Genomic DNA, 72,089 nt, shown 5'->3' with positions numbered 1-72,089 from the left:
TCATTACGGTTGAGCCTAATCAAGCGTCGGGAGGACATTTATCAACACCCCATATGCAGACAAATACACATGCATATGCTTCAGCAGGGTTATCAGGGTATCCATACTTGAATTCTTCATTCTGGTTAACTACAAAGAGATTCAATTAAGCCAATTTTAGTTGGCTCCTACAATGTTGATCAGATACCCTTCCATACTGCCAAATGGAGGAAAGAACTTGCATCTATATAACACCATTCACACCCTTGAGAAGGTGGTGGTGAACCACCACCTTAAATACAGCTGAGTGGCTTGCTAGGCCATTCTAGAGGGCAGTTAAGAGTTAGCCACATTGCTGTGGGTCTGGAGCAGATAAAGGCAGCAAACTTCCTTCCCTAAAACACATTAATGAACCAGGGCTTTACAACACTCCAGTAGTTTCAGGGTCATCATTAATGATAGCAGAATTTGTCCTATTCCAGATTTATTTAATTAATTGAATTTAAATTCCCCAACTGATGTAGTGGCATTTAAACTCATTATTGTCTCCAGGTCATTAGTTGAGGCCTCTGAATTACTAGCTCAGTAACATAATCACTATACGACTGTACCCCAATCTTGGTATCAGGTGATTAGTTAGGCCTAGGGACAGGGTGAGGGCCCAGCTCAGTATTGGTCATGTCTGCTGGGATCATTGTCTTTCATCATCACTGGGTGTGTTGCCGTGCTGTGGAGGGTGTGGCGTAGTGAGTCGCAGTTTGTGCTAAGAAAGCCTCCACGTTGGGCTCAGACTCTTTCGTATTTCTCTAGTTTCACACGTAGGTTGAGGGTCACTTGTTCTGATTGGGATATTAAAGTTGTTAATGAGAAACTCCCACAACATTCCACAGTTGCAGTCAAATTGAAAAGTCAGCAGGTTAGGCCTCAAGTTAGTGAGTTGAATAAACAGGAACTTTCAAAATATCACAACAGCTGTACAGACCAGTAGGGGTTTCTGGAGGAGATGGCTAGAGGTTTGAATGAATCCCCTAAATTTGGTACAGAGTATCCAGCAGTCTTGACTCATTCCGTGTGCCCTAGAAACACTCTCTATACATTGTTATGTGATTGCGTTCAATAGCCAGTCCTCCACCCACACAGAAATAGAAAGTTTATTAAAATGTTGTAACTTCTATAGCAAAGAAAATTTCTGCGATTAAATGATACCTCTGGAGTTACAGCTCTCATAAGAACAATCATTAAAATAACGTGGGAACACATTTGCAGCAGATTTAAATTGAGTATTTCAACTTTATTTCAGTGCAATTTCTGGTAGATTCAATACTTGCATGGATGGTTTTTTAATTGCTTTTCTTATTATATTGTGTGTGTCTGGATCTTCATGGGTTGCCTTCCATTTTAACTCAAAAGAATACCTGAAAACAGATTCTGACGGGATGTTCCAATAAGGAAAATTGGTTCCCTCCTTGTCAATATGACGCTGACTTCAGAATCTCTCAGCAATCCAATATCTGGGCAGTTGTGCTCACAAACCATAATCCATTAGTGACCAAGGGACAGCACAAAGTGTTCTTGGCTCTCGACCACCACACCTCACAGAAGCCTTGCATATAAACATCTCTGTAGCCCAACTTGAAGTTCTCAGCTTTCAAATTACAATGCCATGCCAAGCAGAAGCCTATAAAAAAATTGGCAGCTGAATTTGACAGGCAGCCGTTCTTGCATTTCATTACTGCATGCTTTAGGATAGTTGTACAAATTCACACATGTAGCCAGTAACTTTGCACGCCAGTATGCATATCAGGAATTTGAGGTTGGAGACCATTGGTTCGCCATTGGATTTTGTGCACAGTGGATGGAAAATCTGCCAGGGCTATTGACGACTGTGCCTGAATTTCCGAATGATTCCTGTGCATGAAGCTCCCCGGCTGGATATTTATACTTTTAGTTATATTTATTGCCCTTCTATTTTCTTCCCTCCTCCCCATTTCAATAATACATGGTGAAATATGGTTGCACCAGTGCTGGCTGCCAAAAGCTACTGATGGTTGCTATTTACAGCACTGGAGATATCAACACTGTAAATGATAGATGCACTCTTCTGGCTTTGCAAATTGTACACTGTTCTGTTTATTGTGGAAAGGAACGTCTACAGTGATATTCTATCAGAGAGGCAAGCAACAATTCTTCTGCAGTTGAAGAGAAAAAATTAATCGCTTCCAGAATGTTCCCTTTAACACAAAGCAACAGATGCTCAGTGGCCTTTGCAGATGTTTATGGAGCTCCCATGTCGGTTTGAGGTCAGCATGTGTATCAGTACAAGCTACTGCCCAACAGTGGAACCGTAAACAGCTAAAGTCTACTCCTGACCATCTGTTGTTTTGCAATTTATAGAAAGACACTTTTTTGACATGTCAGCTGGCTTGTACAGAACAATCCAACTCAAAAGAATATCATTTTCAGGAAATATGAGAGGTTAAGAAGAGTTGTGTGTCTATATTACTATTCAATACTTAAGTAGGACTTCTACACTAATGATTTGTTAGTGTTTTCACGGATGTTTGTTGTTTGTCGGTTCAGTGTTGTAAAATTATTAGTTAGAGGTTGATGGGGAAGAAATATTTTGTATTGAGATCTCCTGAGGTGACATCATGGAGGTCCACCTCAGCAATGTCATAAATGGAGAATCCTGCCCACCATTCTTACCCTTGGTGTGACATAAACATGGAGCTCTAAACCAAGGGACCAAAGATCCGTAGCCCTGGCACAGTCCTGCTGGAATGCTGCAGAGGAGCTGAGCTGAAAATTAGACTGGAATAAGGTGTATCAGTCTCCAGGCATTTCACAGGCATTTCTGCTCCTCCATGAGATGGCAGAGCCTCCCACTGCTCCAAGCACAACCAGCGGAAATAATGGGGGGGGGGCGGGGTGTGACTGAGGGGTGGGGATTCCCAACACAGGAGATCCTGCATCCCTGCCAGATCAAAGGTCCAGCAGTCCCTTGACAGACAGCACACTGAGTGGAACTGGGTATACCAGCTGCTCTATTAGCAGAAGGAAAGCCCATGGGTTACAGCTGGGCCGAAAAGAAAGCAGGCATACTTTTATCTGGTGCCAACCCCACAATAAAGGGGGTCTGATGGGCACTGGAGGCTGCTTTCAGTGGGAGAGTGGATGGCTCCATTTAGAGCTCCAAACTGCCATTTAAATTAACAGACATTTCCCTGACCTTGTTAACTTTGGCAGGGTCAATACTGGAGGTCACAGGCTGGCCCATCCTAGCATTTATGTCACATGCAGCACCTGTAGATATTCAGCCCCCAAGACTAGGGCAAGATCTCTCTGCAGCTAAATTATAAACACATTCTTTTAAAACTCCATTTCATTTTGCTACAGTCTTAGTACAGAGGCAATCATCTCCCTCTATTCTGAATCTGTTGCAAACTAGCAGTGTCAAATAACATAATATGGCAACAAGGGATGCCTGAGAAACACTTGGAAGTCTACAAAATTCTCCCTTAGGTAGAACACAACTCCTTCCAAGCACGACTCTAATATAGCAGATGGTGTTTTCATCAATGTGCATCAGACTATACAACACATGTAATGCACTGGCAGGCAACAATATAGCAATCATCCCTATACATTTTAAAGTTTAATTTCAATCAGGTTTTTCTCTCATGACATGTCATGTTGTATAAACTGTTACATTTAGTTACTTACACAGTTTTATTTCTATTACTGTCGGGTCCAAATGTCACAAGAGCTTTTTATCTGAATCAAGGAAGTGACAACAAATTTCTGCCGTGTAAATTAGAATTCACAGAATCTCAGAACTGTTACAAAACAGAAGGAGCCATTCGGCCCGTCGTGTCTGCGCAGGCTCTCCAAAAGAACAGTTTACCGACAGGAGACTTTGTATTGGAACTGTTACACCATTAGCAGATTTCATAGACTCATAGAATGACGCAGCTCAGAACGAGGCCATTTGGCCCATTTGTATTCACTTCTTTCCTCCTCCAGTTTTCCATTTGATTTTCTCCTGTGATCTCTCCTCTCCTGAAAGCAGTGACTCATTCAGGGAAGAGAAAGTTTCCATAGATTATAGCAGCTGTCTCATAAATCACCTAACTGAGCGTGGGTGGGTGGTGGTGGGGTGAACGGGACTGGGGTAATCCAGAATCTCCTAGGTATTCTGTCCCCCCCCCCTCCTTCTGTCTCTCTGAGTTTGAATACTTCACTCTCGGGCGCTACTCCATATAGCATTCTGGTTGACAACTGACAGAATTCAAAGTGACAGGCAAGTTATGAGCAGCTCTAAGACTTACGAACTAACTTACTGGGAGCTTTCTAGTCTCAAGATAAACTTCATATTGTAGCTGCTTAATGGTGATTTATAGAGATCATTTAATTTTACTTCAAGTAAATATATATTTTTCAAGGTTTAAACTGTTTTAAAATTTGTCTTATATGCATGTAATGCTATGTATTAACTAAATGGAAATTACAGGGGTGTGCAAGTTTGCTTTATGTGCATTGGAGTAAAGCTGCTGAATCTTCCTTTGAATGGGAAAACAGAAACCAAGTAACAAATAAGTGTGCCACCCCAATGTACATGATAGATCCGACCATCAGTCGAAAAAATAAGTGGCATTGCTTCCTTATTCATGAAGACTGTTGTAGGACTGTAAGCACTTTAATTGGCATGAAGCTGCAGTTCATTAAATGTCTGGAGCATTAGAAAATCTGATGTTTAATAAAAAAGGAAAATGTTGGAAGTGCTGTTTTTCTAGATTTCCAGCATCCGCAGCAGTTTGCCTTTGTGCTGATGTTCAATAATGGAGCATTCCCATAACTAACAGAGAGGATAATGCTTTGAACGGCAGTCTTGCTTGTTACACTTTGATAATATGTATTTCAAGTTCAAAGTCACATTTCCACAGCAATGCTTTGGTTATGATAAATTGATAAATTCAAAGTTAACACCTGAAACTAAAACGGTAAAATACTTACACCCAATTTTTTTCCTTTTTTTCTCTTCCTCCTCCAAAGGTAGTCACTCTTCTCAGGGCTGCCATCTCCCATACCTCAACCAAGTGACCATTCTTCAAATGCGAGTCCAGACAGTGAGCATTGAGGAACCATTCAACCATGACGGGCTTCAGAATCAAGCCTATTCCTGGTACTGCCCGGCATCTGTATGTGTCTATTTTCTGGAAGCAATCACTGGACAATGATCAGAAGCAGGGGGCCCTGGCTTATTTTATTACCCCTTTCTCACTACAATGCTAATTGCATCACCCAATTGCTGCTCTATGTTAGAGATCAGCAATCCTGGCACAGACCTGGACCTTATGTTCTGAACGATTAGTACTAAAATAAAATCATTCGTCTAATTATTTTTATTTTTTCCTTGAAATAACATGCTATGTTATTGCAACTGATTTTTTTAGAATTCCTCATGGATATTTGTGGTTTAGTATTTTCCACAACTGTCCCCTTTCAGGGATTTGTGCCTGTGGCATGTTTTGAGTCACATATTTGTGGAATTTCCAAAAGCTTGCAGGTTATAAAAGGAGACAGAAGTCAGGAAGCAGTTCTCTACAGATCTTCCATGTTTAGCAGTACATGTTATTCCTGTGCATCTTTTAACAGACTGGCTTGAAAATGGCTTACAGCTATTTGAACTCTTCTGCGTCATATAACAAGGGCCAGCTGAAGGCTGGCAGCAGGTTATCTTGCTATCTTTCCTGGGACCAATATGAACTTAGGCCAGGCTCTACTGTTAGTAAGAATCTTAAAGGAAATTATTTGGGTAGCCTCAACACAGTTTTTCGTAGGTATAGGTAATTCAAAGAACAAAGCCACCCAAAATTAGGCACCAAGTGCCACTAAATTAGAAGTTTCATTCAGAGATCATATAAGAACATAAGAACTAGGAGCAGGAGTAGGCAATTCAGCCCCTCGAGCCTGCTCCGCCATTCAATACGATCATGCTGATCTCATCTCGGCCTCAACTCCACTTTCCTGCCCATTCTCCATAACCCTTCAACCCATTTATAATTAAAATTCTGTCTATCTCCTCCTTAAATTTACTCAATGACCCGGCATCCACCGCACTCTGGGGTAGTGAATTCCACAGACTCATGACCCTTTGAGAAAAGTAATTTCTCCTCATCTCTGTTTTAAATATGCTACCCCTTATCCTAAAACTATGACCTCTCATTCTAGATTGCCCCACCAGAGGAAACATCCTCTCGATGTCTACTTTGTCAATTCCCTTAATCATCTTATGTACCTCAATTAGATCTCCTCTCATTCTTCTAAACTCTAGAGAATAAAGGCCTAAACTGCTCAATCTGTCTTCGTAAGACAAACCCCTCATCTCTGAAATCAATCTAGTGAACCTCCTCTGAACTGCCTCCAATGCAACTACATCCCTCCTCAAGTAAGGGGACCAAAACTGTATGCAATACTCCAAGTGTGGTCTCACTAATGCCTTGTACAGTTGCAGCAACACTTCCCTACTTTTATACTCTATTCTTTTAGCAATAAATGCCAAAATTCCATTTGCCTTCCTTATTACCTGCTGTACCTGCATACTAGTTTTCTGTGATTCATGCACGAGGACACCCAGATCCCTCTGCACCGAAGCATTCTGAAGTTTCTCTCTATTTTGATAATAATTTGCCTTTTTATTCTTCTGACCAAAATGGATAACCTCACACTTATCCACGTTAAATGCCATCTGTCAAATTTTGGCCCATTCACCTAACCTATCCATATCCATTTGTAAATTTCTTATTTCTTTATTGCAACTTACTATCCCACCTATTTTAGTGTCATCTGCAAATTTGGCTATAGTACCTTCTATCCCTGGATCCAAGTCATTAATATAAATTGTAAATAGTTGGGGCCCGAGGACCAAACCCTGTGGCACCCCACTAGTTACATCTTGCCAACCAGAAAAGGACCCATTTATCCCGACTCTCTGTTTTCTGTTGGTTAGCCAATTCTCTACCCAAGCTAATAAATTGCCCCTAACCCCATGTGATCTTACCTTGTGTATTAACCTTTTGTGTGGCACCTTATCAAATGCCTTCTGGAAGTCCAGATATACTACATCTACAGGTTCCCCATTAACCATTTTACTTGTTACATCTTCACAGAACTCTAGCAAATTAGTCAAACATGATTTACCCTTCATAAAACCATGCTGACTCTGATGGATTGTGTTTTGACTTTCTAAATGTCCTGTTATTACTTCTGTTAAGGTCCTGTAGTTTTGTTTTCGGAACATAGGGTTTGCCTTTAAGGCTTGCAAGGTATCAGTATTGCTTTAAGAGCCGGCAAGCCTTAGGAGTTATAGGAAGGTGCATTTTTGTTGCCTTAGAAACAGCCATTTGGAGATTGCAATTCAAAGGGTGCATTCTCGATACCATGGAAATAGCTACTGGGAAAGAGGCTGATGCGATACATTTGTTACAATTCAGTTTGAACTGGCAGTTGAAGACAGTTTGTCCTAACTGAACCCAGACAGAAGACACAGACAGCTGTGATAAGCACACCTGAAAAAGAGCTCTCAACCATTTAAACTGGAGGAAATAGGATTTTTGTCTGTTTGATTATTATCTCTCGAAATTCTAAAAAGTCAAGCCAAGACAGAGATCTCTGGTAATTTAAATTGAAGAAAGGGAAGTTCAACTGTGACAATCTTTTATCCCTCAAAAAAAAAAGGCTAAAGTCAGATTGATTCTGTTGAAAGTGTTTGCAAGTCGTTAATTGTTGAAATTCGCTGGACTTCAAACAACATTCTGCGAGGACTTCGAACAACATTCTGCGGGGACTTCGAACAACATTTTGCGGGGACTTCGAACAACATTTTGCGGGGACTTCGAACAACATTTTGCGGGGACTTCGAACAACATTTTGTGGGGACTTCAAACATCATTCTGCAAGGACTTCGAACAACATTGGACTGTAAATTTGCAAAGACTCTAATTTTTCTATTTTTAAATGTTCATTGTGTTTAAGAATTTAGTTCTTTTAATTAAAGAGTTAATTTGTTGATTTGAATACACCTGGTTTGGTTAGCCTCATTCAGGGGTTAATAGACAGTACAATTTGGCTGGGTCTTTATTTAATTTGGAAAGTTTTAAATAATATGTTAGGTGATCTGTGGAGCGACGGGATTGAATTATCAGTGCGTCTCTCCACCACAATTAGAATCATACTTTTTGATTGGGGGCTTTGACAGGAGCGGTCGGTCATAACACTTCCTTAATAATGGATTCTAACAATTTCCCAATGACAGATGTTAAACTAACTGGTCTATAGTTTCCTACTTTCTGCCTCCCTCCCTTTTTGAATAAGGGCGTTATGTTAGCATTTTTCCAATCCACTGGAACCTTCCTTGCATACAGGGAATTTTGGAATATTATAACCACTATCTCCACTGCCACTTCCTTTAAGACCCAAGGATGTAAGCCATCAAGCCCTGGGGACTTGTCTGCCTGCAATCCCAATAGTTTGCCCAGTACTTTTTCCCTAGTGCTGATGATTGTTCTAAGTTCCTCCCTTTCTATAACCTCTGCATTACTTGTTACTATTGGGATGGTACTAGTGTCCTCCACCATGAAAACTGAGGCAAAATACTGATTTAGTGTCTCCGCCATTTCTATGTTCCCCACTATTAACTCCCCAGTCACATCCTCCAAGGGATCAACATTCACTTTAGCTACTCTCTTCCCTTTTATATACTTATAGAAACTTTTGCTATCTGTTTTTATATTTTGCACTAGTTTTCTTTCATAATTTACCTTTGCTCTTTTTATTACTTTTTTAGTGACTCTGTGTTGATCTTTAAAGGTTTCCAAATCTTCCAACCTTCCACTGGCCTTTGCAATATGGTATGCCTTAGTTTTTGTCTTTATGTTATCCTTAACTTCCTTGCTTAGCTATGGATGTTTTTCCCCCTCTTACAATCTTTCTTCCTCTCTGGAATATATTTTAGTTGGGAGGAATTGAATATCTCCTTAAACATCTGCCACTGCTCATCAACTGTCCTACCTTTTAGTCTTCCTGCCCAGTCCACTAGTACCAAATCTGTCCTCATGCCTATGTAATTACCTTTGTTTAACTTCAGAACGCTAGTGTGGGACTCCAGTTTCATTCCCTCAAACTGAATTTGAAATTCTAGCATGCTACGATCATTCTTCCCTAGAGGATCCTTAACTATGAGATCATTAATTAATCCCACCTCATTACATAATACCAAATCTAGAATAGCCTGCTCCCTGGTTGGTTCCACAACATATTGCTCCAAAAAACAATCTCTAATACATTCACTGACCACTGACCACTTCCAGGCGCTTACCCATTGTCTCTAGAGACAAGGAGGCCAAAGATACCAGAGGGAAGAAATACATTCAATGAACTTTCCCTCGAGGCTACCCTTGCCAATTTGATTAATCCAATCTATATGCATATTAAAATCACCCATGATTATTGCTGTACCTTTCTTACAAGCCCCCAGTATTTCCTGGTTTATACTCTGCCCCACTGCAGTACTACAGTTTGGGGACCTATAGATTACTCCCAATAGGGACTTCTTTCCCTTGCTATTTCTTATTTCTACCCAGACTGATTCTGCGTCTTGATCTCCAGTGCCTATATCATTTCTCACTACAGCACTGATCTCTTCCTTTACTAACAAAGCTACACCACCTCCTTTTCCTTCCTGCCTATCGTTCCAAAATACTGAGTACCCTCGGATATTCAATTCCCAAACCTGGTTTCCCTGCAACCACGTCTCAGTAATCGCCACTAAATCATACCCATTTGTCTCTATTTGCGCTGTTAACTCAATAATTTTATTCCGAATGCTTCGTGCATTCAGATACAAAGCCTTTAAGTTTGTTCTATTACCAAATTTCCCTACTCTTGTACGATTCCTTGGTGCAATATGACGTTCACACGTTCTGTCCCTACCTTTTATTTTCTGGTAACAATCGGCCTCATCACTAACCTGCACTCTTACCTTCTCCTTTAACTTTGACTTTCTAATTTTCCATGCAACTGGATATGGGTAGTTGTAGTTTGTACTAGAAAAATTACACTGGAGGGAACAATACTCTTTGAAATTAGGGCTAGAGAAACTTTATACTGCATCTCTTTATTGTTATCACTGGCACAGGAGTGCCACGAAAAAAAAATCTTAGCACTAATGTTCCTCATTTTGACGATCACTTCATTCTCCCAAAACAAAGGTGGGCAAACATAGGATTTTGCTGCTATCAAGCTGCTATTTGTTCGGTAGAGTGCCATTCATAATCAGATAAAGGCAATGATGTTGTAAATATTGTCTTGCATGGATGTCATCTTGATGAGGAGCTCCTCGGAGCTAATCTGTGGTGGTTCCAACATCCAGGAGTCTAATGTTACCAGTGTTGATCAAGATGACTGTGGCCCTCACCTCTGATGCCCCAGCAACTTGTAAACATTGATAATAGCTGGCAGCTCCTGTACATGCTACTCAACATTACCTAAAATGTGTCAGTTGAATGACTGCTGCGTTGCTGATGAATCTAAATGGCTAAATAACTTTCCTCATGGCCCTGTTGTAATAAGGACAGATCAAACAAAAGCTTTATTATGTAGCTGTTTCTCAGTTTACCAAAATGTTTTGGATTGGATTTGCAGTGAGCCTCATTCAATTTGTTTCAAAATGTGACCAATTTTGATGTATCTCACTGTTGGAGATAAACATAGCTCTGTATCAGTTGGTTTGTGATCATCTTCACTACTTTTGATCATAAATCTCATCCCTAACTGTTCTCTCTATTGACAGCTGCAGATTGAATATATCTTTGCCTCTGAAAATCTGTACACAACTAAGTTTTTCTTAGCAAATAGCAGTTGCTGATGGTTCTGGCCGGCAATTTCAATTTATGGTTTCTCTTCATTTTGATTTTTTTTATCCATGGGCCAACTGAGGTAATTTCTAATCTCTCTTAATATGCTTGGTAGAATTTATTCTAGCCCTATTTTTCATGCCTTCCCCTTCAGAGCTTCAAAATGAGTTGAAAATTCTTCTCTTCATTGTATGTGTCACAGGGCATCTGTATAAGTGGTACGTTTGTACAAGTCTTTGCAAATTTCCCATGGCTATTAAACAAGTCTGCAGAAATCTCCATTCACATAGATTTCCTGTCACACTTGTTCTTGCTCTTCCTCTGCTACATATGTTAGCTTATTCTCTTCTCCATCTGCACCCCACAACACTGATTCTGTGCAGCTGTTTCTTTCCTTCCAAGTTCCTTCTCAATTAGTTCTCTTTTTCCATTTATGCTCCTTCTTCAATGTCATCTCTTTCTTTCTCACTCAACTTCCACCATGTTTGCATTCGATCTTCCTCCTGCTCACTTCAAGTTCTCTCCCTTGCTCACTTCCTCCTTCCCAGTCGAGTGCTGCTACACACATACCTGGCTGAATGGGTTTGAATCCCTTTGTCATATACTCAAATTTCATTAAAAATTATGTCGGGAAACCATTGTCTTGATTGCTTTTTATGCCTTCATTAGGGTGTCACGCTCACAAAGGGAACAGTGATGAAATATGAAATGAACTGGAGGAATTATGAAATAAAAGTCAACTGTTGAACTGAACTACAAAAAAGGACACATTAATGCCACAGAAAAATGGAGTAGAGATCAGGTGACCCCTCCTGTACTATCAATAAACATGTTTGTCTGTTGTAGATGAAACCCATCATCCACGTCTGAATTAGCTTTGGGGAAAACACATTGAAATGGAAAACAACCCATTCCATGCTAACAATTCCTATCTGCAGGAATAGAGCTAACAAAGACTTTAACAGACAGACTCTGAAGCCAAAGCCAAAATAATAGGTGTGAAATAACATTTATTATCAAAATGGACCACAATCAAACACCATCATGTAACAATGGTTCGCATATCCTGGAACTTTGTATGAATCACCCCAGGGATGAGAGAGCCCTTAGTCACCTGTCGACACCCCACCCTGACAAGTTTCTACCTTAAAGGGTATCTCACTGAAGTGAGAGAGAGAGCGAGAGCGAGAGCGAGAGCGAGAGAGAGAAGCCAGAGAACAGCCAGAGAACAGCCAGAGAAGGTATTTTCCAGCCAAAATAGCTGTGAGACAGTTCCAGCTAAGGAGGAGCCCTGCTAACAACATTTTACAACTACTGTAGCAGAGAAATTGCCAGGTGACTTTGGAAATCCCATTCTGCATAAATGAACTAGGATTTCCACCATTGACTGCGGGTTGAGGCTTAACCACAAGGATACTGTGATACTTCATCCTTTTCAAGACAAAGAACATTCAGGCCTGCACCGCTGAAAGGTTTCCTCCTGAAAAGCTTCTAAAGATTTTTTTAAACAACAAACTCTTTTACAATAATTGGACTCAAATTTCATGTTACCCTCTATTCTCTATCTTTTCTTGTGTGTGTGGATTTGTGTGTGAATGCGTGAGTGGGTGAAGTCATAAAAATGTTTTGGATATTGTATAAAAATAAGTATGTAACTTTCTTTCTTAACCTATGAGAAAACCTGTTGCTTGTCTGTTTGTTTGACCCTTAAAACACTCGGGGACTAAAACACTATTTTTAAACACTATCTGTGGTCAGTTGAGAAGTGAAAAATGGAAATCACCCACATCACTTCCTACCTGTTCCTAACAAGGGTTTGAAGTCAGATAAAGGGAAATCACCAGGAAACTGACTATAATCAAAGTAGTTCCATAACAGAAGGAGCTCTTCTTGCATAAACTTTCATAGGATCTAAGGGACAATAAGGCATATAAGACTTACATGATGTTTGCCAAAGAAAGTTGAAAAATAATGGGCTGCATTTTAAGACTCGACCTCCAAAGTAGGCAGCAGACATTAAAAAATGCGGCCCGCACGCACAGGGACCACGTCATGGAGCCGCCACGATTTCAAACATGGCAGCTCATTTGCATGGTTGTGGTGCCCACACCCCCATGATAATGGGGAGGGGGCGGGCCAGCCGTCATCAGCAACAGTGTCCGGCGCCAATGTGATTTACCTCAAGGTACATTTAAAATTTAAAGGGACAGTTAAAGTAAAGATCTGCAGAAATGAATAACACAACCTTTCAATCCCAATCCTCAATGGCATTTCAAAATATTCCTGCCCTTTTCCTCTCCGGAATACATGCCTTGCAAATTTGACCTCCCCCCACCACCCCCCCGCACAAAGCTTGGCACCTTTGTCCTTTACCCCTTCCCATCAACCCCCCCGCCTAATCCGCATTGTTGTAATCGCGCTACCCACCACCTGCACAGAGAAAATCATACCGCCCCCCACTCCACAGGTTTCGCGCAACATTTCCCCGAACGGGGATTCGAAGGTGCAGTATTGTCGGCCACCCAAATAAAGATTGGAAAATAGTGGCTGAATTGCTGCAGCCTACATGTTAAATAGGCATTAACATATTTAATGCGGGTCCCGTTGCCGAGTGGTGGAGTGGCCACCACGAGGCCTCACCGCCGCTGCCAAGATCAGTATGGGGCCTGCTGCCATTGGGGTGGGGGGCGGGGCTCTGCCATACCAATCTTCATTGCCCTCCGGCCACCATTCCTGGCAGTGCAGGGGCTTCAAAATCCAGCCCATGAGTGGGGTTTGTTCTAATGTGTTTCAAATACAATATCCCGTGGTACAAGATGAAAGAAGGCACATCGAGGAGATCACTAGACATTATGTGGTCACTAATAAATGCAAACCTCAGCACAACTATCTGACAATTACAGTGAGGAGTTGGTTTCACCGGATCAAATTCACTGTGGGGTCAGCCAAGGACACTGCAGCCAATTATCACCATAGAGACCGCACTATCAATGGCAGCCAATAGCACCTCTTCCCTTAACTTGTCTGTCTCTGGCATCTTTCAGATTACTAAAGGGACCACCTGCAACATTAGCCTAGGTGCTGCCCACACATGTGTCAGATGGGTGACTGATTAGGGTCAGAATGGCTAGCACATTCATGTCCTTCTGTGTGGAATAGCGACAGCAGCATAACATGGCTACAAAATTTAATTGCACTGTTGCATTTACAAAGAGGGGAGGGGGGATGGTTATTGATGGAGCAATGTGGCCCTTCTGTCAGTCATGTGTCAGCTAGTGACTATACATCAAGCAGTTAAGTTGTGTTACAATGATCCAATATGTGAAGACTTTTGAAGAGAGTGTGTCAAGCATGTCAGTTGGAAGTTATAACATGAATGTGTATTGTGTTGGAGAATGAGCATGCATGAAAAATAATCAGAAAACTGTAAGGTTGTATGAAGGCTGTATATGGGCCAGCAATAAATGAGCAACAGGTTGACTGGCAACACTATGTGGCATGCATACTTGGAGTATCTGCCTAGCAAGTAACTGATGTATAGTCTTACCTTGTTGGCTTGCTTAAAGGACAAAACGTTTGCATTGATTTCGAGGTTGTGCAGCTGGAGTATGTGAGGGTCAATTTTGAGATTTACTGGACCATCACTGGTTTATTATAACAGTTTTTTGTGAAAAATTGAAAAGTTAAAGAAATAAAATAAACCTGGTCATTATAAACCAGATATTGTATAACTATGTACTCAAAATGGTAAATTTGCGCCATGAACTGAGAAGTCCATATTGTTTAGAACTATACTTCTGCAAGTATATTTTGTATCAACTTTTACTCAAAATCTTTTTAAAGATATTGCAGAAAAGGACCACTGTCACAATAAGCCCACATTTCCTGAATAGCCTGAGCATCCAGTGTTAAAAGTTGCTTGTTGACCTCATTGCCACTCTCAAAGCTGGTAGCTACATCTGAAATGTCCAATTTTATTCAGTCTTGCATTTAACTTTGATGTCACTTGCAATCTCCAAAAAATGAGTCCAATTATATTTTGTTTGACAGGTTGGATGGCAAATAACACAGACATTGCATAATTAATTTCATCAGTTACTGGTTTGGGATCTTAGAAATGAAACAACTTCAGTCGGGTGATCTTTTGAAAGCACTACTGCTTTTGGCTTGTATTGTTAATTTCAAAAGCACTTTTTTTGGCATGTCAGAAGGGAATCAAGTGTAACTCTTTATGTTGTGGCTTCAGTACTGCCTACAAGTAACTTCAATGCGGCAGTAAAGTAGAATCACATCGCGACTTTCCAGATAATCCAATAAGCCTTTGAGGTCTGACATAGATTTCTGCAAGAATCACTCTCTTTACATGCTGTTGTGGGAGGGAGGATATGTAATAGTTAGCACTCACAAGTAAGCACTGCTACATTGTCGATAATGCAAACCAGTCCACTGATGGCATTTCAGAGTTGGAACAAATAACTGATGTTTTCGATTAAAAATATTGCTTAATTACCTCAACCTTAGGTTGTTTTTCATTTTGGGCGATAAAACTAAAGATCAGCTATGCCTGGCAGTCATCTCCCCACTCCTGTATCTGACATTTAATTTAAAAGTCACCATGTAATGTGCTAAGCTCTTTACCTTTTGTAGTCAAGCATTTCTTCATGAATTTCAGATGATTGTGCGATATTCACAACTACTGAGATTTGAGTAAAGCTATTGTAGCTGAATGTAGATATTTTATGACTACTTAAACTTCTGTTTAAAATGGACTGGTTTAAAAGAAAATCTGTTAAAATGCAAAGTGTGATTTAATGGGTGCATGTCTGCAGCACCACTAGATGGCTCAATATGCAAGTTTTCTGTAGTATTTCAACTCTTAGGCACATTAACACATATTATCGAAGAAAGATGTCATGGCTTGGGATTTATCCTTAAAGAAAAATTTCCTGGTAATAGCATTTTTACTCTTCAAGGACCTAACAGAATCAGTTGCAAGCATGCAATGATTATCTTTTCAAAGTAAACCAGCCATTTTGGTGGAAGAAATAAAAAGCATTGGTCTATGAAAAGAATATTGCTGCTTTATGCTATGTTTTTCATCGATCGTGTTGAGAATAGTTTAAAGTATTCTCATCAATAAATGTTAAAAGCATTGGTCTGTAAAGACACCTAAAGCTACTGGGATTCTACCTTTCATTATTTGCCCAGCAGCTATTAACAGTCAACAGAAAGCCAAAACAGTGGATTATAATTCAGAGGAAGTCATGCTTAAACTGTACAGGGCACACGCTGAGTGCCAGTTATGGTCACTCAGACACAGATAGTCATACCCAGTGGAAGGGAGTCACAAAAGTAATTCCTGGTATCAGAGGACAGAGTTATGAGGAAATATTGAGAATACCTAGGCTATCTGATCTCAGAAGTCACTTAGAGGAAATTCCATAGCATTATCCAAGATTGCAAACAGCATAAAAAATGACAGTCCAGATTTTCGAATTGGAATCCATTTTAAATAAGAGGGTTACTGTTAGCATCACAAGCAGAAAATCTAGGTTGGTAAATCCAGTAAACTGCTTGAAATTACATTGTGACTGTAGGACAAGGGTCCACAAATGAAATAAATATAATACTGATATCAAGACGCTCTTCTTCATCCAAAAAATGACAATACTTGGAGTGAATTTTTGGGTAGGAGATAAAAGCCCTAGAACTTCTTCCGAAACAGCTGAACTCTCTGGTGGGGAACTATAGGTGCTTCTTCTGTGTTGGGGAGCTCTCGGCCCTTTCTGGATAATGAGATTGGATGATCCAAGTGATGCTCCTCATCCTTAATCTATCCATTTATGGCCAATGCACCAACTGCGCAAAAAAAGAACAGACAAATGATTGTAATATATAAATGTGCTGCCCATTTATCTGACAATTGCAAACTAGAATCACAGAATAATACAGTGCAGAAGAGGCCCTTCAGCCCATCAAGTCTGCACCGATGCATTAAAACACCTGACCTCTCTACCTAATCCCATTTGCCAGCACTTGGCCCATAGCCTTGAATGTTATGACGTGCCAAGTGCTCATCCAGGTACTTTTTAAAGGATGTGAGGCAACCTGCCTCTACCACCCTCCCAGGAAGGGCATTCCAGACCGTCACCACCCTCTGGGTAAAAAAGTTCTTCCTCAAATCCCGCTTAAACCTCCCACCCCTCACCTTAAACTTGTGACCCCTCGTAACTGACCCTTCAAGTAAGGGGAACAGCTTCTCCCAATCCACCCTGTCCATGCCCCTCAATCTTGTACACCTCGATCAGGTCACCCCTCAGTCTTCTCTGCTCCAGTGAAAACAACCCAAGCCTATCCAACCCAGGCAACATCCTGGTGAATCGCCTCTGCACCCCCTCCAATGCAACCACATCCTTCCCATAATGTGGCGACCAGAATTGCACACAGTACTCCAGCTGTGGCCTTACCAAAGTTCTGTACAACTCCAACATGGCCTCCCTGCTTTTGTAATCTATGCCTCGACTGATAAAGGCAAGTGTTCCATATACCTTTCTCACCACACTATTAACCTGCCCTTCTGCCTTCAGAGATCTATGGAAAAACACGCCAAGGTCCCTTTGTTCCTCGGAACTTCCCAGTGTCAGGCCATTCATTGAATACTTCCGTGTCACATTACTCCTTCCAAAGTGTATCACCTCACACTTTTCAGCGTTAAATTCCATCTGCCACTTTTCTGCCCATTTGACCATCCCGTCTATATCTCCCTGTAACCCAAGACATTCCACCTCACTGTTAACCACTCGGCCAATCTTGGTGTCATCCGCGAACTTACTGACCCTACCCCCCACATAGTCATCTATGTCGTTTATATAAATGACAAACAATAGGGGACCCAGCACAGATCCCTGTGGTACGCCACTGGACCCTGGCTTCCAGTCACTAAAACAGCCGTCTGTCATCACTCTGTCTCCTACAGCTAAGCCAATTTTGAATCCACCTTATCAAGTTACCTTGTATCCCATGTGCATTTGCTTTCTTGATAAATCTCCAATGTGGGACATTGTCAAAGGCTTTGCTGAAATCCATGTAAACGACATCAACTGCACTACCCTCATCTACACACCTGGTCACATGCTCAAAAAATTCAATCAAATTTGTTAGGCATGACCTCCCTCTGACAAAGCCATGTTGGCTATTCCTAATCAAATTTTGCCTTTCCAAGTGGAGATAGATTCTCTCCTTCAGAATTTTCTCCAATAGTTTCCCTACCACTGACATGAGACTCACTGGTTTGTAGTTCCCTGGCTTATCTCTACAACCTTTCTTAAATAATGGGACCACATTAGCTGTTCTCCAGTCCTCTGGCACCTCCCCCATGGCCAGAGAGGAATTAAAAATTAGGGTCAGAGCCCCTGCAATCTCCGCCCTTGCCTCCCACAGCATCCTGGGACACAAATCTTCCGGACCTGGAGATTTGTCCACTTTTAAGCCTTCCAAAACCTCCAATACCTTGTCACTCCCTGTGACAATTTGCTCAAGAACCTCACAGTCTCTCTCTCTATAAGTTCCATATCTACATCCTCTTTCATGAAGACAGATTTATTTATTTAGAGATACAGCACTGAAACAGGCCCTTCGGCCCACCGAGTCTGTGCCGATCAACAACCACCCATTTATACTAACCCTACAGTAATCCCATACTCCCTATCACCTACCTACACTAGGGACAATTTACAATGGCCAATTTACCTATCACCTGCAAGTCTTTGGCTGTAGGAGGAAACCGGAGCACCCGGCGAAAACCCATGCAGTCACAGGGAGAACTTGCAAACTCTGCACAGGCAGTACCCAGAATTGAACCCGGGTCCCTGGAGCTGTGAGGCTGCGGTGCGAACCACTGCGCCACTGTGCCACCCACAAAGTGGCAATGTGAAATATTCGTTCAACAGCCTACCAATGTCCTCTGGCTCCACCCACAAATTTCCTCCTTGGTCCCTAACAGGTCCTACTCTTTCCCTGGTTATCCTCTTCCCATTGATATACTTGCAGAATATCTTGGGATTTTCCCTACTTTTACCAGCCAGAGCTTTCCCATATCCCCTCTTTGCTCTCCTAATTGCTTTCTTAAGCTCCATCCTGCACTTTCTGTACTCCACTAATGCTTCCATTGATTTGCCATTGATTAACGAGATTAAATTGTACCATGTTGTGGTCGCTATTACCAAAATGCTCCCCCACCAACACATCATCCACCTGTCTGGCTTCATTCCCCAGAATCAGGTCCAGCACTGCACCCTCCCTTGTTGGATCCTCTACATATTGAGCCAAAAAGTTCTCCTGTATACATTTTAAGAACTCCACTCCATCTAAGCCCTTAACACGATGACTATCCCAATTAATGTTGGGAATGTTGAAATCACCTAATATAATTACCCTATTATTTTTACACAGCTCTGCATATTGCACACATATTTGCTCCTCAATTTCCCGCTGACTATCTGGGGATCTATAATAAACACCTAGCAATGTGGTTGTCCCTTTTTTATTCCTAAACTCTGCCCATAAAGCTTCATTTGATGCCCCTTCCAAGATATCATCTCTCCTTACTGCAGTAACTGACTCCTTAACTAATATTGCAATTTCCCCTCCTCTTTTACCCCCTCCTGTGACTTGCCTGAAGATTCTATATCCCGGGATATTGAGCTGCCAATCCTGCCCCTCCCTCAACCATGTCTCCATGATGGCTACTATATCACAATCCCACGTGTCAATCATTGCCCTTAACTCATCCGTTTTACCTGCAATACTCCTGCCATTAAAGTAGAGGCCTTCCATCCTGGTCTTACTCCCTTGAAACTTACTTCCGCTGTATTCCCTCTGACTTGTTCACTTTCCTGTGTTTAGCTGTGTTCCTATTCTGCTAGGAGTCTGCATCCCCTCTCCCTGCCAAATTAGTTTAAACTCCTCCCAACAGCACTAGCAAACCCGCCAGCAAGGATGTTAGTCCCCCTCTGGTTCAGATGTAGACCGTCCCGCTTGTACAGGTCCCACCTTCCCCAGAAACAGTCCCAGTGGTCCAGGAATCTAAAACCCTCCCTCTTGCACCAACTCTTAAGCCACGCATTCATCTGTGCTATTCTCCCATTTCTTTACTCGCTAGCACATGGCACTGGGAGTAATCCAGAGATTACAACCCGAGAGGTCCTACTTTTTAGTCTACTGCCTAACTCCCTGAATTCTTGATGCAAGACCTCATCCCTCTTTCTACCTAGGTCATTGGTACCAACATGTACCATGACCTCTGCCTTATCACCCTCCCCTTTCAGGATGCCCTGCAGCCGTTCAGTGACATCCCGGACCCTGGCACCAGGGAGGCAACACATCATCCTGGAGTCACATTGATGGCCACAGTACAGCCTATCTGTTTCCCTGACTATAGAATCCCCTATTACTATTGCTCTTCCTCTCTTTCCCCCTTCCTGTGCAGACAAGCTACTTGCGGTGCCAGAAGCTTGGTTCTGTCCGCACTCCCTGGAGGAACCAGCCTCATCAGCCTCCAAAATGGAATACCGATTTGCAAGCGGGACCCCAGGGGACTCCTGAACTACCTGCCTGATTCTCTTGGACTGCCTGGTGGTCACCCATTCCCTTCCTTCCTCAAGTCCCTTCAGCTGCGGTGTGACCACCTCTCTATATGTGCCATCCACAATGCTCTCAGACTCGTAGATGCTCCACAGTGTTTCCAGCCGCTGTTCCAGCTCTGAAACCCGAGCTTCCAGGAGCTGCAGCTGGACACACTTCCTGCACACATGCTGGTCCTGGGGACTGGAAATGTTCCCGGATTCCCACATGCAGCAAGAGGAGCAAAGCACGGCTTCAAGCTCTCCTGCCATGACTAAACCCTTTAAATTTAAAACTTTAGAAGATTATAATAAAAAAAAACAACTAAGTCTTGCTAAAACAATGACTTACAATTCAAGCCACTTTGAAAAATACCCACCAGGACTTAGCCACCAGTCAGCTGTGCTCTTTGGAGACTCTCAGCTCCCCTCACTCTGAGGACAGGTAGGAAATGAAAGGAGCTCCTCACTCCCTCCTCACCAAACTTCCACTTTAACACTCTAACGGAACCCAAGTCAGCACTCTAGTGCAAACAAGGTCAGCATTGTAAGATGGCCCACTTTTATACTGACTGACTCCAGCCCCTGAAAACTGGTTTAAGCCAATTCTCTAATTAACAAGGTGCAGCTGGAAGCAGAGCCTGAGTGAACTAAAACTCACCTTCTCCAACCCAAACAGCAACTGTTAAGTTAATCTGCTAAATAAAAGACAGACTAGACTTAAGATAAAATTAACCCTTAATTATCCTCAGTCACCAAACTTCCACTTCAACACTCTAATGCAACCCAAGTCAGCACTCCAGTGCAAATGAGCTAAAGCTCATTTCAGTAACTTCAAACTTTATCGATAATCCTTCATGTTTTGTGGGGATGTTGATGATATGGGATGGATCTACTGGGGCTGAAATTTATGGAGCCACCGCTGACCTAAACAATGGCAGTCTGCCCGCGCAGACAGCAATATTCAGCCCGGAGGCTCATTAAAATGGCTGGGGCGGATCATCCACCCCGATGACGTGGAGGGGGCGGGCAGTCCATCCCCAGCAATGGCGTCAGCAGCCTTTGCGCAGGCACTGACGCCATTTTTAAAGGGTTTCGAGCCCTAACATTCAGTTTAATTATTGAAAGATACAGTGTTGGGATAAAAAAAATTGATCCTGACCATCTCCCATCCCCCAATAACCACAGAATTAATTTCCTGCCCTCTCTCCCCCAACCCCCAAAACACTTACCTTCCCCCCGACAAATTTAATAAACTTTCAACTTTTTCCCTTCCCACCATCCCTTAGACCAATGAAATGAGTCTGATGCTACTCCCCCCGCTCCCGCACTGAGAAAATTACCTGTTCCCCCCTCCCCACTAGTATTCTGCCTTATATCCCTGGATGGTGATCCAAAAGCGCAGGAGTGCCAGCCACCGGAATGGATGGCGGAAGTGGAAAGGTAATCAATTCATTTATTTAAATAAATGTAAATATTTAAATGGGTCTCCTGTCACCGAGCGGCAGGGGGTGCCACCACAAGGTCTCGCCACTGCCAGCAATATCAGGCCATGCCTTCCCAGCATTGAGGCCCAAAGTGGGCCTCTGCCGATGGCATTTCCCAGCCCACCCACCATGACCCCTGATGTCGGGGGTGCTGTAAAATTCAGCCCTGGTGTCTGGAGGAGAGGAGTTTTAATACTTCATTTATAGACTTTTCATCAGAATGTCGTGGGGGTGTGGGGGCGGGGGCAGGGGCGGGGTTGGGTGGGGGGGGTTCCTGGGCAATTGTTTTTTTAAAAAAAGTCATTTGTTTATCCACAGTATTTGCCAGCAGGTATCAAAATTCCAAACTTCTTTGTGCAGAGATTTTTTTTTCTCTTTCTCCAATTTACCCTTGGGCTTTTCCTATGTCTTTTCATTCTCTTATCTATTTGCACATTTTTATTTCATTGTCTCACTGAATTGATTCTCTACATCATTTAAAAATTTTCTATCATGCTGGCCATTTGACCCATTAATTCCCTCTCTGTGATTGAAGAATTTTTTTTCTCTCTATGGTTTCCAACTTTTACTATTCAGTACAGGTGAAAGATATAGGGCTGAATTTTGCGCCACCCCAGCGGGTTGGATGGTGGAGTGGGGAAGGGGTGGGGTGGTGTAAAATTGAGCAGGAGGCTCCCAGAGGCCTACCTGCCTCGCTCCTACCTCCAGTGACCTTTACGGCGGTCGGGTGGGGGGGGGAGTTGGGGAAACGGACCGCCCGCCCGAGGCCAATCAAGGCCCTTAAGTGGCCACTTAAGAGCCCTCGCCCACCTCCACGGGCATTTTACCCATGGCAAGCGGGTGTGCTGGGGACGTGAAAGGCCGCCCAGCAATAGCTGCCGGCCTCTCCGTGCCCCGGGGGGGGCCATTGCAGTCGGGGACAGGGTGCCTGAATAAGGGCTGCCCCCGCCTCCCAACCCACCCCCAGGACCCAAGACGCCTCCGCCCCGCAAATGACCACTCCAGTCTCACCAGGGAAGGGCCGATCCTCCTGGTGAGGCAAGCCCAACTTACCTCATCTCCACGCTGCATGGCGTCGGCTAGACTGCAGTCCCAGCAGTGGCCACCACTCCCGGTGGCACTGCTGGGACTAAGAGCTACCAGCCCACTGATTGGCTGGCAGCTCACTAAGGCGGGACCTCCTACCTCAAGCAAGTGGAAGTCCCGCTTCGGGGCAATTAAAGCCCGGGGACCCGTAAAATACGGGACGGATTCCCGGGCTAGGCGGAAGAAGGTTCGCCACTGACTTTTATGCTGGTGGCAAATTCCCATCTGCCAAGGTAAAATCCAATCCATAGAGTCAATTTTTAACTTTTGGGGCAAAGTGGGCAAGTAGTGGGTGGAGTGTGCACCCTGGATTGTCCTGGAGATTCTGGGAATTAAAGATGAATCCCCTGGCCATTGCTGTGAAAATCCTTGGAGAAAAAACATAGGGGCATTATAAAGTGCTTTTTAAAATCTATTTGAACACTTTGATTTATTAGTGATAAAAATATTGGAGATAGGAGGAAGAAATGGTTGTTTGATTGGCAGTCAAGAATCATCCAGTTAGTTAATGAAGAGTCTGTTGACTTTCCAATTAGAAATGAGAACATAAGAAAGACGAGCAAGAGTAGGTCATACAACTCCCTTGAGCCTGCACCGCCATTTAAGATCTTCTACCTCAACTCTATGTCTGCCCTATCCCCATATCCCTGGATTCCCTTAGTGTTCAAAAATAGGTGTGGGAAAGTGGTGCATCATAAAGATGGCCATTTTGGGTGCCCAATGGTGAGATTGTGGGGGCGAAATGGTTGGAGGCAGGAGGTCATGCGATGAAACCTGGAATATGTTCAACTACAACTGGCAAAGCTATTCAAAGTCTGGGCTTTGTTTGCATCGATCTGACAGGCTGTGCACATCAAACTGACATTCTGATGTGACTTGCTAGATGGGAAAGGCAGGAAATTGGCTAACTCTTATATGGAGCTGAGCAATAGACAAGGGATGAGGGATTGTGGAGACCCCAAAGACTCCAATTACAATTTTGAAGTTTAACTGAACATAGCATGCAATATTCCACCCATTTGTACCAGGCATTGACTGGCAGAACCTACAGTAATTTAAAGGTACTGCTGTAGGCCATTCAAAAAACTTTCCAAAGCCTCCTCCACCTTAATATTTTTGTAGAGCTACAAGGCCCCACAAAGATACTCCGGGCCACTGTTGGTCTCAAAAGGTTTATTGGATTACTTGGGAAATAGCAGTTCTGTTACACTGCCCCATTGATGGGCTGAATTTAAAGCCAGTGGCAGTGGCCCTGACGGCAGGCTAGAAAGCTGTGGGAAATCCCGTCGTGGCTGTTTCCAACCCAATTCAGTGCCCATCAAGCAATTAACCTCCCGGTGTCGGGGCTCCCATCCCTTTATGGGCGGACATCCCACCTCCAATTGGAGGGCCGGCAGCTCTTGTCGCAGCAGTGCCACTGGGCATGGCGGGCACTGCTGGGACCGCACCCAACCAGGAGCAGTAAAATGGAGCAGACCCAGGAATCCTATTAAGTGGGGGTGGGCTCACTGGGACCAGTCAGGCAGGCCCCGGCTAGTCGGTGGGGTGTGGGGGGGGGGTGTGAATCATTGATACGGCTGGGGGTGTGGGGTTTCAACAGCAGCAGTTCTTGCTGCTGGGGGACCCCTCCATGGGCCACAGGCTGCCCAATCAAGAGGGCCCCCTGGGTCCACAGGGAGGCTGCCAACTTTTACTGGGCGGTCACCCCATGTGGCAGAGGTATCCCCCCGTTGCTGGCAGCAGTGGTAAGAGGCCCTCAAGTGGCTCTTATTTGGCCATTTAAGAGCCTCAATTGGCTTCTGGGGGTGAGGAGGGCACTCCATCCGGTGCCTTCCCTCCCGACTCTACAGTAACCGCACACCCCGCACCCCCCCGCCAACCAGCTTTGCTACCCTGTTCCATGGGCCAGATTAATTTCCACCTAGTGTTACTGGTAGGCAAAACAGAAGCAGCGGAGTGAGGAACTACACTTGATTCCCTTCCAGCATGCTAAAAAACTGTTCTGTTGAAATCAAAAGTACAAGCCACAATCAGCATTGCTTGCAAAAAAATCACCATCTAAAATTATTCAATTTTTGAGTTCCCAAATCAGAAAGTGTGATGGAATTAATTATGTTCTTCTTCTTCTTCTTTGGCCTCCTTATCTCGAGAGACAATGGGTAAGCGCCTGGAAGTGGTCAGTGGTTTGTGCAGCAGCGCCTGGAGTGGCGAAAAAGGCCAATTCTAGAGTGACAGACTCTTCCACAGGTGCTGCAGATAAAATTGGTTGTCGGGGCTGTTACACAGTTGGCTCTCCCCTTGCGCTTCTGTCTTTTTCCTGCCAACTGCTAAGTCTCTTCGACTCGCCACACTTTAGTCCCGCCTTTATGGCTGCCCGCCAGCTCTGGCGATCGCTGGCAACTGACTCCCACGACTTGTGATCAATGTCACAGGACTTCATGTCATGTTTGCAGACGTCTTTAAAGCGGAGCCATGGACGGCCGGTGGGTCTGGTACCAATGACGAGCTCGCTGTACAATGTGTCCTTGGGGATCCTGCCATCTTCCATGCGGCTCACATGGCCAAGCCATCTCAGGTGCCGCTGACTTAGTAGGGTGTATATGCTGGGGATGTTGGCCGGCTCGAGGACTTCTGTGTTGGAGATTCGGTCCTGCCACCTGATGCCAAGGATTTTCCAGAGGCAGCGAAGATGGAATGAATTGAGACGTCGCTCTTGGCTGATGTACGTTGTCCAGGCCTCGCTGCCATAGAGCAAGGTACTGAGGACACAGGCTTGATGCACTCGGACTTTTGTGTTCTGTGTCAGTGCGCCATTTCCCCACACTCTCTTGGCCTGTCTGGACATAGCAGAGGAAGCCTTTCCCATGCGCTTGTTGAATTCTGCATCGAGAGACAGGTTACTGGTGATAGTTGAGCCTAGGTAGGTGAACTCTTGAACCACTTCCAGAGTGCGGTCGCCGATATTGATGGATGGGGCATTTCTGACGTCCTGTCCCATGATGTTCATTTTCTTGAGGCTGATGGTTCGGCCAAATTCATTGCAGGCAGCTGCAAACCTGTCGATGAGTCTGCAGACACTCTTCAGTGTGAGATGTTAATGCAGCATCGTCAACAAAGAGGAGTTCCCTGATGAGGACTTTCCGTACTTTGGACTTCGCTCTTAGACGGGCAAGGTTGAACAACCTGCCCCCTGATCTTGTGTGGAGGAAAATTCCTTCTTCTGAGAACTTGAATGCATGTGAGAGCAGCAGGGAGAAGAAGATTCCAAACAGTGTAGGTGCGAGAACACAGCCCTGTTTCACGCCACTCAGGATTGGAAAGGGGTCTGATGAGGTGCCGCTATGCTGAATTGTGCCTTTCATATTGTCATGGAATGAAGTGTAGCTTTGGTGGGCATCCAATCTTTTCTAGTAGTCTGAAGAGACCACTTCTGCTGACGAGGTCAAAGGCTTTGGTGAGATCAATGAAAGCAACGTAGAGGGGCATCTGTTGTTCACGGCATTTCTCCTGTAGCTGGCTAAGGGAGAACAGCATGTCAATGGTGGATCTCTCTGTGCCTCAGGGTAAACACGCTCAGCCAGCTTCTGGAGCCTGTTTAAAGCGACACGAGCGAAGACTTTCCCCATTATGCTGAGCAGGGAGATTCCACGGTAGTTGTTGCAGTCACCGCGGTCACCCTTGTTCTTATAGAGGGTGATGATATTGGCATCGCGCATGTCCTGTGGTACTGCTCCCTCATCCCAGCACAGGCAAAGCAGTTCGTGCAGAGCTGAAAGTATAGCAGGCTTGGCACTCTTGATGATTTCAGGGGTAATGCCGTCCTTCCCAGGGGCTTTTCCGCTGGCTAGAGAATCAATGGCATCACTGAGTTCCGATTTTGTTGGCTGCACGTCCAGCTCATCCATGACTGGCAGAGACTGGGCTGCATTGAGGGCGGTCTCAGTGACAACATTTTCCCGGGAGTACAGTTCTAGGTAGTGTTCCACCCAGGGGTCCATTTGCTTGCGTTGGTCAGTGATTGTGTCCCCTGATTTAGATTTGAGGGGGGCAATCTTCTTGACGGTTGGCCCAAAGGCTCTCTTATATGCCATCATACATCCCTCTGATATTTCCTGTGTCAGAGGCCAGCTGAATATGACTGCATAGGTGTTGCCAGTAGTCATTTGCGCAGCGCCTGGCTGTTCTTTGTGCAGCGCTTCTGGCAGCTTTAAGTGCTATGGATGTTAACTCACTGGGGGCTTTCTTGTAGTTCAGCAGTGCAATGCGCTTAGCGGCTATGACAGGTTCCAGCTCTTCAATGTGAGATTGAAACCAGTCTGCATTCCGCTTCACACAATTGCCATAGGTGGTCATTGCTGAGTCATAGATGGCATCTCTGATGTGGGCCCACTTGGTCCCTGCATCTCCTGTGGGAGTGTTTTGGAGGGCTTTTTCAAGTGAATTTAGAAACTTGTGTAATAGCTGTGGATGAGAAATTCTGCTCGTGTTGATGCGCGGGCGGCCCTTCTGCTTGGAGTGATGCAGCTTCTTTGGTTTGAGGCTAACCTTGCTGCACACCAGGAGTGGTCGGTGTCGCAGTCCGCACTGTAGAAGCTGTGTGTGATTTGAACGCTGTTTAAAGAGGCTCGCCTTGTGACGATGAGGTCCAGCTGGTGCCAACGCCGTGATCTTGGGTGCCTCCAAGAAACCTGGTGACTGGGTTTAGTGTGAAAGAATGAGTTGGTGATGCAGAGGTTATGATCGGTACACAACTCAAGCAGTCTCTGTCCATTCTCATTCATCCTTCCAATGCCATAGCGCCCAAGGCAGGAAGACCATGAGTCATGGTCAGCCCCAACCCTGGCATTAAAGTCCCCCAGCAGGAATAGGTGTTCGGTGTTGGGGATGCTACTAATGATATTATGGAGTTCCTCATAGTCTTTAACTTCAGATGGGGAGCAGAGTGTTGGAGCATAGATGCTGAGTAGGTGTACTAGACCAGAGGCGGTGAACAGTCAGATGGACAGTATGCGTTCCGAGCCATTTGAGGGTGGCTCTATCATGCTGAGCAAAGAGTTTCTGATGGCGAAGCCCACTCCGTGCTGTCTTGGTTCTTCAGGATCCCTACCCTGCCAGAAGAAGGTGTAGTCTTGCTATCTTAGAGATCCGCTCGCAGGGAGGCGTGTCTCCTGAAGTGCTGCAATGATGGCGGTCTTCCGAGAATCGTTGATTTGTGTAAAGTCTTCCGACAGGCCAAGACACATAGTTCTGACGTTCCAGCTTGCAAAACGAAGGGCTGGTACCTTCTTTCCTTTTTTGGTCGTGCTGTTTGGTGCGGTGTTACAGTCCACTTGTTGGGCAATGACCCTGAGCTCCAAGCACTCATTGAAGCAGGTGGACTGTGGCGGGACAGAACCTTACTGACCGGGGGCTGCCCGGTTTGAGGCGGGCGGTAGCTGTCCAGTGAGATGTGATGATCTCTCCCACCGACAAAGGCAACCCGGGGCACCCAATCTCTACGCCAATTGAGCTGGACTTATAACTCGTAACTGCTGCCTTCCATGTTGATTTGGTCGCTGTGAGGCGACTATGGAGTGACCTCTCCATGGCGCATGCCTGGGCGGATGTATGGAGGTTGTGAGTTGCTGAAGCGTCAAAACCCCCCTCTCGGCCTTCCTGCTGGGGTCCAAAGGAGTGAAGAGCATGATGTTTGGCACCAATATGGCTGCAGGAACTGCCGGAAACATGCCAAATGTGACACATGACCGCCTTCGGGGTTCCGCTCCGGATTTTCTGTTAGGGTTTACTCCCTTAGCCTTGGTCTCTCCCGAGACGCTCACAAGGCAGTGGGGTTGTTGGGTAGGTGGATGCTGGTGGGAGGAGGTGGAGGGAAGGGGGTGCAGAGGGGGGGGGTTGCGAGGAGGAGGAGTGCGGTGGGAAGGGGTGGAGGGAAGGGGGTGCGGGGGGTGCTGGGAGGGGGGCTGCAGGGGGTTGGGGAGAGGGGTGCAGGGGAAGGGGGTGCGAGGGGTTGGGGGGGAAGGGGGTGCGAGGGGGGTGAGCTGGGAGCGGGGGGTGGTAGGGGGTGCAGGTAGTATGCATCAGCTCCCACCATTGTCCCTTTTACAATGGTGTACTCCTACTTATGTAATTATGTAATTTCTGTATTATTCACCCTCGAGCTTGTCAAGCAAAATAGTTTGCTTAGTGTTGGAGATTGCAAGCAACATCAAATTTCACTGCAAACCTGAGTAAAATTGGATAATTTTTTAGATGCTTCTATGATGAACTCTGTTGGTGACACTTAGCATCCAGTGTTGAAAACTGTTATTTGCACTGAAACTATTCTGAAAACCTGGTTAGTAAAGATTGTAGTCCTACAGCTTTAGAGAGTAAACAACATATGTTTCGCACTACTCCATGTCTCATTTACGTTTGTTTCCGTCTGTTTATTGTGGAAACAATTGGATTGCTTTAGCAGATGCTTAATTAAGCTTTTGAAGAAACCTAAAAATAATTAAGAGGAGGAAAAACAATGAAACAAATAAAATTCAGATAGACTAAACTCCAATTAATGCTGTCATTTCAGCAATTTATGAGCCTGCCAGAGATATATTGGGGGAAGAGTTTGGCAAAACCCCAAGAATTTTTAAAAATTATTTTATGATATTTCTATGTAAGAACTCACTTTGTAAAATAATTTAGTGTATTGTTTACAGCTTCACAAGCAAAACAAATAACTGCAGCAGAAGATTGTCACAGTAAAGGCAAAATGTTACATGCAATTTTAAGAGTAAAGTTGAGTGATTCTTGCTTATTTGGTTATAATCCTGAAGTTCAGCCAGAAATATGATCACAGATGCATTTCAGCTCTAGGAACCGAAAGTAATCAATTTCTATTTTTAAAGGCTATCAAGTACAATGTATAAAATTCATTTTGCAATTTAACATAAACGGCATGTGTGTGAAGTGAGGAGCACAGAAAGTTAAATTAGGTTAGACACCAGCATAACAAACTCAAAATAAACAGTTGTTTTAGCTCAGACAATTATATTCCCCATTGTGCAGTTGGGACGTGCCGTACCACCTATCCTTCGTGGAGCAGTTTCTGCGGAAAAACACCTTTGACTACCGGTCCATCAGGCAGTGGTCTGCACGGAATGTCCTCAAGGCCCTACGGGAAAAGGAAACGGTGGATCCTGTCAGATGGTTCCCCGAGCAGACCGTCAAAGTCATTTGGCGGAATGCCTCATCACCAGAACTTTCAAACAAGCACCAAGACGTAGCTTGGCTGGTGGTGAGAAGGGCCCTCCCCGTCAGATCCTTCATGCACACCCGAAGTCTCGCCCCCTCCGCACAGTGCCCCCGCGTTGGCTGTGGTGGGGAAGAGACGGTCGCCCACCTCCTCCTGGAATGTGCCTTTGCAAAGCAGGTGTGGAAAGAGATGCAGTGGTTTTTGTCAAGGTTCATCCCAAGCAGCTCTGTAACACAGGAGTCTGTGCTCTACGGACTGTTCCCAGGGACGCACACCGAGACAAACATCAACTGCTGCTGGAGGACTATCAATTCGGTGAAAGACGCCCTTTGGTCTGCCCGAAACTTGCTGGTCTTCCAGCGCAAAGAGTTGTCCACCACCGAATGTGTCAGACTGGCACATTCCAAGGTCCAGGACTACGTGCTGAGGGACGCACTAAAGCTTGGGGCAGCCGCAGCAAAGGCTCAATGGGGAAAGACCACAGTGTAAGGTTCCCCCACCAAGCTAGACTGAGGGGCTGGATCCATGGGAAACCCCTCGAACTGTATCGTTAATATTCTGAATTGCTGTAAATGTAAAACTGTAATTGACATGACAATTGAGAAACGGAAGGGTTGGGAAGAAACTCATGACAGTATTGAAGGAAACTGATCTCCCTTGCAATGTTTGTATTTTTTGGTGCTGTTTGGAAACTGTTTGGCAATGTAATTTTTACAGATTTTTATGAATAAAGTATATTTTGGAAATAAAAAAAAAAATTCCCCATTGTTTCTATCCCACACTAATCTCAATGTAGGTTTACTGCTCACTGTAGTCAAGATGTCATTACCTACTGGTCGGGCAGTCCTGTGATATAATTTTACCTCAGCATCAAAGTATGTTTATTTCTTGTCTGCCTTCTCTCTTTTATCACTTTTCTGCGAGCCTTCTTTCTTTCCATTTATTTTCTACTTCTTCTATGTGTCTATCATCCAATCCCTTAATCATTCGTTTTATTATCCCTGAAAGGTTTGATTGTTACCCAAGCTGCTGGTTTAGGTATTCAAGTTCTTTATTATGCTGTTCTCAAGCAGCACCCAGAAGGCTCTAAGGCCCGATGATCTTGTGGGAACAGCAAAAAAATACTTCCCACTTTTCTCCAAGCTTCTCTTCAGCTTGCTGCTCAGGACTCTCTGAACTGAGATGGTTCCACTGCCAGCTTCTTGTGGAACCCCTGTGTCTGGGAGCACCATCATTGTATGTTTAGGAAACTAAGGCATGAGACCAGGAACACTCCTCCTGCCTCTTTATCCTCAGAACACTGGGCCTATGTCTATTATTAGTGTTGGGCCTGCTACCTGCATGGAAAAGGCCTTGGCACAATAAAAGGGGCTGGAAACCTGACATCATGGATCTCTGCCCTCTTTTTTTTTTCTCACATTTTTATTAGTAAGTATGTGGGGGTAAAGGTAAGGAAAACTGATCCTACTGAGCATTTTGGATCTCCAGTGATCATGAAAGACACTATATAAATCTCAGTCTTTTTTTCTTTTTCCATCCTTTTATTTCTGTGGAATCATAGATCATTTTCTCCTGAAGGTAAGTAAAAAGATCACGTGCTACATTTTGTCAGAAAGATTAACCACTCTGAATCTTATACTTTCCATGGTGCATCTTTTCTCTGAAGGAGGGAGAAAAGATTGACACAACGTGGTAACAATTCCAGTTTATTTCCGCAATGGAATTTTCGTATTACATCTAATAACACTGGCTGTGAAACTTTATGAGAGAGTTACCAATCTCGGGCCATAACTGCAGCAGTATACTGGAGCAAAGAAACCTGGAAGATTAATGTCTGTTTCTCTGTGGCTTCTGCTCACCTCCCACTGTCACCAAGCTGACTTCAACAAAACCCACCTCCTACTACAGAAGAAAGGTCATAGACCTGAAATGTTAATGTTGTTTCTCTCTCCACAGATGCTACCTGAGCAAATGCTGAGCATTTCCAGCATTTTCTGTTTTTATCTCTTAAGTGATGCTAATTGGATAATTGAAAGATGAATGAATGCCTTTTATTTGTATGAATAAGTAATTGATTGTTCATTTTATGAAAATAAATATACCATTTAATGAGAATGCAGGAATATATGAATATTTTTTGGGTAAAATTCATCAACTTTTTTTATTCTTTCATAGGATGTGGCCATCCCTAATTGCCCTTGACAACTGAGTGGCGTGCTAGGCCATTTCAGAGGGCAGTTAAGAGTCAACCACATTGCTCTGGATCTGGAGTCCCATGTAGGCCAGACCAGGTAAGGACAGCAGATTTCTTTCCCAAAGGGACGTCAGTGAACCAGATGGGTTTTTACAACAATTGATGATCATTTCATGGCACCATTACTGAGACTAGCTTTCACTTCCAGATTTTATTAATTAATATTCATTGAATTTAAATTCCACCAGCTGCCATGGTGGGATTTGAATCCATGTCCCCAGGGCATTAGCCTGGGTCTCTGGACTACACATGCAGCAACATTACTGCTACATGATGGATGACTATCTACATGCAACCTGGATAAAACTACATACTGCACAATGACCATTCGATGAATGCGGACTGCTTCAAAAGACGGACAGCTCATAACAGTCCCCGAGCTGTCAGTCATCCACTGAGTGCACTGTATATTAATATTTCACAACATTTTTTAAAATATAGAAATAAGTATTGTTAAATTGGAGTTGCCTCAGAAATGTCAAAGTCATCAAACTAAATTGCCCCTAGTGTCAGTAGGTAGTAGGGAATATGGGATTACTGTAGGGTTAGCATAAATGGGTGGTTCCTGGTCGGCACAGACTCGGTGGGCCGAAGGGCCTGTTTCAGTGCTGTATCTCTAAATAAAAAATAAAATAAATAAAATAAAATTCCCACTGACTCACCCTCTTCACAATACTAATTGGATCAGTTTTAAAGGGATTTGTTGTTTCGACGTGGAGTGGTGTTCTCAACGCACTAGAAACCCTGACTGCACACATTTGGATATTTCAATTATTTTCCTTTTTTTGAAGAAAGTTGAGCTTTAATGAATGGAAAGTGATCATCATTGTAAGTGGTTAGAAAGAAGGTAGTTCTGAAAGGAAACAGATTGGTGTGAATGTGTGAGTTCCTTAAAATCTCACTGTGTGGGCTAAATCCTTGCTATTTCTTTATTCTGGGCCAAAAAGTGGGCGTATTTTAGTATCTGTTGTTTGAAATGAAGTAAATGCAAATGCAGCAATCTTTACATCGTAATGAAGAAAGATTGACAAAGTTCTACACAAAGGCTATCAGCTAAACTCTAAGCTATGGTAAAACTGAGGAACGGATAAGAAATTGGCTGACGGGTAGAATACAAAGAGTGCTTGTTTGAGGGATTGTGTCAGGGTGGAGGGAAGTACTGAGTAGGATACACAGAGTTTAGTACTGGAATCATTAATTTTTTCTGGCCTCAGAAACTCAACATAAAGCAGTCAGATTTGTAAATAATTCCTCTCTAGAGAAGGAAGTTTACCTACAGAACAAGTTGGACAAAATAGTTAAATGGGCAGAATAGCAGATGAAATTTGATGACATTTGATTTTTCTTGATGAAAAATACCACACTAAGGAAGTAAAGTTAGGCAGTCTATCAAAGGTGTTGTAAAGTTAAGGATAAAGCTAAAAGAGAACTAGGAATTTTGCTAGATTCAATGCTCAACATGTTTAACCAACACAAGTAATTTCTAGATTCCTTTTGGTGCCATGTACTAGTGAGTATAGAAACAGGACAATAGAGGAGATGAATGTGTGGCTGGAGAGATGGTGCAAAAGGGAGGGCTTTAGATTCCTGGGACATTGGGACCCATTCCGGGGGAGATGGGATCTATACAGGCCGGGTGGGTTGCACCTCAACAGAGTGTCACGGTCTTGTTTTTTATCTCCTCGGAAATATTATGTGTGCCTTTAAGACTGTAAAAAGCTCAGCGCACCTTTAAGACAGGAAGTACCGGAAACTCAGCCTGCCAATTGCATTCTGATTGCCAAGCAACAGCAGTAGGAGAGAAAGGCCACATGATTCAATGTTGCAGTTTGACTTTTAAACTAGCTGGCAGAGATTGGTTTTAAGCAGAGAGAGTTCTGAGATTCGAACTGAAGGAAGAAGCTATGTTTTCTCTCTCAAAATTCTACCAAGCAACAAGCTGAATTAATTCCATAAGAAAATAAGAAAAGCTTTTCTTTCCCAATAAGTTATTGGTATTTGCTTTGTTCATCATTGAAGGGACAGTTTAATGCTACAACAACCGAACTGCTGAATTCCCATCTTTGAAGGGCCTTTTTCTTTCCATCGGACCACTATGAAGACTTCAAGCGTCCTTTGACAGTTTCTACATGAGGAGATTCCATTCGTCAGGAATATAACTTGCAAAGACTTCTTTTTAAAATGTTATTCTCAATGGCCAGCTAATTAAAAACCAAACCACTGTTAATTTTGGTATATGTATGTGAATGTGGGAGTTAAATTTTTAAATAAGAAGTCATAAGGTCTTTAGACATAGCTTTATCTTAGTAGTGTTTAAGATTTTAGTTTTTTTAATGAATAGTTAATTTGTTGTTGTCTAAAGATACCTGGGTTGGTCCGCTTCATTTGGAGAATACTAGAGTGTTCAATTTGGCTGCTTTTCTGATTTGGAAAGCTTAAAGAAATATGCTGCAACCTGTGGAGCAATGGGACTGAATTAACAGTACATTGCTCCCAATACAGTCGTAACAAGAGCCAGGACGAATGTCCTCATGGGGCAGATTACTAGTGCTATTGGGGAGGGTTAGAGCTAATTTGGCATGGGAATGGGAGCCATTAGAGAGAGAAAAAAAGGTGCACAAAGAATTGGAAGAGACAGATAGAATTAGAGTAAGAAACAATAAAGTATTAGGTGGGGGTCAGAGTAAGAGGGAATGCAATAAGGCCTAAATTGGGTTTACTATGTATGTATGTGAACGCATAAATCATGGTAAATAAGGTTGGTGAGCTGCAGGCACAGATAGCCAAGTGGGAATATGATGTTGTGGCAATAATGGAGACCTAGTTCAAAAAAGGTCAGTACTGGATACTAAATATTCCTGGATACAAGGTGTTCAGGAGAAGGGGCGGCAGAATTGATTAAGGAGAATATTACAGTGCTGGAGAGAGAGGACGTCCAAAAGGAGTTGAGGACAGAATCTATTTGGTTAGAGCTAAGAAAAAATAGAGGTACCATTACACTACTGGGTGTATTCTATCAGCTACTGACTAGGTGGGAAAGATATAGAGGAGCAAATTTGCAAGGAAGTTACAGAAGGTGCAAAAACTATAGTGTAGATAAAATGCAGGACTTTCATTATAATAATATAGCATGGGATAGTAATAGTATAAAGGAAGAGAGGGGCAAGAGTTTCTGAAGAGTGTTCAGGAGAATTTTCTAGAGTAGTATGTTTCTGGTGCAACAAGGAAGGAGGTACTGCTGTATTTCATTCTAGGGAATGAGGTGGGTCAAGTGGATAAACTGTCAATAGGAGAACATTTATGGGACAGTGATCATAGTATCATACCATTTAGGTTAGCTATGGAAAAGGACAAGGAGCAATCCAGAGAAAAAAATAATTAATGGGGGAAGAGCCAATTTCAATGAGGTGAGATCGGATCTCTCCCAGGTAAGTTAGAATCAAAGATTGGCAGGCAAAACTGTAACAGAACAATGGGCTGCCATTAAAGAGGAGATGGTTCAGGAACAGTCGAGGTATATTCCTATGAAGCGGAAAAGTCGCACAAACAAATCCAGAGATCTCTGGATGATAAAAGAGATAGTGAGTAAGATGAAGCAGAAAAAGGGTGTGCATGACAAATGTTAGGTTGATAATACAAGTGAGATCCAGGCTGAATATAAAATGTTCAGAGGGCTAAGTCAAAGAAGAAATAAAAGACGGAAACAGAGATTATGAGACGAGACTGGCATCTAACGTAAAAACAAATCCAAAAGTCTTCTGTAGGCATACAAATAGTAAAAGAGGAGTAAAAGGAGGAGTGGGACTAATTAGGGAGCAAAAAGTGGATTTATGCATGGAGGCAGAAGGCATTGCTGAGGTACTATATGACTACTTTGCATTTGTCTTTACCAAGGACGAAGATGCTGCCAAAGTCATAGTCAAAAAGGAGTTTGTTGAGATACTGGATGGACTAAAAATTGATAAAGAGGAGGTATTAGAAAGGCTGGCTGTACTTAAAGTTGATAAGTCATCAGGACCAGATCAGATGCATTGTGGAGGAACTGGTAATAATCTTCCAATTCTCTTTAGATACAAGGGTGGTTGCCAGAGGAATGGAGCATTGCAAATGTTACATCCTTGTTCAAAAAAGGTATAAGCACAAGTCTAGCAACTACAGGCCAGTCAGTATTAACCTCAATGGTGGGAAAGCTTTAAGAAACAATAATCCAGGACAAAATTAACAGTCACTTGGACGAATATGGATTAATTAAGTAAAGCCAGCACCCAGTTGTTGAAGGCAAATTGTGTTTGACTAATTTGATTGAGTTTTTTGATGAGATAACAGAGAGGGTTGATGAAGGTAATGTGATTGTTGTGGTGTACATGGACTTCCAAAAGGCATTTGATGAAGTGCCACATAACAGGGTTGTCAGCAAAGATAAACCCAACGGAATAAAAGGGACAGAAGTAGCATGGATACAAAGTTAGCTGAGTGACAGGAAACAGATAGTTGTGGTGAAAACAGTTTTTTTTCAGTCTGGAGGAAGGTATATAGTGGGGCTCTCCAGAGGTTGGTGTTAGGACCACTGTTTTTCTTCATCTATATTAGTGACTTTGACTTGGGTATGCAGGGCATAATTTCAAAATTTGTGGATGACACCAAACTTGGAAGTATTGTGCACTGTGAAGAGGATAGTGATAGACTTCAAGAAGACATAGGCAGGCTGGAGGAATGGGCGGACACGTGCGGATGCAATTTATTGCAGCAAAGTTAAGTGATACATTTTGGTAGGAACAGCGAGGGGAGGCAATATAAAAGAAAGTGTACAATTGTAAAAGGGATGCAGAAGCAAAGGACCTATGGGTATATGTGCACAAATTGTTGAAGGTGGCAAGTCAGGTTGAGAAAGCGGTTAATAAGGCATTTGGGATCCTGGGCTTCATAAATAGAGGCATAGAGTACAAAAGCAAGGAAGTTATGGCGAACCTTTATAAAGCACTGGTTCAGCCTGAACTGGAGAATTGTATCCAATTCCGGGTACCACACTTCATGAAATGTGTGAAGGCATTAGAGAGGGTGCAGAAAAGATTTATGAGAATGGTTCCAGGGATGAGGGACTTCAGTTATGTGGATAGATTGGAGAAGCTGGAGCTGTTCTCCCTAGAAAAGAGAAGGTTGAGCGAAGATTTGATAAAGGTGTTCAAAATCAAGATGGGTATGGACAGAATAGATAGGTAGAAACTATTTCCATTGGCTAAAGGGTGGGTATCAGAGGACACCGATTTAAGGTGCGTGGCAAAAGAAACAAAGGTGACATGAGGAAAAGGCTTTTTACGCAGCGAGTTTTTAGGATCTGGAATGCACTGCCTGAGAGTGTGGGGGAGTCAGATTTAATCTTGGCGTTCAGAAGGGCGTTGGATAATTATCTGAATAGAAAAAATTTGCAAGGCTACAGGGAAAAGGTAGGGGAGTGGGACTCGCTGAATCACTCTTGCAGAGAGCCAGCATAGACATGACTGGCTGAATGGCCTCCTTCTGTGCTGAAACCATTCTATGATACTATGAAGTAGGAATGAGAACAGCCAATAAAATGTTTAACTACATAACCAAAACGTGTCCAGGGAAGCCTTAATCAAATCGTAGAGTGTTTTAATAAGAATGAAAGCATAGAAACATAGGAACAGGAGTAGATCATTCAGCCCATCAAGCATGTTCTGCAAATGAGCAGATGGCACGGAGGTCTAAGTTATATGAAAAGACTGGAGAAACTTACATTTTTTAGCCTTGAGAGGAGGCATTTGAAAGGTGAACTTAGTGTATAGTAAGATAGTTAATGAAATGGAAAAGAGAAATCTGGATTATTAATTTAAATTAGGACAAGGGGACATAGGTTCAAAATTAAAAGAAAAAGGTATTAAATTAGCTGCTTCTAATTTCCTGAATACTTTCCCTACACCTGTCAAACATTCAAAATAAGGAAGATCATCACTTCTGTGCATTCATACATACGAACATACAAATTAGGAGCAGAAATAGGCCATTCGGCCCCATGAGCCTGCTCTACCATCCAATAAGATCATGACTGATCTGTTTGTGTTTCGAATTCCACACTCCCATTTAACCCAATAACCTTTGATTACCTTGCTTAACAAGAATCTATCTACCTCCACCTTAAAAATATTCAATGACCCCGCCTCCACCACCTTCAGAGGTGGAGTGTTCAAAGTCGCACAACCCTCCAAGAGAAAAAATTTCTCCTCGTCTCAGTCCTAAGAGGGCGATTCCTAATTTTAAAATGGTGCCCCCTAGATCAGGACTCACCCACAGGAGGAAATATTCTCTCCACATCCACCTTGTCAAGACCATTCAGGATCTTATGAATTTCAGTCAAGTCTCCCCTCAATCTTCTAAAGTCCAGTGAAAACAAGCCCAGTCTGTCCAACCTTTCCTCATAAGACAACCTGCTCATTCCAGGTATCAATCTCATAAACCTCCTCTGAGCCGCCTCCAATGCATTTACATCCTTCCTAAAATAAGGAGATCAAAACTGTACACAGTATTCAAGATGTGGTCTCACCAATGCCTCGTGTAACTGAAGCATAACATCCTTACTTTTATTTTCAATTCCTCTCATAATAAAGGATATCATTCCATTAACCTTCTTTATTACTTTTTGTACCTGCATACTAACTTTTTGTGACGCATGCACTAGAACACCTAGATCCCTCTGCACCTTGGAATTTTGCAGTCATTCTTTATTTAAATAATACTCTGCTTTTTTATTCTTTTTTCTTCTTCCTTATGGATAAGTGTTTACATTAGGTCAGCCAATAAGTTGAAGGATTTCTGTTCAAGGTTGGCTGCTAGCAGGTCACCAATAGACATTCTCGTGCCATTATTAAGGAAATTTGCCAACTATGATAGATAATAAAACAACTTGGCACTGCTCTTGATTCTAAGACTTTTCAAATCTGTACTAAAAATACGGAAACATCAACTTGTGAGACTGAACTACTAAAAAATTGACCAGGTGTGCCCTGAGGTAATCTGTACAACTTGTGAATACTTGTTGATCCAATAATAGTGCATATAAATTTAGGCATAGTGACATCATGGCTGAGATCTCAATCAAGTGAAATCATCTAATTATTCTTATTAGACAGGTCCATATTACAATCCTAAAAACATGCTTTGACTTTGAGGATGTGAGGAGTTTAGAACTGATTAAGTTCTTTTATTTTATTTTAAGTTCTTTTCAACTTCTCTTGCATCTTTCATTGCTTTTCTCTGCATTGCTGATGAGGGGCATCAAATATCCAAAGATCATACAATGAAAGGAAATGGAATTGTCAAATCTTGCACTAAATTGGTCATTTATCATGATTCTGACAGCTTATAAATACTGATTAGAGACCACTACACATAAAATGATGTTAAATTGCACCCATGATGGTGTAAACAATAATCCTTAAAAATTTCATTCTGTTGTGTGGATTATTTTGTTGGAATAAGTTTTTTGAGACAGTGCTAACTTTTTAAAATTCATTCTCTGGATGTGGCTGCCACTGGCAGGGCCAGCATTTATTCAAGGGACTGAATAGCCATCCCTAGTTGTCTTTAGAAGGTGGTGGTTGTCCTTCTTCATGACATGCTGCATTATGGGTGTGATATAACTGAATGGCTTGTTTGGTCACTTCAGAGGCCAAGTAAGAATCAGTCAATCGAATTAGGGTGGGACTGGAGTCACTTATAGGCCATACTGGATAAAGACATAGGAACATAGGAAATAGGAACAGGAATAGGCCATTTGGCCCCTCGAGCCTGCTCTGCCATTCAACTAGATCATGGCTGATCTTCTACCTCAATGCCATTTTCCAGCACTATCCCCATATCCCTTGATATCTTTAATATCTAGAAATCTATCGATCTCTATCTTGAACATACTAAATGACTGAGCCTCCATAACCCTCTGGGGTAGAGAATTCCATAGATTCACTACCCTCTCAGTGAAGAAATTCCTTCTCATCTCAGTCCTAAATGGCCTACCTCTTATTCTGAGATTGTGCCTCCTAGTTCTAGAAACCCCACAGCCAGGGGAATCATCCTTCCTGTATCAACTTTGTTGAGCCCTGTAAGAATTGTGTAGGCTCCAATGAGATCACCTCTCATTCTTCTAAACTGTAGAGAATATAGGCCCAGTCTCTTCAATCTCTCCTCATAGGACAATCACGTCAGCCCAGGAATCAGTCAGGTGAACCTTCATTGCACTCCCTCAATGGCAAGTATATCCTTCCTTAGGTAAAGATACCAAAACTATACACAATACTCCTGGTTTCCTTCCAGTTGGGTTATTACAGCAATCTGACAGCTTCATGGTTAGTTTCACTGGTACAAACTCTTTATTTGCAGACATTTAAACTGAATTCAAATATTCAAGTTGCCATGGTAGGATATAAAATCACATCTTCTCGATTATTAGTCCATTACCATCAGCCCTTATTAAATTCTGGTCTTTGTGCAATCTGTTTCTGATTACTGCAAAGTGATATCTAGACATTAGACCATCTGGAGACTGACGGATGTAAGGCATTTCATGTAGGATCCCTAATTACAAACATTTTACATCCAACTGTTAACATATCTTAATTTACCATTAGCATTAACTTAACTATTGAATTTATCCACATTTTCTGCTCTAGTGGATGAAAGCAAAGTACTTGGCCTTAATGGTAACTGAATGCAATAGCAACACCGGTGGCAGCAAAGGTGAAGATACCTTTTGTGTCAGTGAAGTAATGCAAAAAATAAAAGGCTCTTTTCTTGATATAGAAAGACCAATCAACAGACACAAAAGGTAGCAGAATAATTAAGTAGCCATTGCTATTAAAGTTTCTAATATCAAAATAACACTAGATTTGCATAAATAAAATCAACAATTTAAATAGTCTTCAACTTGAGAATTAACAGAAAAAAGGGTGGATAACATCCAAAGAGAGACAGTAGTGAGGAAATACCTGAGAATAGATCAGATACTTTGGCCTGGATTTTAAAGCTGCTCGGTGACGGGACCTCCATTTAAATATGTAAACTAATTTACATACCTGATTTAGTGAGGGTCCTGTTGCCTCCTTAATCATCGCACCGATCTTCATTCAGGCAGCCAACAATCCCATGCCTTCAAATCCCCGTTCGGGGAAACGTGGCACGACACCTATGGAGAGGGGGCAGGAGGAATTTTTTCTCTGTGCGGGGGCGGTGAGCGGGGTAACAACAATGCGGATTGGTCGGGGGGGGGGGGGGGTGGGGATGTTGGGAAGGGGTAAAGGGCAAAGTCACTGAACTTTTTGTGGGGGGGGGGAAGGTCAAATTGTCAATATTCCAATTCCGGGGTGGAAAAGGGCACGAATGTCTGGAAATGCCATTGCTGGTGTGGGGAAATGCATTCAAATTTCATTAAAATCTGTTTTGTGGAAATTCTACTTACCTGTCTCTTTAATTTTTAAATGTCAGTTGAGAGCTGTAAGCCCTTTAAAAATGGCGCCAGTGTCTGCGCACTGGCTCCAGACACCGTTGCTTGCGGCGGCTCACCCGCCCCCTCCACGTCATCGCTGGGGGTGGGCACCGCAGCCATGCACATGGGCCTCTGTGTTTGAAATCGCTGCGGCTCTGTGACGCGGTGCCCGTGTGGGCGGCACGCATTTTTTTATGTCCACCACCTACTTCGGTGGCAGACTTGTAAAATACAGTCCTATTTCTGTTTTCTGTACTAGAGAATTAGTGACTTCAAAATCTGTCCAGTCTGGCAAGTGTTTTTAAATTCTTTTAAATTGTCTGTTAAATAATAATGTAAAAGCACTATGTTTCTTGAATGTGCTTGCCAAGATTATTCTATATGGTCCTGCTAGTCACATGCAGAATATACTTTGTCCCAGTTCCTTTCCTACTTTAGAAGTTAAAGAAAACATATTTCTGGAACAATGTTTCATTGTACCAGCAGTTCACAAGTAGTCTTCATTCAGCCTATCTAATTATAATTTTTTTATTTCTGTATTGCTGAATTAATCTGCAATCAATCTGAATTGTCAGTTCACACTTTCAACCCAGTGCCAATTGAATGTGGGCCCAAAGTGCAACATTGTCCCAAGCTCAACAGTAACTTTGCAGCTGCACCCTAGGACAGTGTGCCGAGTTAATGGGGAATCTTGTGGGAAATGTAAGTGTCACACTATTACAGTAAAGGATACGGTCCTGAAATTGCGGTTATTACATTGTGGAGGCAAAGCAAGGGGAGTTTATCAGTAGAATATTCTGAGACCCAGTGCTACTGGTAGAGATTTAGATGCAGAGTGGGGCTTATTTGAAAATCACTAGTGCACTGCCTATATTTTTTCACCCCAGAAATTCATAGGTGGTTCACCTGCAAATTTCCAATAAGCCACCCTCTGTGTGTTTGAGGCTTCTCAGTGCCACATGATCTTAGAAAATCTCATTTTCAGTCTGCGTGAGACCCACCTTATATAAAACCTGAAGTTCTCAATGCTGACAATGCAAAAAGTCATTAAATGTTTTAATTCTTAGAATGGATATCTACCATTCATCTTTGTTTCACAAGGAACTGAAAGATACAGGGTTGGCAGTAAGGCAGGAGGCAAATGAAAAGAGTCTATATGGCCTTTACAAAGGATTTGACCAGGAAAAGAGTTCCATGGACCTTTAACTGATCCAATGGATGAGGCAATACACCACGGTCCTATCTATCTATTGCAGTGATTCAGGTGGAAGTAAAAGATCCCAAGGCACTCTTCAAAGTTTAGAAAGGAGTTCTCCTTGTGTCCTGGTCAACATTCCTCTCTCAATAAACATCAGCACAGACAAAATAACTGGTTATCGATCTGATCGTTTTTTGTGAGGCCTTCTTATGTGCAAAATGGCTGTATTTTTACCAATAAAAACAGTGATACAATTTTAAAAAAAATTCATGCAATGCACTTTGAGACATATGATGAGGCACTTTATAAATGCACATTCATTTGAGGAGATTTTCCTCATTAGGATTTAAGCGTAAAACATCCACTGAGCAGAGAGCATTGCGGAAAATTGGGTTTGATTTTCCTGTACCATTAATTTAGGTGGACAGAAAATCAAACAAGCTCTTGCACAGGAGCAGGGGAGGTGATTTTCACTCCTGATTTTCCTCTATGTGCTATACCTAGGCTATGCTTTAGGCCAAGTACTAAAGAATAAAATTGTATCCTATTTACATCACTTCTTATGTTATTTCAGTCTGTCTACTCATACAATGGTGCATTTTTTTCGAATTAACAAAGTAATAATTAACTTGGCATATATAACAACAATGGTAGTCTTGCCATAGGGTCATTTACAGCACAGAAGGAGGCCATTCAGCCCATCAAGTCCATGCTAGCTCTCTGTAGAGCAATCCAATCACATTGATTCCTCCACTCTATCCTCATAGCCTTGTAACTTTATTTCTTTCAAGTGCCTATCCAATTTCCCTTTGAAATCATTGATCATCTTCACTTCCACCACCCTCGTAGGGAGCGAGTTCCAGGTCATCACCGCTCGCTGTGTAAAAAAGTTGTGTCCTACTTTTTTCTCATCGAATTGAATTCTGTACTGGCTAAAGTCTTGCATATATTGGGCTGGGTTTTGTGTTGGAGGTGGGGCTCCCGGCACAGGGTCAGAAAGGTGGGGGAAAGCCCGCCTCTGCCTTTTTGAGACGCCTGGAGTGATACTCTTGCCCCCGCAAACTGCACAAAGTTAAAGGTTCAACCCTTCTCACCATCCCCTACACCCATTAACTATATCTGACCCTGTCCTCACCCCCCTGCACTGACAAATGTACCTCCTCCCCCCTCCCCACCAGTGTGGTGCTGTGTTTCCCTAGACTAGGATCTGAAGGTGCGGGAGTGTCAGCCACCACACCGAAGATCGCGGCGGGCCCTTAAGATTGGAGGTAAGTGTATTTAAATTTATTCGTTTTATTGATTTGTGGTGAGCCTCATCCGGAGCCAACTTCAGGCCCCCCCCCCCCCCCCCCTCTGCCATGGATCACGATGTTGAGGGCTTGTTAAAATCCAGCCCAATGTGTTTGTTTGAAAATTTTCTCTCCTATTTTACCGAGTATATTAATCCACTTGTGTGCTCGCAGTCCACAGGACAATTTCAAGGCCATCGTTTTTTAGAGGGAAGAGATCATGGCACAGGAAGAGTGGGCAATCTATTCATTAAAGGGGGATATGAAGATGAAAAATTGAGATGGCAATTTTAAGGCTACCTGCCCAGAGGTAGTTAAAATGGCCCAAGTTACTTCCTTACCCTGGAGCTGCCTGGTTTTGATTTTCACCTGCTCCCCTGAGCAAGAAGCAAGGACACTCATCCAAAGCCAGCGAGGTCCTTTTCAGCACATGCAGGATGGGTCTCGATAACGCCATCTGGACCTGACTGCATTTCTTACCAGGCACTCTGAGCAGGGAGTGGCAGTGAGTTTCCAGTCAGGCCAAACCAGCAGCGAAGAGGATCAGGGCAAGAAGAGGCCCAAAAGGGTAGACTTTTATATTTTTTTTCTTTTTTAAACTTTCCTGAATGTTCCTCTGAGCCCCACAAGGAAAGTTTATTCCTTGGCAGCCGTGCAATCACCCTGCCTAATCACTATCAGTGGGTTGGCCCATCAGCCCATCATATCACTTACCTGAGGAGGACTGGTGGCCTCTGGGCCACATCACTTCTCACTGGCATCCTACTCTTTCTGACTGGGAAGGTGGTTGGCAGGTTAATGCAACCAGGTGTCTTCAAACACAGGAAAAACACTGGCAGTTAAAATTCAAGCCAAAATCTTTCCCAAATAACTGAGACATGGCACAAAATCTGGAGAGTTGACAGTCCAGGATAGAAGGTCACCATGTTAATGAGGGAGGGGATTATATTTATTATTCTAGCAACATAGATAACTTCAAAGGCCTTATAAAGGATGTTGATCTCCTATGTAAATAGTGCATTCTGTGAAAACAGATTGCAGCTCCCATATGAGCTGCAGATGATGCATGTGCCAATGATTTCTTTTAGTTGCTACAAATACCATACATCAAAATCACTGTAAAGTTTAATTAGAATTTCAAATACTTCAATTAAAACAATCTGTAATTTATTTAAATATTTTTTCCCAATTGCTCTCCAAGGCCTCATCCCTACAGTAGATTTTTGTGGCTTACAATCTCTAATGGAACTTGCAGCTTTCTGGGACTGTTTAAAGGTGTGGTTCTGTAAAAGTCAATCTAACAACATCTTTTTTAGATTATGTTCCCTTCGATTGCTCAGAAGGAGCACCTGTATTTACAATGATAGAGCCTTGCTGACTTGATGCTGATGCTGAAAGTGGTGTAATTTCATTTCATTGTCACTAGCAGTTGTAAAACTGCAGTCGGTGTGAAGCCTGCTTTTGAATTTGCCTTTTTAAATTTTTTACTGACTGGACTGACGTCAGTTCTGATCGAGGACCAAGGATGTTAAGGAGTGTTCTACACATGTGTTGGATGTCCGTTTGCATACCCATTTATTTCCCCCACCACAGAATGCAATGAACATGTAATACAGCCATGGCTACTCATTCATATCATTGTTGAAAAGCTGTCCCTATTTCACTGGTTGGTGCAGCATAAAGACATCATTAAACAGTAAAAAGTGAATTCCCCCTCCCAGAACAACATTAGGCACTTCAATAAGCTCATAATTTACTGATGGCACTGAGTGCGTGCTGTTTTATAAAGTAATTCATTTATACAATTGGAATATGGCTGATGCATAGAATGCTTGTTAAGAATGTGAAAAATACTTGGATTACTAAAACATTGATTCTGTGCTGTAATCATTTGATGGTGCTGAAGCACAATTATTGAAATGTTGAACAATTAAATCTCTTGTGATATGAACCATGCCATTGGTACCCTGAATGAGGTCATCTCTGTAGTATAGGGTCTGAAAGAATTAATCTTGAGAGTGTGAAGAATACCTCCTACCATGATGATGTAAGAGATCACATGAGAGAGAGAGACTCGAAGATAGATGTAGTGTAGCTTTTGGAGGAATCACACAGACTGGTGTGAAGTGTAAATAGTTATAATGTAATAAAGAATAATGTTCAACTATTCCAAACTAAGAATCTCTCTAGTTAGACGAACCAAGGTGGCAGCGAACCAAACAAACATATAATATGATGATCAACGGTAGGATCGGGAACAACTTAAGTTCTTACCATCCAACACCCAGAAGAAGAATTTGAAGCAACTCTTTGAAAAGGCCTGACCTGGAAAAGAGCACCAACAAACTGCAGATCTTGGGAAGTGGCTGAGAGAAGCTCTGCAGCTGTGGTGAAAGATAGGCTGCTCCACAGAACAGAAGCAAATAATTTCTACAGATTGGGTGAGTTACAGTGAAGTCTGTTAAAAGCCTTTGAAGAGCTTAAATTAATTTTCTAAGGCGTCATACTATAAAAAAATGGGGAATACCACAATCCTTCACTCGGGGAACGTGCAGGCGGAAAGCGGAAACCCCCAAAAAGCACGCAAACTGCTGAAAAGTGCAGGAGCCCACCCCCGAACACAGCAGGGACATTCCATTAAGACAACCAAGGCTGAAGGAAAACAAATAAACTGAAGTCTCAAAGGAAGGGGAAAACCCAAGAACAGCCTATTAAAAAGCAGGAAATGCTTAAATAGCTGTGTCAACTCCATGAAGGCAAGCTAGCCTGAAAAAAACAAAGTGAAGTTCTCAAGCAAAAGGAAACCCAAAAACAGCCCATTAAAAAAGCAGGGAACACTCAAGAGCATCTATGATACTCTATTAAAGCAAGCTAGCCTGAAAAACAGAGTTTCTTAAAGGGGAACACTCCAGAAAAGTCGATATAATAAAACAACATGGATCAAAAATTGGGAATGCCGGAAGGTCTCCAAAATCAAGAGGGACCCAATCAAATTCAAAACTGGGTATGAAGGAGGAAAAGATTTCTTAGACACAGAATTGCATCTAAGTTAGATAGCCAGTCTGAAGCAGAGCGAGTGAATACATTTTTATATTCTATTGGGGCGAAAGCAGATGATGTGGTTGCCAGAAAAGGTCTTAAAAAGGCATCTGCCAAATTCGACAACATTTTTAAAGCTTTTGATTCTTATTTCAACTTGTGGAGCAATAAGACTTCAGAAAGAGCAAGATTCAACAAAAGGGTCCAGAAACTGGGTGAAACAGTCGATGCTTTAATCAATGACCTTTACAGGTTAGCTGAAGGACGTGAGTATGGGGACTTTAAAGCAGAATTGATAAGAGATTGTATTGTTGTGGGTTCTTTCTTTGGCCTCCTTGTCTCGAGAGACAATGGGTAAGCGCCTGAAGGTGGTCAGTGGTGTGTGGAGCAGCGCCTGGAGTGGCTATAAAGGCCAATTCTAGAGTGACAGGCTCTTCCACAGGTGCTGCAGAAAAAATTGTTTGTCGGGGCTGTTACACAGTTGGCCTTGCGCCTCTGTCTTTTTTCCTGCCAACTGCTAAGTCTCTTCGACTCGCCACACTTTAGCCCCGCCTTTATGGCTGCCCGCCAGCTCTGGCGAACGCTGGCAACTGACTCCCACGACTTGTGATCAATGTCACAGGACTTCATGTCGTGTTTGCAGACGTCTTTAAAGCGGAGACATGGACGGCCAGTGAGTCTGATACCAGTGGCGAGCTCGCTGTACAATGTGTCTTTGGGGATCCTGCCATCTTCCATGCGGCTCACATGGCCAAGCCATCTCAAGCGGCGCTGACTCAGTAGTGTGTATAAGCTAGGGATGTTGGCCAGCTCGAGGACTTCTGTGTTGGAGATACGGTCCTGCCACCTGATGCCAAGTATTCTCCGGAGGCAGCGAAGATGGAATGAATTGAGACGTCGCTCTTGGCTGACATACGTTGTCCAGGCCTCGCTGCCATAGAGCAAGGTACTGAGGACACAGGCTTGATACACTCGGACTTTTGTGTTCTGTGTCAGTGCACCATTTTCCCACACTCTCTTGGCCAGTCTGGACATAGCAGTAGAAGCCTTTCCCATGCGCTTGTTGATTTCTGCAACTAGTGACAGGTTTATGGTGATAGTTGAGCCTAGGTAGGTGAACTCTTGAACCACTTCCAGAGCGTGGTCGCCAATATTGATGGATGGAGCATTTCTGACGTCCTGCCCCATGATGTTCGTTTTCTTGAGGCTGATGGTTAAGCCAAATTCATTGCAGGCAGCTGCAAACCTGTCGATGAGACTCTGCAGGCACTCTTCAGTGTGAGATGTTAAAGCAGCATCGTCAGCAAAGAGGAGTTCCCTGAAGAGGACTTTCCGTACTTTGGACTTCGCTCTTAGACGGGCAAGGTTGAACAACCTGCCCCCTGATCTTGTGTGGAGGAAAATTCCTTCTTCAGAGGACTCGAGCGCATGTGAAAGCAGCAGGGAGAAGAAAATCCCAAAAAGTGTGGGTGCGAGAACACAGCCCTGTTTCACGCCACTCAGGATAGGATAGGGGTCTGATGAGGAGCTACCATGTTGAATTGTGCCTTTCATATTGTCATGGAATGAGGATGTAGCTTCGGTGGACATCCAATCTTTTCTAGTAGTCTGAAGACGCCATTAAACCCTGCCAGGGATATGGTGCCAAAAGGCCCCACAGGCGCGAACAGTATCCTGCAAATAGAGCAGAATGCTTTTATTGTAGAAAAATAGGGCACTTCAGTAAAATATGCCAAAATTAAATCTCGACTATCCCAAATTATAAGAAAAAGTATTCAAGAATAGAGTGGTTAATGAAGTTAAACAACCTCCTGCAATAGAACAATCGAAACATTTTATTGGCAAGGTAAATGATCTGAATCAGGCATTTTGCTCCCCAGACATATATGTCAACGTACACATCACTAATTTTAAACTCAATATTGGATCTAGTGTAACAGTCTTATTAGAGAAAGAGCCGTGATTATTCACACACTTTCTGCAACCGGCGAGTCACAAGGCCCAGGAGGGGTTGAACTTGAAGAAAAGGGGATGTTACAGGCAAAACTTCAGGACAAGGGAAAGTACATATTAGAAGCACGATATGCCCTAAGAAATCAGGAGCTCTCACTCTTAAGTAGAAGATCTTGTATTGACCTTCATCTTATAGAGAAAGTAGAAGAAGTTAAACAACAATAATCCAAGAGTCAAGAGGAATTCCCAAAATTGTTCACTGGTCTAGAGAGACTAAGCCCGGACAGAGGGAGAGCCCCCTAAACCAACCCAAGCACCGCAGAGCGTCTGGACTCAGTCAGATAGCCCGCCCAATGGAGGGAGAACCCGCACAACACAGTACAGCCCGCCATGCCACTCAAAGACTACCAGAGCGAGAAAGAGGAATGCAGCAGGTTCCTGCAGGAGTTCTATATGCACAAAGAACTTGGGAAGAAGCAAGTTCAACAAACTTGTGAGACACAAAGGCAAGATGAAGAATGCATCTATGTCCCCTAAAATTGCAAGCAAGGTTGGCCACAACAGAGTCCCAAGGGTAAGAGGATGAAAATCTCCTTCGAATATAGAAGACACTTTACAATATTGGATGATGTTTTGGTATATGACGAGAGATTAATGATTCCAGAGACACTCCGAGTACATATCTTGGAGAAAATTCACCAAGGTCATCTGTGCACAACCAGATGTAGAGCAGACTCAGGCATCCATGTGGTGGCAAAGAATCTCGAAGGATATTGAAGAACTGATTTTGAATTGTGACATTTCTGCGGATCACAGACAGGATCAAAGAGAACCTCTAACTTCGACCCAATTTTTTTTATTATTCATTCATGGGATGTGGGCTTTGCTAGCCAGGCCAACATTTATTGCCCATCCCTACTTGCCCTTGAGAAGGTGGTGGTGAGCTGCCTTCTTGAAGCGCTGCAATCCATGAGAGGTAGGTACACCCACAGTGCTGTTAGGAAGGGAGTTCCAGGATTTTGACCCAGCGACAGTGAAGGAACGGGCGATATAGTTCTAAGTCAGGATGGTGTGTGACTTGGAGAGGAACTTGCAGGTTATGGTGCTCCCATGCATTTGCTGCCCTTGTCCTTCTAGCTGGTAGAGGTCACGGGTTTGGAAGGTGCTGTCTAAGGAGCCTTGGTGCATTGCTGCAGTGCATCTGGTAGATGGTACACACTGTTGCCACATTGCATCGGTGGTGGAGGGAGTGAATGTTTGTGGATGGGGGGGCCAATCAAGCGAGCTGCTTTGTTCTGGATGGTGTCGAGCTTCTTGAGTGTTGTTGGAGCTGCACCCATCCAGACAAGTGGAGAGTATTCCATCACACTCTTGACTTGTGCCTTGTGGATGGTGGACAAGCTTTGGGGAGTCAGGAGGTGAGTTACTCGCTGCAGGATTCCTAGAGTCTGGCATGCTCTTATAGCCACTTATATGGCTACTCCAGTTCAGTTTCTGGTCAATGGTAGCCCCTAGGATGTTGATAGTGGGGGATTCAGCGATGGTAATGCCATTGAATGTCAAGGGAAGATGGTTAGATTCTCTCTTGTTGGAGATGGTCATTGCCTGGCACTTGTGTGGTGCGAATGTTACTTGCTACTTGTCAGCCCAAGCATGGATATTGTCCGGGTCTTGCTGCATTTCTACACGGACTGCTTCAGTATCTGAGGAGTTGTGAATGGTGCTGAACATTGTGCACTCATCAGTGCACATCCCCACTTCTGATCTTATGATTGAAGGAAGGTCATTGATGAAGCAGCTGAAGATGGTTGGGCCTAGGACACTATCCTGAGGAACTCCTACAGTGATGCCCTGGAGCTGAGATGATTGACTTCCAACAACCACAACCATCTTCTTTTGTGCTAGGAGTGACTCCAAACAGTGGAGAGCTTTCCCCTTGATTTCAGTTTTGCTAGGGCTCCTTGATGCCATACTCGGTCAAATGCTGCCTTGATGTCAAGGGCAGTCACTCTCACCTCATCTCTTGAGTTCAGCTCTTTTGTCCATGTTTGAACCAAGGCTGTAATGAGGTCAGGAGCTGAGTGGCCCTGGCGGAACCCAAACTGAGCGTCACTGAGCAGGTTATTACTAAGCAAGTGTCGCCTGATGGCACTGTTGATGACACCTTCCATCACTTTACTGATGATTGAGAGTAGGCTGATGGGGCGTTAATTGGCCGGGTTGGACTTGTCCTGGTTTTTGTGTACCGGACATACCTGGGCAACTTTCCACATTGCCGGGTAGATGCCAGTGTTGTAGCTGTACTGGAACAGCTTGGTTAGGGGCGTGGCAAGTTCTGGAGCACAGGTCTTCAGTACTATTGCCGGAATATTGTCAGGGCCAATAGCCTTTGCAGTATCCAGTGCCTTCAGTCATTGCTTGATATCACGCGGAGTGAATCGAATTGGCTGAAGTCTGGCATCAGTAATGCTGGGGACTTCAGGAGGAGGCTGAGATGGATTATCAACTCGGCACTTCTGGCTGAAGATTGTTGCAAATGCTTCAGCCTTATCTTTCGCACTGAGGTGCTGGGCTCCCCCATCATTGAGGATGGGGATATTTGTGGAGCCACCTCCTCCAGTTAGTTGTTTAATTATCCACCACCATTCACGGCTGGATATGGCAGGACTGTAGAGCTTAGATCTGATCCGTTGGTTATGGGATCGCTTCGCTCTATCACATGCTGCTTATGCAGTTTGGTACGCAGACAGTCCTGTGTTGTAGCTTCACCATGTTGACACCTCATTTTGAGGTATGCCTGCTGCTGCTCCTGGCATGCCCTCCTGCACTCTTCTTTGAACCAGGCTTGGTCTCCTGGCTTGATGGTAATGGTAGAGTGGGGGGATATGCCGGGCCATGAAGTTACAGATTGTGGTTGAGTACAATTCTGCTGCTGCTGATGGCCCACAGCGCCTCATGGATGCCCAGTTTTGCATTGCTAGATTTGTTCGAAAACTATCCCATTTAGCACGGTGGTAGTGCCACACAACACGATGGAGGGTATCCTCAATGTTTAGGCAGGACTTCGTCTCCGCAAGGACTGTGCGGTGGTCACTCCTATCAATACTGTCATGGGCAGATGCATCTGCAACAGGCAGATTGGTGAGGACGTGGTCAAGTATGTTTTTCCCTCTTGGTTCCCACAGCAGACCCAGTCTCGTAGCTATGTCCTTTAAGACATAGTAGTGGTGCTACTGAGCCACTCTTGGTGATGGACATTGAAGTCCCCCACCCAGAGTACATTCTGTGCCCTTGCCACCCTCAGTACTTTCTCCAAGTGGTGTTCAACATGGAGGAGTACTGATTCATCAGCTTTGGGAGGGCGGTAGGTGGTAGTCAGCTGGATGTTTCCTTTCCCATGTTTCACCTGATGCCATGAGACTTCATGGGGTCCGGAGTCAATATTGAGGACTCCCAGGGCAACTCCCTACCCACTGTATACCACAGTGCCACCACCTCTGCTGGGTCTGTCGTGCCGGTGGGACAGGACATACCCGGGGATGGTGATGGCAGTGTCTGGGACATTGTCTGTCAGGTATGATTCCGTAAGTATGACTATGTCAGGCTGTTGCTTAACTAGTCTGTGGGACAGCTCCCCCATCTTTGGCACGAGCCCCCAGATGTTAGTAATGATGACTTTTATGGGTCGACAGGGCTGGGTTTGCCTTTGTCGTTTCCGGTGCCTGGGTTGATGCCGGGTGGTCTGTCCGGTTTCATTCTTTTTTATTGACTTCTTAGCGGTTAGATACACCCGAGTGGCTTGCTAGGCCATTTCAGGTAAGAGTCAACCACATTGCTGTGGGTCCAGAGTCACATGTAGGCCAGACCAGGTAAGGACAGCAGATTTCCTTCCCTAAAGGACATTAGTGAACCAGATGTGTTTTTACAACAATCGACAATGGTTTCATGGCCATCATTAGACTAGCTTTTAATTCCAGATTTATTAAGTACAAGTGTGAAGTATGCAAGTGTGGGCGGCACAGTGGCGCAGTGGTTAGCACCACAGCCTCACAGCTCCAGGGACCCGGGTTCGATTCTGGGTACTGCCTGTGCGGAGTTTGCAAGTTCTCCCTGTGTCTGCGTGGGTTTCTTCCGGGTGCTCTGGTTTCCTCCCACATGCCAAAGACTTGCAGGTTGATAGGTTAATTGGCCACTATAAATTGCCCCTAGTATAGGTAGGTGGTAGGGAAATATATAGGGACAGGTGGGGATGGGATAGGAATATGGGATTAGTGTAGGATTAGTATAAACGGGTGGTTGATGGTCGGCACAGACTCGGTGGGCTGAAGGGCCTGTTTCAGTGGTGTATCTCTTAAAAAAAAAATTGAATTGAAATTCCACCTTCTGCTGTGGTGGGATTTGAACCCATGTCCCCAGAGCAACACCTTGGGTCTGTGGGTTACTCGTCCAGTGACAATACCACTACGCCACTTCCTCCCCAACTAGACCGTGGGAATGGTTGGTGATGGGTGGCTCAGCTGTGCAGGGACAGAGGAGAAAAGACAGAACAGTTTCAGTAGTCGGGGATTCTATAGTTATCGGAACAAATAGGCGTTTCTGTGGTCGCAGATGTGATTCCAGGATGGTATGTTGCCTCCCTGGTACAAGGGTCAGAGATATCACCAAGCGGCTACAGAGCCTTCTGGAGGGTAAGGGTGCACAGCCAGAGATTGTGGTCCACATTGGTACTGACGATATAAGTAGAAAAAGTGATGAGGATCTGCAGGCTCAGTTTAGGGAGTTGGTAAAGAGATTAGCAAGCAGGACCTCAAAGGTAGTAATCTCTGCATTACTCCCAAGGCCATGTGCTAGTGAGTATAGAAATAGGAGAATACACCAGATGAATGCATGGCTGGAGAGATGGTGCAGGCGGGAGGACTTCAGATTTCTGGGGCACTGAGACCGGTTCTGGGGAATGTCAACCTATGCAAGCTGGATGGTCTTCACCTGAACAGGACAAGGACGAATATCCTTGTGGGAAGGTTTGCTAATGCTGTTGGGGATTATTTAAATTAGATTGACAGGGGGATGGGAATCTGAGGGCAGATTCAGATAGGACAAATTCAGATCAGGGAACAGGAGGCAGAAAGTTAGCGAATGACTTTGAAAGACAGAAGAAGCAAAGGTCAAAAAGTGTACAGCACAGGACTTTGGCAATGTTAAAAAGTATTTACTTAAATGCAAGGAGTATAACAAGTAAAACCGATGAGCTGAGGGCACAGACACATGGCAACATGATATCATTGCTGGAACGGAAACTTGGCTTAAAGTGGAGCAAAAATGGCAGCTCAACATCCCTGGATATCGAATTTTCAGGCAGGATAGCAAGGGGATAAAAAAGGAGGGGGGGTTAGCATTATTAGTAAAGGATTAATTTCAGCTGTGAAGGGGGATGATATGCTAAATGAATCCTCAAATGAGGCTAGAAATGAAAAAACGGCAGCCATACTACCCCCAAATAGTGAGACGGAGATAGAAGAACAAATATATAGGCAAATTTCTGAGTGCAAAAACAATAGGGCAATAATAGTTGAGGATTTCAATTACTCTAATATCAACTGCGATACAAACAGTGTGAAGGGCACAGAGGGCACAAAATTCTTGAACTGCATTCGAGAGAATGTTTTTAGCCAACACATAACAAGCCCAATGAGAGAGGTACAATTCTAGATTTAGTCTTAGAAAATGAAACTGGGCAAGTGGATGAAGTGGCAGTGGGTGACCATTTTGGAGATAGTGACCATAATACAGTTAGACGTAGCATTATTATTGAAAAGGACAAAGATAGAACAGGAGTAAAAGTTTTAAATTGGGAGAAGGCAAATTTTACGAAGCTTATAGATGATCTGGCAAAAGTGGACTGGATACAGCTATTTGAAAGAAAATCAGTGGGAGGCATTCAAAAGCGAGATTCTATGGGCACAGTGTAAGCATGTCCCCAGAAAGAAAAAGAGTGGTACTGCCAAATCTAGAGCCCCCTGGTTATCTAGGAGCATTCAGAGTAAGGTAAAGCAGAAAAAGATAGCTTATGACAGTCAGAAAAAACTTAATAGTTTAGAAAGCCTAGAGGTGTATAGCAGGGGTGAAGTAAAAAAGGAAATTAGGAAAGCAAAGAAAGGACATGAAGAAATATTGGCAGGTAAAATCAAGGAAATCTCAAAGTTGTTTTATCAGTTGTTACAACCATGGCGGGAGCAATGCACTGTCAATTCAGTCCCATCACTCCACAGGTCACAGCATAATTATTAAGCTTTCACACCCAATCAGAAAACAGCCAACTTAAACTCTCTAATAACCCAGAATGAAATAGACCAAACCAGGTATCTTTAGACAACAACAAATTAACTATTTATTTAAAAAAACTAAATCTTAAACACTATTAAGATAAACCTATGTCTAAAGACTTTATAACTTCTTATTTTAACCAAACTCCCACATTCACACACATACACTTGTAAACTAACAGTTAACTGGTTTAAAAAAAGGTGGAGTTTTTAAAAATTAGCTGTATGTTAGGAATTAATAAAATAAGAAAGTCTTTGCAGGTTACGTTCCTGATGGATGAGGTCTTCTAATGTGGGAGTAGTCAAAGGCCACTTGACGTCTTCACATGGATTTGATGAAAATAATCCTTCAGAAGATAGGCATTCGACTCTTCAGCTGCAGGAAGCATTAAACAGTTCTTTGAATGATGAGCACAGCAATACGAATAGTTTCTTAAAAAAGAAGACTTTTCTTCTTTACTTATGGAATTAACTTAGCTTCTAGCTCCTTGTAGAATTTTCTGCTGAGAGGAAATAGACAGCTTTCTTCTCTTCAGTATGCTTTGCTCTCAAAAACTAACTGGTTTCAACTGGTTTCTGCCAGTTCCACAGACAGCCAAGTGGAAACATTACCATGTGACCTCTCTCCTGCTGTTGCCCAGGGTAACAAAAATGCAGCTGTGGCATACTGTGTCTCCAGAACCTTCTCTTCCTTAAAGGTGCACTGTTTTAACAGGGTCTTAAAGGCACACACACTGTTTTTAATCCAAGGAGAAAAATAATTACAAGTCTGTGACACATTAAGAGTAAGAGGATAACTAAGGAAAGGATATGGCCTATCAGAGACGTACAAGGTAACTTATGCCTGGGTGCAGAAGATGTGGGCAGGGTTCTTAATGAGTACCTTGTCTCTGTCTTAACAAAGGAGAGGGATGATACAGACATTGTGAGAACATAAGAACATAAGTTAAAGAGGAGTGTGAAATATTAGATACAATAAGCATAATGAGAGAGGAAGTACTCGAGTGTCTGACATCCTTGAAAGCGGATAAATTGCCAGGACCAGATGGATTGTATCCCAGGCTGTTAAAGGAAGCCAGGAAGGAAATAGTGGAGGCTCTGAGGATCATCTTCAAATCTTCACTAGATACAGGTGAGGTACCAGAGGATTGGAGGTCTTCTTTGAGGGAGTTACATGTGCTCTGGAGTTTTTTGAGGGAGTTACACATGCTGTGGATGAAGGGGAGCTAGTGGATGTATTGTATTTAGATTTCCAGAAGGCCACATCAAAGGTTATTGCAAAATATAAAAACTCATGTTGTAGGGGGTAACACAATGGCATGGATAAAAGATTGGCTAGCTAACAGGAACAGAGAGTAGGCATAAATGGGTCATTTTCTGGTTGGCAAGATGTAATGAGTGGTGTGCCACAGGGATATGTGTGGGGCCTCAACTTTTTACAATTTATATAAATGACTTAGATGAAGGAACTGAAGGTATGGTTGCTAAATTTGCTGATGACACGAAGATAGGTCAGAAAGTAGGTTGTGAAGAGGACACAAGGAAGCTACAAAGGGATATGGATAGGTTAGGTGAGTGAGCAAAAATCTGGCAGATGGAGTATAATGTCGGAAAATACGAAGTTGTCCATATTGGCAGGAAGAATAAAAAAGGAGCATATTATCCAAATGATGAGAGATTGCAGAACTCTGAGATGCAGAGGGATCTGGGTGTCCGAGTGCATGAATCGCAAAGGTTAGTATGCAGGTACAGCACATCATTATGAAAGCTAATAGAATGTTATTGTTTATCGTGAGGGGAATTGAATACAAAAGCAGGGAGGTTATGCTTCAGCTATACAGGGCATTGGTGAGACTACATCTGGAGTATTGTGTACTGTACTGGTCTCCTTATTTAAGGAAGGATGTAAATGCGTTGGAAGCAGTTCAGAGAAGGCTTACTAGACTGATACCTGGAAAGGGCGGGCTATCTTATGAGGAAAGATTGGACAAGCTAGGCATGTATCCGCTGGAATTTAGAAGAGTAAGAAGCGACTTGATTGAAACATATAAGATCCTGAAGGGTCTTGACAGGGTGGATGTGGAAAGGATGTTTCCCCTTGTGGGAGAATCTAGAAACAGGGGTCACTGTTTAAAAATATTTAAGACAGAGATGAGGAGAAATGTTTTCTCTCACAGGGTCATGAGTCTTTGGAACTCTCTTCCTTAAAAGGCAGTGGAAGCAGAGTCTTTGAATATGTTTAAGGCAGAGGTAGATAGATTCTTGATAAGCAAGGGGGTGAAAGGTTATCGGGGGTAGGTGGAAATGTGGAGTAATCAGTTCAGCCATGAACTTATTGAATGGTGGAGCAGGCTCGAGGGGCCGAGGGGCCTACTCCTGCTCCTAATTTGTATGTTCATATATTCGAACGTCGTACCATTGTTTAAAAAGGGTGCGAGGGATAAGCCAAATAATTATAGCTGGTCAGTCTGACCACAGTGGTGGGCAAATTATTAGAATCAATTCTGAGCAATAGGATAAACAGTCACTTAGAATGGCACAGATTAATCAGGGATAGTCAACATGGATTTGTTAAGGGCAGGTTGTGTCTTATTAATTTAATTGAATTTTTTGAGGAAGTACCAAGGAGGATTGATGAGGGTAGTGTAGTAGATGTTGTCTACATGGATTTTAGTAAGGCATTTGACAAGGTCCCCCATGGCAGACTGGTCAGAAAAGTAAATGCCCATGGGTTACAGGGGAATGTGGCAAGTTGGATCCAAAATTGGCTCAGTGACAGGAAACAAAGCGTAATGGTCGACGGATGTTTTTGCGAATGGAAGGCAGTTTTCAGTGGTGTCCCACAGGGCTCACTGTTGTGTCCCTTGCTGTTTGTGATATATATTAATGATTTGGACTTAAATGTGGGAGGCACGATTGGGAAATTTGCAGATGAAACAAAAATTGGCCGTGTAGTTAATAGTGAAGAGGATAGCTGTAGACTCCAGAATGATATCAATGGTTTGGTTGAGTGGGCGGAAAAGTGGCAAATAGAATTCAATCTGGAGAAATGTGAGGTAATGCATTTGGGGAGGGCAAACAAAGCAAGGGAATACACAATAAACAGGAGGATATTGAGAGAGGTCGAAGTAGTAAGAGACCTTCGAGTACATGTTCACAGATACCTGAAGGTGGCAGGACAGGTAGATAAAATGGTGAAGAAGGCATATGATTTCCTTTAGTGGACGAGGTAGAGGTTGCAAGTTTGGAAAGTGCTGTCGAAGGAGCCTTGGCAAGTTGCTGCAGTGCATCTTGTAGATGGTACATATTGCAATCTCTATCATCTAGAAGAACCAACATAGTAGGTGCATGGGGCCACCACCACCTGCAAGTACCCCTCCAAGTCACACACCATTCTGACTCATTGTTCCTTCACTGTCACTGAGCCAAAATCCTGGAGCTCATTCCATAACAGCACTGATACACATGGACTGCAGTGGTTCAAGAAGCCGGCTCACCACCATCTTTTCAAGGGCAATTAGGGATGGGCAATAAATGCTGGCCTTGCCAGCAATGCCCACATCCCATGAACGAATATAAAAAAGTGTAGCAAGCAATTTGGAAGACAAATGGTATGTTGGCCTTAATTTGCCGGTGGTGGAGGGAGTGAATGTTTAAGATGGTTGATAGGGTGCTAATCAAGTGGCTGGTCCTCGATGGTGTCGAGCTTCTTGACATTGTTGGAATTGTACTTATCTGGGCAAGTGGGAATATTCCATTACACTCCTGACTTGTCCTTTTTAGATGGTGGACAGACTTTGGGGAGTCAGTTACATGCTGCAGAATTCCCAACCTCTGACCTGCTCTTGTAGCAACAGTATTTATATGATTGGTCTAGTTCAGTTTCTGGTCCATGGTCACCCCCAGGATGTGGATGTTGAATTCAGGGACAGTAATGCAGTTGAATAGCAAGGGAAGGTGGTTAAATTTTGTCTTGCTGGAGATGGCCATTGTCTGGCATTTGTGCGGTGTGAATGTTACTTGCCAGTTATCTGCCTAAACCTGAATGTTGTCCAGGTCTTGCTCCATGTGGGCATGGACTTCCTCATTATCTGATCTGAACACGATGCAATCATCAGTGAACATCCCCACTCTGACCTTATGAAGGAAGGAAATTCATTGATAAAGCACCTGAAGATGGTTGGGCCAAGGACATGTCAACTTTTTGTGTTTTGTGTACATGAACATCAAAATCTCTTGAGCAGCAACATTTTCATAGTTTCTCATAATTTTAAAAATATTCTGTTTTTCTATTCTTCCTACTAAAGTGAATAATCTCACATTATACTTCATCTACCACCTGCTTGCCCACTCAATTAATCTCTCAATATCCCTTTTCAGACCCTTTAGGGGGAGTTTTTATGGAGGAGCGCTTGGGATTTCAGATGGGCGGGTGGTTAAATAGCCAAAAAATGGAAGCATGTTGTAAACCTGACTCCAACATGCTGACTTCCAGCTTTTACTAAGGCAGGACCAAGGGCAGGCAGCCAATCTGCTCCCAGGAGGCGTTTTGTCATTTTAACAATGTTAATGAGGCTGGAAGCCTTGAATTTAATCTGCTTTGCAGATTTAACTGTGGCTGGTTGGATTTCCTGGGGCTGGGAAAATCCAGCAGCTACAGCAAAGTGAGGACAGGCTTGGGGAGAACTCCTTATGGGCCAGGAGGAGCAGGATTGCTTCCTCCCAGCACCCCCCACCATGTTACCCATCATCAGAAGCCCCCCCTTATATGACAACATCCCATACGACAGCACCCCCCCCCCCCCATACAACGACCCCACCACCCTCAACCCTGGGATCAGCCAAACCCCCATCCTGGCCCACCACTAGGATCAAGGATCGGAACCCTCCCCTCCCCTGGGGTCAGGAATATAACTCTCTTTGGAAACATAGCGTCACCCCCAGTATCAGTCAGAAAGGACCCCCCCCCCAACTCCCCCCACTCAACCACCAATGTCAGAGATCAGCCCCACACCTGGGGCCAGGTATTGGACCTAACCAATCCTGCAGCCTCTCCTGTCAATGAGGCTGGCTTCTGGGCAGGGAACCTGTCAGTAATGTCAGACACATAGGGCTGATTGAGTGAGTAACTTATCCTGTAGAAGGGCACATAAGTTGGTGATGGCCTCCTTGGAGAACTGTAATCTTCGCTGACAATGCTGCTTGTATATTTGGAGGCAGCAGATTCAAGTCGGTACACACTTTTGCACAGATGGGCTTTCTTGGGATGTCCAGCTGCTGCTGCTCTCATCGTGGAGCTTCTTGGACAGGAGCAGCTGCCCCTTGGTGGTCCCTCCGTCGAAGACGCCGCATCACACCATGAGGGTCCAAAAAGGCAAGGGGCTTGAGACCCATGTTATGTGACCAGTGGCCCGTCAGAGCACTGTCGATGCAGAGACAACCCTGCCTTGGCAACTGAGGTTTTGCTATTTCTCCCGGAAGACTCCCTGATGACTCTCAGTGCCTACCCTTGCTGATAGCTGACCCTCTCATCTAGCAGTGTGGCAACCAAACATCTCATCCAACAGTTTGCACCTGATATAACCACCCAAAACCAAGCCCCCAAACCCTTGCAGAGTAACCAAACCAAGCCTCCCCCACCCCCCTTGCATAGCACCTGAGATCCCCCTTGCAGAGCGCATAGCACTGCAGGCCGACAATAGCCTCCGCACCCAAGCTCTTCCCCTATGGAGTGCTGGATACAGCTGCCTACCCATCGCAGCACTGAAGCCTCGCCTCAGTGCTGCCAACTTTCAATGGTCAGGGATCTGAAGGCATGTGAGTGCTACCTGCCGTCCACTTAAACCCAAGCCCCCCCCCCCCCCCCCCCCCATTGAAGCACAATGAATTAGATGCAAATGTATTAAAGTAAGTCCTCCACAATGTAAAATACATTCCCGTTGTGTCAGGGGAGCGATTTTGCCTTCGTGCCTTCACACTGCTAACTAATTCTGGAACCGACATCACAACGCTGGATTTTCAGGTGGACACTTCTGACGCAATTCTCCATTCCCCATTATTTCTGGCATTTTAATGTCATTTACTGTGAAGAGAGGCACAAAATATTTATTTAACATCTCTGCTATTTTGTTATTCCCCATTATAATTTCTCCTGTCTCAACCTTTAAGGGATCCACATTTACTTATTATAGGAAGGATGTGGAAGCTTTGGAAAGGGTGCAGAGGAGATTTACTAGGATGTAGCCTGGTATGGAGGGAAGGTCTTACGAGGAAAGGCTGAGGGACTTGAGGTTGTTTTCGTTGGAGAGAAGGAGGAGGAGAGGTGACTTAATAGAGACATATAAGATAATCAGAGGGTTAGATAGGGTGGATAGTGAGAGTCTTTTTCCTTGGATGGTGATGGCAAACACGAGGGGACATAGCTTTAAGTTGAGGGGTGATAGATATAGGACAGATGTTAGAGGTAGTTTCTTTACTCAGACAGTAGTAGGGGCGTGGAACGCCCTGCCTGCAACAGTAGTAGACTCGCCAACTTTAAGGGCATTTAAGTGGTCATTGGATAGACATATGGATGAAAATGGAATAGTATAGGTCAGATGGTTTCACAGGTCGGCGCAACATCGAGGGCCGAAGGGCCTGTACTGCGCTGTAATGTTCTAATTCTAATACTTTCACTACTCTCTTCCCTTTTACATACTAGTAGAAGCTCTTACAATCTTCTATATTTCTGGCTAGTTTACTCTCATATTCCATGTTCTCCTTTGTCAATTTTATTTGTCATCCTTTGCTGGTTTTGAAAACTCTCCCAATCCTCAGGTTTTCTACTCCTCTTGGCAATGTTATAAACTACTTCTTTTAATGTAACACTCTTCAGTTAGCCATGGATGGACCACTTTTCCTGTGGAATTTTTTTCCTCAATGGAATGTATATTCATTGCAAATTGTGAAATAGTTTATCATTGCTTGTCTACCTTTTAATCTAATTTCCCAATCCAACTTAGCCACTCTTCCTCCATATCTATGCAATTGGTTTTATGTTTAGTCTAGTTTCAGAATTAAGCACGCCAGCCACTCTCAAATTCAGTGCGAGTACGATAAAATATTCCAGGCCTTATTTCTAGAGAAGGGGGTTTCTAACTCATACTATTTGTCATGCTGCCCCCTCACCTGCCAAGAATGAGGCACATTAATTTTGTCATATGTACATTGATTTGAAAACTGTTGCTGAAGTGAAAAAAGGACTTCTTTAAAAAAAAAATCACCAGGCCCTTGTCTGGAAAGACATTTGCATATTAACAGATATGGCTTGTGGAGACAGAGACGATACTTTCCTTATCCAATTTAACCCACAATAGACTTTGAGCACCAAACATTGAAGGTGAGGGAGCTCAAATTTCAGGATGACTGCTGGGATAGCCGAATCCACAAACAGTCGTGGTCAGACCAGCTGGTCACGTGACTAGCCTGCTTGGCAACATGTTATTTCTGAATTGTACTAAGAGTTTTGAACAGAGAGGCTGCAGTATGCTCCTGGACTGAAGAAGACCTCTCCTGTCTGGCTCTCCCTCTCTTTCTCATGGAACTCCTAATCCACTGAAGACACATGAATCCCAAGAGAGAAAAGTCTCCTACAGTGAACAAGGTTTAAGAAGAATACTGGACCCCAATGAAGAGCAAGATCTACCTACAATCAAGGACTCTATAGCGAGCTTGAAGAACTGTTACAAAAACCCTCTTTAGGGATTGCCTCAAACTTTTCCACTTTATTTTCTTCTGCTCCTTTCTCTCTTGATCTGCATGTGTGTATCACATATGCATACTAGTGTGGGCGCATCGTGCATCCATAGGCATTAACCGAATTAGTGTTTTAGTTTAATAAAGTTCAACCTTTTTTCTTTAAACCTAAGAAAACCTGTTTGGCTAGTTTCTTTGCCTTATAATTGGAAGTTAGTGAACAAGGATTCACAAAGGGGGAGCTAAAAAAATGGTGTGTTTAAAATTAAACCCTGTTACGGTAAGACCAGGTGAAGGCTGAGAGGGAACCCTAGACCCCTTTCTCACCTGGTCGTAACACTCTTACTTATCAGTCAAAACCTGGTCTGCTGGTAAAATCAGGTCCAGCTTCCATACATGTGCTGACCATCACCTCTCTCGACCCCTCTACTTCCTTTGTAAATTCAAATAGGGGAACTAATGTCTTTTTGAAGACCTCTTTGCAAGTTTGTCTGCCCTGAACACAGCTCACTGTATTCAGGAAAACGTAATCTATATGCGGCCTAACCAGTAGTCCTTAAAAATGTATATTCAAGGAATGTGGAGTTGGAAAGACCAGGAGTGTTCCTCCCAGCTTCATTCATTGTATTGCCAAAGACAGCTTCTGTCCCCCTGTCTGGCTCCCTCCCAAAAACTTTCTTCATCCACTCTTCTCCCTCCCGATTGCTGTTCTCCCTCTCCCAGGACTGAGGATCCTGATGGCAATCAGTGGCTTGAAATTGAAATTCTCTTCCCTGGCAGCCTGCCTGGGGATGCCCAGCAAGCATCTGCTGCACACAGGCCTACCCATTCCATGCCCAGTTCAGGACAGCAGTGCAAATCAATTTCTTGGCTCTGGAGTCATCTAGTAGAGGTTTTGAAAATCTAAATCAAAATCAGTTCAAATTCAAGCAGAAGCAAGTTATGACAAAATTATTCTATTAGAAATTGTTATCTTCATAACAATCAGTTAATCTTTGTTCTTTCAGACATATTCAATGATAGTGATGTACCATCACAGCTGCAGCCTAAGGGTAACTGAAGTGGTTTTAGCTTGCCTTTTAAGGTCTGTTTGACCTAAGCAGCCCCCCCAGCCATCAAATTCATATCCAAACCATTAAAAATGCTCAAACAAAGTCAATAGTGTGCTGGAAACCTGGCGAAACTCCAAAGCTGTTTATCTGATGATGTTTATCAAAAAATTGAAACAAACTGCCCTTTGAGAAATCCAAACTGAGCTGATTAAAACTCAGTTACAGATTGAACTGCTCAATATAGCCAAGTTATGTGAATTTGAATTTTAGTTCCAGTACTGCAGTCACATTTGCTAAAAATATCCTGTGCCTCCAGGACTTTGGCTTATACTTAGGGTACAGAGACCCAGGTGGAAAAGTAAACTCTTCAGCTGGATGCTTGACAGAACATTTGTTGTGCTTAATGCTCAAGATAAATAAGCACCATGAAGTCCATCTGTGTTTTATTATATCAGACATTTTTTGAAATGATTAATGTCATCAGGTTGTTTTAAAATTTGGCTGTATCCTGGCCACATGGTGCACAATTACATCTGTCTTAATGCATGAATCTTGGTCAAATTGTGTAATTTAAAATTTCAGCATTCTTATTTCTGTAAGCAACATGAGGTACATGAATATTTCCACACACAAAAAAAAACAGCAGGGATTTTTCAGTACTCACGGAATATGTCTTCCAGCATTTCTCACTTTGAATTGTCGTGAATACTTTATACCTGATTATTTTCAACACCAGCCAGCTAGAAAGATTGGTAATCATGCAAAGTATTCAGGAGATGTGTGATTATCTCACATTTTCTTTCACGATTGGATTTTCAAACCCTGGGATTTATTTTGATGATGGACTCAGTTTGTTTGTTTGTTCATCATTTTCAAATTTTAGGACTGAAATCTGATACTTGGTATGATTTTACCTGAGCCTTTCTTATTGATGTAAACATGTCAGATAAAATTTGTAAAACAGTTGCTTAGATTTGGGGGGATTTGGATTCACATTTCCTTTTGAAAATGTTCTACTTCAGAACAAAAACCCAATTCATCTCTGAAGTTCCCATCTTTAGCGAGTGAGTTAAGTGAGATTGGGGCAACATTGGTGGCATCGCTATAAAACTTTTTTGGCTTTCTTGGCATCTCCATGGATAGGAGAAATATGTTGGTCACTTTTGGTTCTGTTTTGATCACTGAGAATGTTGAATCTGACTGTGACAATAAAAGTTAAAAAGTAGCGCTGCATGGGGGAACATTAATAGCTCAGTGACTGGTAACTAAGAATACTTGATATTTTCTTTTGGATGTTAAGATTAATGGATATTTCTGAATTATGCTTATCTTCATTTCTGTGGGATCTGACTAACCATAGAACCATAGAAAAATTACAGCACAGAAAGAGTCCATTCAGCCCGTCGTGTCCATGCCGGCTGAAAAACTCGCTGCCCAATCTAATTCCACCTTCCAGCACCTGGTCCATAGCCTTGCAGGTTACAGCACTTCAGGTGCATGTCCAGGTATCTTTTAAAAGAATTGAGGGTTTCTGCCTCCACCATCATAACTGGCAGTGCATTCCAGACACCCACCATCCTCTGAGTGAAAAAGTTTTTCCTCATGTCCCCTCTAATCCTTCTACCAATCACCTTAAATCTGTGCCCCCTGGTAATTGACCTCTCAGCTCGGGGAAACAGGTCCTTCCTGTCTACTCCCCTCATAATTTTGTACACCTCAATTAAGTCACCCCTCAGCCTAAGGAAAACAACCCTAGCCTATCCAATCTTTCCTCATAGCTGCAACTTTCAAACCCTGGGAACGTTCCTGTAAATCTCCTCTGTATTCTCTCCAGAGCAACTATGTCCTTCCTGTAATGTAGCAACCAGAACTGTATGCAATACTCCAACTGTGACCAAACCAGCGTTTTATACAGTTCCAGCATTACATCCCTGCTTTTGTATTCTATACCTGCGCCAATAAAGGAAAGCATTCCATATGCCTTCTTCACCACTTTATCTACCTGGCCTGCCACCTTCATGGACCTGTGGACATACACTCCAAGGTCTCTCACGTCTTCTACCCCTCTCAATATCCTCCCGTTTATTGTGTATTCCCTCGCTTTATTTACCCTCCCCAAGTGCATTACCTCACACTTCTCCGGATTGAATTCCATTTGCCACTTTTCCGCTCATTCAACCAATACATTGATATCATTCTGGAGTCTACGGCTATCCTCTTCACGATCAACTACACGGACAATTTTTGTGTCATCAGCAAATTTCCCAATCATGCCTCTCACATTTAAGTCCAAATCATTAATATATACCACAAACAGCAAGGGACCCAACACTGAGCCCTGTGGAATGCCACTGGAAACAGTTTTCCATTCATAAAAAGATCCGTCGACTACTACCCTTTGATACCTGTCCCTAAGCCAATTTTGGATCAAATCTGCCACATTCCCCTGTGTCCCATGCACTTTCATTTTACTGACCAGTCTGCCATGGGGGACGTTGTCAAATGCCTTACTAAAATCCATGTAGACCACATCCACTGCACTACCCTCATCAATTCTCCTTGTTACTTCCTCAAAGAATTCAATTAAGTTAGTAAGACATGACCTTTCCTTAACAAATCCGTGCTGACTATCCCTGATCAGTCCATGCCTTTCTACGTAGCAGTTTATCCTTTCGCTCAGAAATGATTCGAATAATTTACCCGCCACCGAGGTCAGACTGACCGGCCTATAATTATTTGGGCTATCGCTCGCACCCTTTTTAAACAATGGTACAACGTTTGCAAACCTCCAATCCTCTGGCACCTCACCCGTATCCAGTGAGGATTTGAAGATGATCCTCAGTGCATCTGCTATTTCCCCCCTGGCTTCCTTTAACAACCTGGGATGCAATCCATCCGGCCCTGGTGGTTTGTCCACATTTCCTAAATTTATCACAAATCTCAGCTTCTTTAATATTGACATGTTCATGTACTTTATAACACCTAATGCTTTCATTTGATTTTTGGTTCTTATCATTTAAAAATGTAGCAGTTTTGTAAACTATTTCAAACTGCATGCCGTCTTAATAATTAAGATTCTCCATTCTAAACATTTGGTGCAGTTCTGTACTTCTACGTGCTTAAATTTTAGAACAGTCATTGAAAAATATTTCTCATCCAGTTTGGTTAATGACAAAATTCTTCTTTGCAGACACCGTTGCAAAGTTATTTCCAAGAATACTTGAAACACAGAGAGAACATTTCAAGCTGTTGCTAATTTAGCTATCCCACGAGTAACAAGGAGAAAATTGTGCACTGGCGATAAGGGTATTTTAAATGGTTATAATATCACCCACAATATTCAGGTATGAGCAAGAGATACGTTACTGACCATGGCGGTAGAAAGACCTTTTTATGCTCAAAGACCCTTTTCAAATAGAAACCAACACATGCAAAACACTGACCTCTGATTAAATAAAGCAGCCTAGAAATTACTGGCACTGATTTTAGTGAACATTTAATGCATTTGTATGACATTCCTCCATCTGCTGAATGTTAATCTATTTTTACAAATACGTTAATGCCTGCACTGTTATGTCAGTCAAGGACTGTCATATGTATGTGCTAAGCATTGAGTGTTCATTCACCACTTTATTAAGGCAGCGAAAAACTTGTGGTCAGAATTCTATTTCTGTACCAATACATTAATAAGCCCTCACAGGCAGGCATAGTAATTACCGTGGGACAGAATTTCCATGTGGGATCCATGATCTGCTGCCAGAAATTCAGTGGAAGTTAAGCGGATACCCTGGAGAAACAGCATAATGACTGCTGACAGGGTCTCTGCCAATCTTCTGCTGAAACGCCCTCTAGACATTACTGGCACATATATTTACCACACACGTAAAATTTGAAGTGCATTCTGCTTGCAAATAGGTTCAGTAAGATAGATATTCCATAGCCACAGCGATTAAGACAGTGAGTAGCTGTGTTATATAGAACAAGAAGGCCCCAAGTTCAATGCCTGGCCTGTGCTGAGTTAGCTGATCTCAGTTGGGATTTATAATTGGTCTCAATGACCCTGCATTGTGGACAGGAAAACTGTTCAGAGTTTCTACTGTTGGCATCTTTTTAATTCATTCACAGGATGTAGATGTCCCTGACAAGGCCAGCATCTATTGCTCATCCATAGTTGTTCTTGAGAAGGTGGTGGTGAGCGGCCTTCTTGGACCATTGCAGTCCGTATGGGTGAATTACTCCCTCAGTGCTGTTAGGGAAGGAGTTCCAGGATATTGACACAGTGATTATGAAGGGACTGTGATATGTTTCCAAGTCAGGCTGGTGTATAACTTGTAGGGGAACTTGGAGGTGGTATGGTCCCATGTATTTGTGTGGCTGGTCCAGTTAAAGTTCAGATCAATGGTGACCCCTTAGTATGTTATGATGGTGATGGATTCATTGATGGAAATGCCATCGAATGCCAAGGGCAGATGGTTAGACTCTCCCTTGTTGGAGATAGTCATTTCCCGGCACTTGCGTGGCACGAATGTATCTTACCACTTATCAGCCCAAAGTTGACTACTGGCATGGACTGCTTCAATATATGAGGAGTTATGAATGGAACTGAACACTGAAATCATCAGCAAATGTCCCCACTTCTGATGATATGATAGAGGGAAAGACAGTGTTTAAGCAGCTGAAGATGGTTAGGACACTGGCCTGAGGAACTCCTGTAGTGATGTCCTGGGACTGAGATGATTGGCCTCCAACAACCACATCCATCTTCCTTTGTGCTAGTTTTGATTCCAGCCAGAGGAGAGTTTTCCCCACTCCCATTTACTGTAACTTTACCAGGGTTCCTTAATGCCAAACTCTGTCCAGTGCTGCCTTGATGTCAAGGACAGTCATTCTCACCTCGCCTCTGGAATTCAGCTCTTTGGTCATTTTTGGATCAAGGCTGTAATGATGTCGAGAGCCAAGTAGTCCTGGTGGAACCCAATCTGAGCATCAGTGAGCAGCTTATTGGTGTGTAAGTGCCACTTGATAGCACTGTCGATGACTACTTCCATCACTTTGACGATGATTGTAGGTAGGTCGATGGGACAGAAATTGCTAAGATTGAACTTGTCCTTCATTTTGTAGACAGGATATACCTCGGCAATTTTCCACATTGTTGGGTGGATGTCTGTGTTGTAGCTGTACAGAAACAGCTTGGCTAGTGGTGCGGCTGGTTCTGGAGAACAAGTCTTCCGCACCATAGCCGGGATACCCGTAGACTTTACCACATCCAGGGCACTCAGCCATTTCTTGATATCATGTGGAGTCAATCGAATTGTCTGAAGGCTGACTTCTGTGATGGTGGGGACCTTAGGAGGTGGCCGATATGGAACATCCACATGGGACTTCTGGCTGAAGATGGTTGCAAACATTTCAGCCTTGTCTTTTGCACTGACGTGCTGGGCTGCACCATCGAGGCTGGGGTTGTTCATTGAGCCTCCTCCTCCTTTTAGCTGTTTAATTGTCTACCAACCTTCATGACTAGATGCAGCACGACTGATCTGGTCCACTGGTTGTGGGATTGCTTAGCTCTTTACTATAGCATGCTGCTTCCACTGTTCAGCATACATATTGTTCTGTGCTGTACTTTCACCAGGTTGGCACCACTTTTTTTGGTATGCCTGGTCTTGACATGTCTTGGCATGCTCTTCTTCACTCCTCATTGAATCATGGTTGTTCCCCTGGCGTCACGGTACTGATATAGTAAGAGATATGCTGGGCCATGAGATTACAGATTGTGGTAAAATATAATTCTGCTGCTGCTTATGGTCCGCAGCCCAGTTGAGTTGCGAGATATGTTCTTCTATCCCATTGAGCACAACACAATGAAGACTATCAAGCTACTGCACTGAAACTAAGGAAGTGTGTGTGAATAGTGGGTCAGGACAGGATTGAGCTAATCTGTGATGTCTCATGTGGTTTAGTAATCAAATGAGACTCATGGTCTAGGCTCCTACATAAAAATAGGTCACTTAGGTGAGGCACTAGAAGGCAACCAATGTCTATGGAACATCACCCCAGCAAAACATCAATATCTTCAGATAAGGAGGAGTAGAACAACAATAACAACTTGCATTTATATATCTGGTACCAGTGTCCTAGCGGAAATGATAAATAAGGTGGCCACAAGGACTTTAAACTAGTAAATGGGGGGGGGGGGGGCGGGGAGAGGGGGAGGCCTCAGGGGAAGTCAATACACTTTCAAAAACAAGTAACAGGGCAGAGAGTAATGAAACAGTCAGGAACCCTACTTCAGAAACTGCAGGTAATGGCAAAACTGCAAGAAGTATACTGGTTCAACCAGAAGAGAGAAATAATAAACAGACAAATAAAGCATGAGTGCTGAGGGACAGGTTAGGGGATTTAGCCCAAATAAGAGTTCTATATACAAATGCACGGAGTGTAAGGAATAAACTAGATGAGCTGCCGGCGCAAATTCAAATGGAAGATTATGATGTGGTGGCCATTGCAGAGACGTGGCTGCAGGATTGTCGGGACTGGGAACTAAATATACCTGGTTATAAAGTTTACAGGAGGGACAGGGAAAATGGCAGAGGGGGTGGAATAGCCTTACTGATTAGAAATAATATCATCTCATTGGTGAAGGAGGATATAACGAGGGGAAGGAATCCAGTGGAGACCTTATGGGTGGAACTGAGGAACAGAAAATGATCTAAAACTGTAATAGGTGTTGTATATAGACCTCCTGGTAGCAGTTCTGAGGTGTTAGATTGTATAAATGCACAAATTAGGCAAGTGTTTAACAAAGGCAGAGTAGTATTAATGGGACATTTTAACTTACACATAGATTGAGAGAGGCAGACTAGCACCTGTCAAAAAGATAGTGAATTTCTGGAACGTGTCCGGGATAGTTTCCTACAAAAATATGTCCTAGATGTAACAAGGGGACAGGCAATATTAGATTTAGTTATGAGTAATGAGCCAAATTTACCTAGTAGCCTAACTGTGCGTGAACATTTATCAAATAGTGATCACAACATGATCGAATTCAAGCGTTTGAAAGTAAAAAGCATGAATCAGCTACTAGAATTTTAGACTTGGGTAAGGCTGACTTTAATGGGATGAGACAGACTGTCCACAGTAAACTGGAAAGATCTGTTAATGAGTCAAATGACTGAACAACAGTGGAGAATATTTAAAGAAACATTTAACGAAATACAGAGTGAGTATATACCCCTGAGAGGAAAAAGCTCCACTTCACAGAAAAAACAGCCATGGACAACTAAAGAGATTAGGGATAGCATAAAACTAAAAGAAAGGGCTTACAGAAATGCAAAACGGAGCACAGATCTGGCCGAATGGGATAGATACAAAGACCAGCAAAGGGTCACAAAGCAGCTTATAAGAGCTACTAAAAGGGATTATGAAAGGAAACTTGGAA

This window comes from Heterodontus francisci, chromosome 18 (assembly GCF_036365525.1).
Source record: "Heterodontus francisci isolate sHetFra1 chromosome 18, sHetFra1.hap1, whole genome shotgun sequence".
Lineage (NCBI taxonomy): Eukaryota > Metazoa > Chordata > Chondrichthyes > Heterodontiformes > Heterodontidae > Heterodontus > Heterodontus francisci.
Note: the sequence above shows the minus strand (reverse complement) of the source record.